Here is a 72,089-nt window from a genome sequence, read left to right as displayed (position 1 = left end):
GTTTGTCAGTGTCCAGTGTCCAGAGCATGGAGGCGCTACCAGGAGACAGGCCAGTACATCAGGAGACGTGGAGGAGGCCGTAGGAGGGCAACAACCCAGCAGCAGGACCGCTACCTACGCCTTTGTGCAAAGAGGAGCAGGAGGAGCACTGCCAGAGCCCTGCAAAATGACCTCCAGCAGTCCACAAATGTGCATGTGTCTGCTCAAACGGTCAGAAACAGACTCCATGAGGGTGGTATGAGGGCCCGACGTCCACAGGTGGGGGTTGTGCTTACAGCCCAACACCGTGCAGGACGTTTGGCATTTGCCAGAGAACACCAAGATTGGCAAATTTGCCACTGTGCTCTTCACAGATGAAAGCAGGTTCACACTGAGCACGTGACAGACGTGACAGAGTCTGGAGACACCATGGAGAACGTTCTGCTGCCTGCAACATCCTCCAGCATGACCGGTTTGGCGGTGGGTCAGTCATGGTGTGGGGTGGCATTTCTTTGGGGGGCCGCACAGCCCTCCATGTGCTCGCCAGAGGTAGCCTGACTGCCATTAGGTACCGAGATGAGATCCCCAGACCCCTTGTGAGACCATATGCTGGTGCGGTTGGCCCTGGGTTCCTCCTAATGCAAGACAATGCTAGACCTCATGTGGCTGGAGTGTGTCAGCAGTTCCTGCAAGAGGAAGGCATTGATGCTATGGACTGGCCCGCCCGTTCCCCAGACCTGAATCCAATTGAGCACATCTGGGACATCATGTCTCGCTCCATCCACCAACGCCACGTTGCACCACAGACTGTCCAGGAGTTGGCGGATGCTTTAGTCCAGGTCTGGGAGGAGATCCCTCAGGAGACCATCCGCCACCTCATCAGGAGCATGCCCAGGCGTTGTAGGGAGGTCATACAGGCACGTGGAGGCCACACACACTACTGAGCCTCATTTTGACTTGTTTTAAGGACATTACATCAAAGTTGGATCAGCCTGTAGTGTGGTTTTCCACTTTAATTTTGAGTGTGACTCCAAATCCAGACCTCCATGGGTTGATACATTTGATTCCCATTGATAATTTTTGTGTGATTTTGTTGTCAGCACATTCAACTATGTAAAGAAAAAAGTATTTAATAAGAATATTTCATTCATTCAGATCTAGGATGTGTTATTTTAGTGTTCCCTTTATTTTTTTGAGCAGTGTATATCCACATGTCACCAAATACCTGTTTTTGCAATGAAGGTTTACAGTAGTCTCAACAACACACTCTGGGCTAGCACCTTGGTGTAGCCAGAGGACAGCTATTTCCCGGCCTCCTCTGGCGACATTGACTTCAATACAGGATACATACAGAACAGGGCTCCGGGCAGCCGAGCGGAAATGGAGGAAAACTCGCCTCCCTGCGGACCTGGCATCCTTTCACTCCCTCCTCTCTACATTCTCCTCTTCTGTCTCTGCTGCTAAAGCCAATTTCTACCACTCTAAATTCCAAGCATCTGCCTCTAACCCTAGGAAGCTCTTTGCCACCTTCTCCTCCCTCCTGAATCCTCCTCCCCCCTCCTCCCTCTCTGCTGATGACTTCGTCAACCATTTTGAAAAGAAGGTCGACGACATCCGATCCTCGTTTGCTAAGTCAAACGACACCGCTGGTTCTGCTCACACTGCCCTACCCTGTGCTTTGACCTCTTTCTCCCCTCTCTCTCCAGATGAAATCTCGCGTCTTGTGACGGCCGGCCGCCCAACAACCTGCCCGCTTGACCCTATCCCCTCCTCTCTTCTCCAGACCATTTCCGGAGACCTTCTCCCTTACCTCACCTCGCTCATCAACTCATCCTTGACCGCTGGCTACGTCCCTTCCGTCTTCAAGAGAGCGAGAGTTGCACCCCTTCTGAAAAAACCTACACTCGATCCCTCCGATGTCAACAACTACAGACCAGTATCCATTCTTTCTTTTCTCTCCAAAACTCTTGAACGTGCCGTCCTTGGCCAGCTCTCCTGCTATCTCTCTCAGAATGACCTTCTTGATCCAAATCAGTCAGGTTTCAAGACTAGTCATTCAACTGAGACTGCTCTTCTCTGTGTCACGGAGGCGCTCCGCACTGCTAAAGCTAACTCTCTCTCCTCTGCTCTCATCCTTCTAGACCTATCGGCTGCCTTTGATACTGTGAACCATCAGATCCTCCTCTCCACCCTCTCCGAGCTGGGCATCTCCGGCGCGGCCCACGCTTGGATTGCGTCCTACCTGACAGGTCGCTCCTACCAGGTGGCGTGGCGAGAATCTGTCTCCGCACCACGTGCTCTCACCACTGGTGTCCCCCAGGGCTCTGTTCTAGGCCCTCTCCTATTCTCGCTATACACCAAGTCACTTGGCTCTGTCATATCCTCACATGGTCTCTCCTATCATTGCTATGCAGACGACACACAATTAATCTTCTCCTTTCCCCCCTCTGATAACCAGGTGGTGAATCGCATCTCTGCATGTCTGGCAGACATATCAGTGTGGATGACGGATCACCACCTCAAGCTGAACCTCGGCAAGACGGAGCTGCTCTTCCTCCCGGGGAAGGACTGCCCGTTCCATGATCTCGCCATCACGGTTGACAACTCCATTGTGTCCTCCTCCCAGAGTGCTAAGAACCTTGGCGTGATCCTGGACAACACCCTGTCGTTCTCAACTAACATCAAGGCGGTGACCCGTTCCTGTAGGTTCATGCTCTACAACATTCGCAGAGTACGACCCTGCCTCACGCAGGAAGCGGCGCAGGTCCTAATCCAGGCACTTGTCATCTCCCGTCTGGATTACTGCAACTCGCTGTTGGCTGGGCTCCCTGCCTGTGCCATTAAACCCCTACAACTCATCCAGAACGCCGCAGCACGTCTGGTGTTCAACTTTCCCAAGTTCTCTCACGTCACCCCGCTCCTCCGCTCTCTCCACTGGCTTCCAGTTGAAGCTCGCATCCGCTACAAGACCATGGTGCTTGCCTACGGAGCTGTGAGGGGAACGGCACCTCCGTACCTTCAGGCTCTGATCAGGCCCTACACCCAAACAAGGGCACTGCGTTCATCCATCTCTGGCCTGCTCGCCTCCCTACCTCTGAGGAAGTACAGTTCCCGCTCAGCCCAGTCAAAACTGTTCGCTGCTCTGGCACCCCAATGGTGGAACAAACTCCCTCACGACGCCAGGTCAGCGGAGTCAATCACCACCTTCCGGAGACACCTGAAACCCCACCTCTTTAAGGAATACCTAGGATAGGATAAAGTAATCCTTCTAACCCCCCCCCCCCCTTAAAAGAGTTAGATGCACTATTGTAAAGTGGTTGTTCCACTGGATATCATAAGGTGAATGCACCAATTTGTAAGTCGCTCTGGATAAGAGCGTCTGCTAAATGACTTAAATGTAATGTAAATGTAAATACAAAACCTAGGAGGCTCGTAGGCCTTACCCCCTTCCATAGACCTACATGGTAATTATGACCACTTCAGGAGGATGTCCTACGACTAATCAAAGCTTTTGCAATATGAACTGACATGTTGTCCATCCAATCATAGTATTAGGATCAGAGAATGAACCTAGTGTGGTGTATTGGGGTTGTGCCACAGAGCATTATGGGGTTCTATGTGTTGAGAAGCTTGGTGAGTTGGTGACATATTGGATTGAGAGTGAAGAGTGCTAGTTGAGCATTTTTAGGATATTATTCAATTCAAATTAGTTTCTTCAAACTACAGGAGACTGAGGAGGTAGATTATATATTGTTTTCAGAATTTTTTTTGTGTGGAGTTAGTGCAATTTATTTCAATTTGCCTTGCTAACTTTAGTAACAAGTAGCTAGCTAACGTTCGCTAGCTACCATAGAATGCCAAGAGTGTGCAAAGATGTCATCAAGGCAAAGGGTGGCTACTTTGAAAAACCTCAAATATAACATATATTTTGATTTGCTTAACACTTTTTGGTGTACTACATGACTTCATATGTGTTATTTCATAGTTTTGACGTCTTCACTATTATTATACTATAAAGAAAAACCCTTGAATGAGTAGGTGTGTCCAAACTTTTGACTGGTACTGTATATATTCCAGATTTTTCAGGGGCTGCAGCACCCTCAGCACCCTTACTTTCCGTGGCTATGGCAGTGATGCTGCCCTCATATTATTATTGCTGAACATTGGACTTCGCTATTATCATATTGCCTATGGTCCAGGACATTTAGACAATGATTCCACGGAAATTAATGAACAATGGACAGACAATATATTGACGTGTCATGAAGACTGGGGTTGCGTCCTTGTGGGGCTACAGCGCATTGCATCCCTATGGGCTAAACTGTTTAGCATAGATGGCCAGTCCCATATGGGCTACCACACAACTTCTTTTATTTTATTTTTTAAATGGCTGTTTTCGCTGCTGAATTTATCTCCCAGGGAGGTCTTTTCCTACAAGCCATGATTCATTATTGTGAGATCTGGATTATAGGCCTAGACTGCATGTCTTGCACATACCCTCTTCTTTTTGATTTTTTTTGTACATAGTATAGAGCACCTGTATGCTTAATACAAATTGAGGGGACATTATGTTTAGGATAATTTACACCAAATTGCTAATGAAAATGGATCAGGAGCTATTGTTCCTACAGCCATCCCGTTTGGCTGTTTAGGCTTGAATTTCTGTTAACTTTCTTTTTCATTTTCTCATCCTTTTTCCCCTCATTAACCACCCTAATTCATCAAGGGCCCGATTCCGACTTAGGAAATTCCGCTTTTCTTATGCACACCTTTCCTACGCACTTCTCAGTAGTTGGTATTCAGACTTACTTTATGAAGGTGCGTATTGGGCTTTACAGGCGTGGTTCCCTTGCACACACGGAATAAGTGCAATTCAACTGCTGAAAACCCTCCCACTTGCTGGCCAGCAGATTTTCGTGGAGTTTTCATTCAATAGGGCATTTATTTTAAGCCATCCCTTTAAATACGGTGTACATTTTAGTTATAATTTTGTCAACAGACTCAATAGAATATATTGAGAGAACATATAAGAAAAAACATAAAATAATGTACAGTACCAGTCAAAAGTTTGGTAAATATTTTCTTAACCAACAGCGCAGTTCAAGAAGAGTTAAGGGCTTGTAAGTAAACACGGTAAGGTCTACACTTGTTGTATTCGGCGCATGTGACAAATAAAGTTTGATTTGATTTGAAGTGATCATATTTTCACCCATCAGACTATTCTCAATTTAACCTTGTCTTTACTAATATGTCAAATTAGTTTTGATTTAGATTGGCCCGTTATGAAATGGGCAGGAACAGGGGCAGGGGGAAAAAGATTTGTCATTCATATGCACACGTTTTTTTCAATAATTTTTCAATAATGCAAGTCAATAGGCTACTCCGGTTATTTCACTCCACACATCCACCACTGTATGAGGAACGTGCAGTGTCTTGCTGTGTGACAGGTGATATTCCGCCCAAACTATGTATGCCATGGGCTCTCTAACCATGTTTCTGCAGCTACCCAGTGCTTAATTTGGGAAACCAAGTAAAATGTGTTTGGGAACATCGATAGTGACATGTTTTCACAACAAAACATATTTAATTAAACTATTGATAGTCACTCTCTGCTCGCTTGAGAAAGGAATGAAGGAGAGAGAGGAGGAGATGGAAACGCACAGTGGTGAGATATTCTGTAGCTAAAAGTAACGCATCAGCCTATTAATTATGCAAATATATAAAAAATATAAAAAAAGCCCTATTACTAGGCTATTTAAAATACAAATTCACTACAATTGTAGGCTAACTTTGTAAGCCGCCCTGCACCATCAATTAACCAATAGCATCGCCTAGGCCTATAGATTCTCTCCCAGACTGGATATAGAGTTTGGAGCATAGTATAAGGTAACCAGTCCTTCCAGTATGCATAATACAGTCCACACTCAAAGGCGATTACTAGAATAGCGAGTTGGGTACTACCAACGCATGTCCAGAGTGCATAAGAGGAGATTACTGTCATGTGGAATTTTACTGCGGTCATAACTCATGTGCGGTAATACGGTTACCACAACAGCCCTATTCTCAACAAACACTCTTTTCAGACCAGGTAGCTATTACTCTTTCCAAAGTCAAGACATAACTTCATTTATTGATGAGACCGAGAGCAGAATCTGCCATCCACCGAGTAAGGCTCAACCATTGCTTCCATGGTAATCGTCCCAGTTGTTTACTGGCCAAGCTACGCAGTAATGATCAATTGGCTGATATAGCAACTATTGAATCGGAAACAGGAGAATTACTATCAGAACCCAAGTTAATAAAAGATTGTTCCACTTCTATAAAGAATTGTACACCTCTGAATTTAAATCCACACCAAGCCAGACTAAGTCCTTTCTAAAAGAATGAAGAACTCCACTTCTCACAGCAGAGGAAGCCACCTCCCTGGGAGCACAAATCTCTTTCGAAGAAATCAAAAGGCCATTGGTTAGCATGAATAAAGGAAAATCACCTGGATGAGACGGTATTTCTCCTGAGGTCTATTTAAAATGTTGGAATCAATTAGGTCCACTATTGCTTGAAATGATTAATACATCCAGCCGTTTACAAAGGTTCATTTGGGTGAGATGTGAATAAATCACTAATTTCGCTTTTATTTAAAAAAAGGTAAGGATGCCAACCAGTGTTCTCACAGATATTAAACTGTTTTCTAAAATGTTGTCGTCCTGTCTCGAGACTTACTTACCCAAATTGGTCCACGCAGACAGAAGCGGGTTTGTTAAAAAGCGTTTATCCTTAGATAACCTCTGTCGAACTCCTTGGGCTGTATTATCTCTCTAAGCAGAAAAAGCTTTTGATAGACTAGAATGGTCATATCTCTGGTCTGTCTGGAACATTATGGGAATTAGCTCAAATGTAATTAATATGATTCAAATATTATATGCCAATCCCTCAGCCATAGTTATAACAGGCAATATCGGCTCTGCTCTGTTCAGATTTACTAGAAGCAGCAGACGAGGTGATCCAATTTCACCTTTGCCATTCTTATTATCCATGGAAACCCTGGCCCAAGCAATTTGTAAATCAATGGAAATAACACAAATTTCCCTCAAATCTATTGATCACTTCATCTCATTATACGGTCATTATAGACATTGTATCTCAATCAGTCCCAAACACATTGAAGATCATAGATAACTTCAGCTTAATCTCAAACTATAAAATGTGTCTAACCAAATCAGTCCTACTGCCTCTCAAGACCACGCAATCATTTCCCATTTTAATATTTGGGAATAGATACACTGTATTTCCTTCCTTAGATAAAACCATTGCCAGAAACTTTAACAGAACACTCACATCAATTCAACCTGACCTCAGTAGATGGAATAATATCCCAGTTGCTTTAACCGGCAGAATATCTACTGTCAAAATGAATATAATGCCACGGCTGAATTTCTGTAGGTCAATGCTTTCTATGGCTCCCCCTTCTGGCTATTAGGATAAAAGTCATAGTGCGGTTTCAAAATGTATCTGGCAAGGTAAACGATCTCGGATAAAATTAACACAATTACAAAGAGGGAAAGACGTAGGGGTACTATCTGTACCAAACTTTAAATAGCATTTCTAGGCACTAGCATTTCTTCCCATCCTAAATTGGTTGAGACATGATTATTCTGCCCCCTGGCTGAGTATAAAGATAAATATGGTGTCTCCTATTGGCCTGGAAGAGGTGATCTTCACTGATATATCCCTTAATCAATGTAAATTATTCTTTGGTTCCATTATTACTCACACAATTTCTATTTGGCGCAACATTTTAAAACAATGTAACTGGGAATCAAAATGGCATGCCCATACTCCAATATTTCACAATAACGCCTTGCAATCTGGAGGGTGGCCTTTTGCATCCCCCCAATGGTCCAAATGTGAAATCCGTACACCGATTTCATGGACAGTAATGGTTTGAGAACATTCCAAGATCTGAAAGATACATACACATTACAAGGCAACTCCTTTTTTCTATATTTGCAACTTAGGTCACCTATTCTGGCCTATTGAGTCCCTTGGGAAACCAAACTACTATCCAGTGATGGGATTTATAAATAAATGATCTGGGCTCCCAAAAGGATGGGTCTCTATAATATATAAAACACTTTTGGAAAGCTCATATTCTGAGCTAGCCATTAAAAATGTATGGTCCACAGATCTAATTGAATCATGACAACCCTTTAACTGGAAAAATATGACCTTGGAATCCGAACCTTGCAATCTGAACCATCAACGTATATATTTTAAGTTTGTTCACAGACTGTAGTTAACACCAAGGAAATGTTTTACGATGAAATTGCGTCAAACTCCTAACTGTTCACTGAGTCCCCTAAAATAGGTAGGCACATTCCTTCGTATGATGTGGGAGTGCCCTGCAGTTAAGTGCTTCTCGGACAAAGTTTAGGCAGGTTACCTTAATTTGCTTGGGTACAGGGACAATGGTGGAATGGTGGACATCTTGAAGCATGGGGGACCACAGACTGGGACAGGGAGTGGTTGAATATCTCAGTGAACACTCCAGCCAGCTGGTCTGCACATGCTCTGAGGACACGGCCAGGGATGCCGTCTTGGCCGCGCTTAAAGGTCTTACTCACAACGGCCACAGAGATTCGTCTAGGCATCTGTGTATGCGCCGATAGTTTTCCCCTTGTAGTCTGTGATGATTTGTAGACCTTATACTTTGTACCTGTGCTTTCTCTTTTCGTCCTTGATTGATTTCCGGAGGTTGTAGCTGGTAATTTTGTTTTCATCCATGTCCCCAGATATCCGACCAGAGTTAAATGATTTGGTCCACGCTCTCAGTTTTGCGCAGATGTTGCTATTTACTCATGGTGTCAGGACCCGGTGTGAGAAACAGTCACTAATAGTCGGCAGAACCACGGTGGTTTAATAAAGGAAAAAATCTTCAGGCAAAAAATATAAATCCACAACGTCAAACGTAATGCCAAGAGAAAAAATGTATATCCTCCACGATACAATGAAAATCCACAAAGTGGTAAGAACAGCAGGGAAAAACAAACCTCAAAAGAATAATCAAAAATAAACAAGAACAAAAACCAGAGTACCTCAGGAAAATCCAACTAGAGAAATAAATGTTCACAGCATGGCTGGGGCTGGGTGCTAACATACAAACACAGAGCAAAGAACTGAGGAACACTAAGGGTTTAAATACCTACAAGGAAATGAGGCACAGGTGCAAATAATAACTAGAACAAGGGAAAAACAAAAGGTTCAAAAAGGCGCAATGGGGGCATCTAGTGAACAAAACCTGAACAATCCTGGCCAAATCCTGACACATGGTTTCTATTTGGGATATGTGCGAATAGTCATTGTTGGGATAACATCTTCTATGCATTTCTTGATGAACCCAGTGACTGAGTCTGTATACTCATTGATGTTATTGTATGAGGCGACCCCTGGAACATTTCCCAGTCCACGTGCTCAAAGCAGTCTTGTAGCATAGATTCTAATTGGCCAGACCAGCATTGAATGGCTCTTACCACGGCTACCTCCTATTTAATTAATAGATTCCTTTTGTCCAAGTTGGGGGAATAGAAAGTCTTAAGGGTTTGTACATTCCTACAATCACACCATGAGTTGTTGATCATGAAACATACTCCTCCGCCTTTGTTTTTTGCATAAAGCAAATTGTTTCTGTCCGTGCGGTGTATGGAAAACCCCACAGGCTGTATAGTCGTATCAAGCACCTCCCCCATTAGCCAAGTAAAACAGATTACATTACAATCTCTCGTATCTCTCTAGTAGGAAATCTGTGCTCTTAGCTTGCAGAGTTTATTATTCAGAGACTGTACATTAGCAAGTAATATACTAGGAAGCAGAGGGTGGTTTACCCTTCTCATTAGTCTGACTAGAACGTCAACTCTCCTACCCATTCTACGGCGCAACCTTTTTGGGAGGGTCCCCGTGATGATTGGAACTGCTTCAGATAACCCAGACAAAGGATCCAACTACATTTCTAATTGGGACTGAAGAACCCAAGTACAAGCAGTCTCGGTGAAGAAGTAAGACTTAAAGCGCTAGCGTAGCCTGAACCATAAACTAAGCAGTCTCAGAAGAATACTTTATTTTTGGCTGGAGTTTAGCAATTTATTAAGCAGTCTCAGAAGAATACTTTATTTTTGGCTGTAGTCTTTGGCAATTTCGACTTGTAAAAGCAAGTGCTCTGCTATTTTCCAACCCTGGCACCAGGGTTGGTAATTGACCTGTGTCATGACTCTCCTGTGAGGGTCCAAGAGATTAGGTTACAGTGGATCAGCTCTACAGATCTCTCTCTCGCCCAGAGGGGGAGAGGGATGGAGGTGGGGATTATATGACACCTCACGCTCATCGTAAATTGTAAGGCAGCAGACGATTCCTCTCTGCTCTAGTATGGGGACTGGAATGTCTTTGTGTGCCTTATGAGTGTAACGATCTTCTTCATCTGAAGAACAGGAAAGATCGGACCAAAATGCAGCGTGGTACGTGTCCATGTTAAATTTATTATAACTGAACACTAAATACAAAATAACAAAACACATAGAAATGCAAAACATAGAATGAAAAACATAGAATGAACATAGAATGCCCACCACAACTCAAGCACTGACCAAACCAAAATAGAGACATAAAAAAGGAACTAAGGTCAGGACGTGACAGTACCCCCCCCCCCCCCCCCCCTCCCAAAGGTGCGGACTCCGGCCGCAAAACCTGAACCTATAGGGGAGGGTCTGGGTGGGCATTTCACCGCGGTGGTGGCTCTGGTGCGGGACGTAGACCCCACTCCACCTTAGTCTTGGCCCACTTAGGTGGCGCCTCTGGAGTGGCGACCCGCCCCGCCGACCCCGGACTGGAGACCCTTACAGCGGGCCCCGAATAGGAGGGAGACTCTGGCAGCTCCGGACAGGAGGGAGACTCTGGCAGCTCCGGACAGGAGGGAGACTCTGGCAGCTCCGGACAGGAGGGAGACTCTGGCAGCTCCGGACAGGAGGGAGACTCTGGCAGCTCCGGGCTGGAGAGAATCTCTGGCAGCTCCGGGCTGGAGAGAGACTCTGGCAGCTCCGGGCTGGAGGGAGACTCTGGAGGGAGGAGACACAGAGACAGCCTGGTGCGTGGGGCTGCCACAGGCCCCACCAGGCTGGGGAGACCTACAGGAGGCCTGGTGCGTATAGGAGGCACCGGATAGACCAGGCTGTGGGGGAGCACTGGAGCCCTGGTGCGCAGCCTTGGCACCACTCCTCCAGGCTGAATGCCCACTTTAGCCCGGCCCTTCCAGAGTGCAGGCACAGGTCGAACCGGGCTGTGGGAGAGCACTGGAGATCTGGTGCTTACCGCTCGCACCTCTCCATTAGGCTCAATGCCCACTTTCGCCTGGCACGAGCGGAGCACAGGCATAGGACGAGCAGCACCCTCCCAGTGCCCCGGAGACACAGTACGCAGAGCCGGCGCAGGATACCCTGGGCTGAAACGGCGCACCGGAGACCAAACATGCTGAGCTGGCACAATCCGCCCTGGCTGGATGCCTACTCTCGCATGGCACTTGCGGGGGGCTGGCCTATAGCGCTCCGGGCTATGAGTGCGCACTGGCGACACTGTGCGCTTCACCGCATAACACAGTGCCTGACCAGTACTACGCTTCTTCCAGTAAGCACGGGGAGTTGGCTCAGGTCTATCGCCTGACTCCGCCTAACTCCACCATTCTCCCCATGTTCCCCCCCCCCAACATTTTTTGGGGGCTGCCTCTCGTGCCTGCTGCGCTGCCTTACCTCATATCGCCGCCTCTCCGCTTTCGCCGCCTCCAGTTCAGCTTTCGGGCGGCGATATTCCCCAGCCTGTCTCCAGGGTCCCTTACCGTCCAATATCTCCTCCCAAGTCCAGGAGTCCTGAACCCTCTGCTCCTCCTTACCACGCTGCTTGGTCCGTTGGTGGTGGGTAGTTCTGTAACGATCTTCTTCATCTGAAGAACAGGAAAGATCGTACCAAAATGCAGCGTGGTACGTGTCCATGTTAAATTTATTATAACTGAACACTAAATACAAAATAACAAAAGTGAAACAACGAAAATCGAAACAGTCCTGAAAGGTGACACAACACAAATCAGGAAACAACTACCCACAAACACAAGGTGGGAAAAGGCTACCTAAGTATGGTTCTCAATCAGAGACAACGATAGACAGCTGCCTCTGATTGGGAACCATACCAGGCCAAACACATAGAAATACAAAACATAGAATGAAAAACATAGAATGAACATAGAATGCCCACCCCAACTCAAGCACTGACCAAACCAAAATAGAGACATAAAAAAGGAACTAAGGTCAGGACGTGACAATGAGAGTATACCTCAAAACTACAACATCAAATAAATTGACTCTGGGACAATATATTGCATCCTCCAAATGCTGGTAATGATAAGAGCTGGAATGTGGAAGCTCAATGTCTATTTTTGTGATGTCATTAAAAGTTAAATGAAAATGTTATGATGAAAACATTGTAACTTTAAGAGTTTTCATGTATATATGATGTTTACATACTTTATGTTGTGTAGAAAATATCCAGATTAAAGAGTGTTTTTGTGACAATGAGACTGTGATTTTAGTTATCTAAATGAGATCATAGTAAATTGTGATACCTTGCCTTGTAACTAGCTACGTCAAAGAGGGCAAGCAAGATGGAAACGGACCCTTTCTACCCGAGGGTATAAAGCATTTGAGTTAAGAATTAACATATTGGAATAAGATGACCACTCGTTGTAGCCGAGGTCTACGATTAGTCACAACCCCAAACGCAACATGAGGTTGAAGAAGACAAAGAAACCTCTTAACAATCAATGCAATGGTGGAGTAGCTATAGTATTGTATCTAAGAAGGTGAATTTAAGCAGGACCATCCAGTGATTATCTTCAAATCATCGGTTGTCTACACGGCTTTCCGACCCACGCTGGGAGCATTGACACGGCTAATTAGCCATCCTCAGAAGACCACTCTTACAGAACGGGAGCAAGGAAACAGACAACTAAGTGAAAGGACATTGTGACATCTTGTGGACAATCAGAGTCTTGCACCTGAGGACGAAAGACCAGGCCATCCGAAGTGGGCCCAACAGAGATATCCAACAGAGATACCCAACGGAGACCTTCAACACGGAAATACATGCATTACACTTCTTACCCATAAGAGTGGCAGTTCGGGGCAAGGTATTAGGGCTAAACTAAGCGTAGTTTACAAATGTATCCAAGTGTTGCTTTTCTCTCTTGCTCTCTCTATATTTAAATCTCCATCTTGTGTAATGTGTCATATTGTGTTGGTCCGCTAGGGACCTGTTATCATTGTATTAAGTTCTAATCAATAACCTAGACTGTGTGTGTGTGTGTGTGTGTGTGTGTGTGTGTGTGTGTGTGTGTGTGTGTGTGTGTGTGTGTGTGTGTGTGTGTGTGTGTGTGTGTGTGTGTGTGTGTGTGTGTGTGTCTTATGTTATCATTTAAATTGTTAGTAAAAAATTATCAACGCAATTTGTGTGGTACGGAATGATTTGTGAGACCCGGGTTTGTACAGAGTCTACGACATTCAGAATGAGACTGGTTTTGACTGTTATGATATCGAGATATTCTGATATATTCTTGAGTTAATTTTTCCCGTGGTGCCTCAAGTTACTAATGAGTTAATTGTTACATGATTCATTTAATCATGTAATAATTAAACATAGTTAATTATTCAATAAATCGCATGTCATTACATGAATAACAGTCACATCACGACACCTGTCTTATATCAACTCACTTGCTCTGAGGTCAATTCTTTAAACATTGGTCAAATATTTTAGGTGTGGCCTCAAAAACATACTCCAATACCTACTGGTGATATTTAAGACTCACCAAAAGCCAGGTTTAGCGGTAATGCAATTGATTATGGCATCGAGTTTGCCAGCGGAGGCGCACAGTAGCCTAATCAGTAGGCTATGACCAATGTTTAAAGAATTATCATGAGCAGCAAAGCAGTCAATCGACATACCCGTTTTTTCTTTATATTAGAAATCATTTTTGACCATGCAGCTTCTGTGAAAAATTCTGTGAAAAATTTGGGCCTATGTGCGACGCATATTTAATGAAAGGTGTCAGTGAATTTGAAGTGTCTGTTTAGGAACATCAAGTAATTACAATAGACTGCTTATTGTTTTTCTGGTAACAGTTTATTTGGCTAGTCTGCAAAGCGTCTACAGTTTATCAGTAACATTTCAACTAACTATCTACTCACTCTAGCTCTAGCTCTAACCTTATCCTAACCCTAAATTTAACCCTTACACTTACCCTAGCCCTAACCTTAACCCTTATTCTAAACCTAACCTCAGCGAGCAGTTGCTTATCAACAGATAGTTTTTTGATAGTATGACCAACTGTGGAGCATCTACAGATGGAAAATCCGGACTACCCAAATAAATTGTGACTGTTTTTGTTTTATCATTTTGTAAAAAGAAGTTGTAACTGTCATTGTGGGAATTCCGATCTCTGTCCTTGGTGCTGAATCCGCTTGCAGCCCAGGCTATTTGCCTTCTTGTTTGTTTACATTTCACTTGGCAAAGTCACTAACAGGCCATATCAACGGCGATTGTAGGCTAATCTTATTAACGTTTGGGCAATGTACGATTGCCCATGGCTCGAATGTGCAGTGCACTTTCGAAATGTGAATGCAATGTGTGTAGACTAATATTTCCATTTGGAAGCAAATAAAACAACTAGATTGGCTACATGTTGTTATAACTAGGCCTATTGTAGGGTTACAGTATACTATTTAATAAACTACACAACATGACCAAAAGTATGTGGACACCTGTTCGTCAAACATCTCATTCCAAAATCATGGGCATTAATATGGAGTTGGTCCCCCCTTTGCTGCTCTATCAGCCTCTACTTTTCTGGGAAGGCGTTCCACTAGATGTTGGAACATATCTGTGGGGACTTCCATTCAGCCACAAGAGCATTAATGAGGTCGGTCACTGATGTTGGGCAATTAAGCCTGGCTCGCAGTCAGCGTTCCAATTCATCCCAAAGGTGTTCGATGGAGTTGAGGTCAGGGCTCTGTGCAGGCCAGTCAAGTTCTTCCACACCAATATTGACAAACAATTTCTGTATGGACCTTGCTTTGAGCACAGGGGCATTTTCATGCATTGTCATGCCCCAAACTGTTGCCACAAAGTTGGAAGCACAGAATCATCTAGAATGTCATTGTATGCTGTAGCGTTAAGATTTCCCTGGAACTAAGGGGCCTAGCCTGAACCATGAAAAACATCCCCAGATCATTATTCCTCCTCCACCAAACTTTACAGTTGGCACTATGCATTTGGACAGGTATCATCCTCCTGGCAGTCGCCAAACCCAGATTTGGCGGCTGCCAGGAGATTCGTACGTCGGGACTGCCGGATGGTGAAGCGTGAGTCTTCACTCCAGAGAACGCGTTTTCACTGCTCCAGAGTCCAATGGTGGCGAACTTTACACCAGTCCAGCCGACGCTTGGCATTGCACATGGTGACTTAGGCTTGTGTGTGGCTGCTCGGCCATGGAAATCCATTTCATGACTGTGAAGATTGTATGACTGTATATACACCTGTCAGCAAAGGGTGTGGCTGATATAGCCAAATCGACAAATTTGAAGGGGTATCCACATACTTTTGTGTATCTTCAATGGATAGGACAAACATCCATGCCTCCTGCCGAAGAGCCCTTAGGCCTACATGTGCACACATTGCCTTATGCTCATGGAATGAGAGATATAATTTATATCATTCTGACCAGATCCTACTTAGAAATATTGTTGTTGTTTTAAAAAACAGATGGATGGTTTTTGATTTCATTTGATTAAAAAACAAACTTATAAGAAAGATTCACCGTCCATTGGTTTATGTTGAGAACGTACATGGCTCGAATGTAATGCAATTTTGTCTGTTATTTCTGGAGAAGTGTAAATATGATCTGCACTATAACGGTGAATGGACATTCCCCCTTTTAATATTGGATCTTTGTCCAGCTCCTGTGAAAAGTTTGGATGTGCATATAACCCTCAAGTCTAAGGCCTAGATTCAATCAGGTCAAGGGTTAGCGGACACCCGCATAGAGGATGTTTTGGCGTGTCAGAGGTGGAATTGTGTTGGAGCCGTCAAATCGCTGAGTAGCTGCTCTTGTGATCATTGTCTGGAAGTCACATCCGCCACACTCCTGTTGGAAGCACATAACAAGAAAGTGTAGGCTATATAGAAATAATTATGCTCATTGAAAAATCATTAAACAAAATAATGAGAATTTCTATCATAATCGAGGTGTAGATTACATCTCACATTCCATTTTTCAAACTGGTAAACAAGACAGCATGGGGATTTCTGTTAATGCGACTCCGTGCAGCCAATGGCAATGTTCGCTCTAGGTATAATGCCAGGAGCCACTTGTGGATTTGAAACCACAAGTTCCACCTCACTGTCAAAACAACCACTATGTTGGATGCTAGCTAAAGTGGATCTGATTGAATAGAGCCCTTAGTTGCCTTGTCTGTATTATATGCTCACGGGGAGCAAAGATGGTGCCTGTAACTGTATTCAGACATAGCCTATTTAAAACAAGTTGTTGTTTCATTTTTATTAGAATTTATTGGTGACACGACGGTTGGTGATAAGGCCTACCACCGCCGTGCCGTCAGAGTTTATTTCCAAAACGCTGTATCCACCAATTTTTCATGGTTGTTTTTTAACAGAAATGATTGCTAATGGGTACCTTCATGTGTGTATAAAATATTACTGTTCATAGATATTAGATCGGTTTGAAAATGAGTTGCAAAACGCTATATATACATTGTTTAGCTGGAAAGGAAAGTTGCATCCTGTTTACAGTGCCTTCCGAAAGTATTCAGACCCCTTGACTATTTCCACATTTGTTAGATTACAGCCTTATTCTAAAATTGATTCAATCATTTTTTCCTTCATCAATCTACACACAATACTCCATAATGACGAAGCAAAAACTGTTCTTTAGAAAAACGTAATTATCACATTTACATAAGTATTCAGACCCTTTACTCAGTACTTTGTTGAAACACCTTTGGCAGCGATTACAGCCTTGAGTCTTCTTGGGTATGACGCTACAAGCCTGGTCCACCTGTATTTGGGGAGTTTCTACCAGTCTTCTCTGCAGATCCTCTCAAGCTGCGTCAGGTTGGATGCGGAGCGTTGCTGCACAGCTATTTTCTGATCTCTCCAGAGATGTTCGACCGGGCTCTGGCTGGGCCACTCTACGACATTCAGAGACTTGTCCCGAAGCCACTCCTGCATTGTCTTGGCTGTGTGCTTAGGGTTGTTGTCCTGTTGGAAGGTGAACCTTCGCCCCAGTCTAAGATCCTGAGCTCTCTGGAGCGGGTTTTCATCAAGGAGCTCTATGTACTTTGCTCCGTTCATCTTTGCCTCGATCATGACTAATCTCCCAGTCTACATTTGCAAAAATGTATAAAAACCTGTTTGTGCTTTGTCATTATGGGGTATTGTGTGTAGATTTCTGAGGATTTTTTTTTTTAAGTATTAGAATAAGGCTGTAATTTAACAAAATGTGGAAAAAGTCAAGGGGTCTGAGCACTTTCCGAAAGCACCATATTTACATTGATATGTCTCACCTAGCAATCTTAAGATGAATCCACTGTAGTAAGTCGCTCTGAATAAACATCTGCTAAATGACTAAAATGTACAATGTTGACGTTTTACATACAGATCTCACATTACTGTATTGAATTATGTTTTTATATTGATATCACAAATGTATAATTTGTACGTCTATTAAATGTTACATTTGACCGTGTAAAACCTAGTAGTACTACTTATTTATCGGAGAATGAGGAGGATATATAGCATATTGCAAAATTTTTTTTTTTTAATTATTTGTCTCTCTGAAAATTAAACCATCATGTGATAGTTTAAACAAATACATGTCTGTCATTGAACAACCCCATGCCGTGATTAGATAGTGAAAAAACAAAATCTCTTTCTTTAGACAATAAAAGCTCATTTACCAACATTACTGAAAATGGATATGCCTGTATAGTGTTTTGAAATTAAACTCTTCAATTATACACTGTGTCTTTAGACCTGATCAATAGCCTAGTGAATGTAATCTTGATTATTGACTATGTTTGGCATATCCATGTCCAGACTGCAATTTACAGTAGGCCTAGCCCCTATTTCAGTGAAAATGCTGTATAGCCTGTGTTTAACAATGCGTTTCATCATGTAAAAGCTGGCGCACTGTCTTTTTCCACTACTTATGCCAGGTTCGGCAATTTACTTACCTGGAAACCCAACATTGAATTGCATAGAATTCTATGTTGGGCAGAAATGAGTGTTTGAATCAGGAAAGTTTCCTTTCACGACCTCTCCAAGCCAAAATGTTTAATGAAATATTAAGTGCCAGGCACACCGTTTTGAGTGTGTCAAGAACTACAACGCTGCTGGGTTTTTCATGCTCAACAGTTTCTCGTGTGTATCAAGAATGATCCACCACCCAAAGGACATCGCCCCAACTTGGCACAACTGTGGGAAGCATTGGAGTCAACTTGGGCTACGATCCCTGTGGAATGCTTTCAACACCTTGTATAGTCTCTGCCCTGATGAATTGAGGCTGTTCTGAGGGCAAAATGGGGTGCAGATCAATATTAGAAAGCTGTTCCTGATGTTTTGTACACTCAGTGTATATTTGGGAGCAGTAACAGTGAGTGGACATTTCCCCCTTTCTTTTTATATTTAATATTTTCCCAGCTCTTGTGAAATGTTTGGATGTGCATAAAACCCTCTATAGTCTCTTGTCTTAGGCCTAATATTATATGCCCACGGGGAGCAACTATGGTGCATGTAACTGAATATCTAACTTAGACATAGCCTATTTAAAACAAGTTGTTTTATTTTAGGTCTTATCAATAGTGAATTGAATCTTGCTAATTGACCATGTTTGGCATGTCCATGGCTCAGACATAATGCTTGTTACAGTAGGCCTATATCAGTGCGAAGGCTATGCTAACAGTATATTTCCATATTGAAGCCTTGCAATTATTGTTCAAAAACATGTTCAACACATTTAGCAAATATGTGATAGGCCTACATTTTGTTATTTGGTTTCTGTAGGCTTTTTAACAAACAAGGCTATAATGGACTAATATTCAAATTGAAGTTAAAGACAACTTAATGCATAAAAGACCATAAGTAGACAACTTGAAAAAAACATATATTTTGCCATGGAGCATGTTCTGATTGGCTAGTGAGGGGTCAAGCCTCGACACACCTTCAATTTGGTAATTAATCAAAACCAAGCCCTTTCGCGCCACCGCCAGCTACTGCGTCCATAATTCTGTTTGTGAAAATAACATTGCATTTAAGAATATCTCACTGGGCACACACTGGTTAATCAATGTTGTTTCCACATCTTTTCAATGCAATTACTTTGAACCAACGTGGAATAGACTTGTGTTTTTCGTACACATTTCTTTCTATCAGGTCATAACCTAAATTGAACATGTGCAAAAAAATATGTTACTGGGATGTGTGTTTGTGTGTGTGTGCGCGTGCGTCTGTGTGTGTGTCTCTGTCTGTCTGTGTGTGTGGGTTCAGAGGTGATTGGGTATACACAGTGATAAGTAAACTTCCCCACGGATTTTATTTAGCCCTCGTCATTAGAAACCAATGTCCATATCAGACTAATTTAGGCCAAGAGGATGAGGTCCTGGATGTTTACAGCAGCGAATGATGTCAGAGTTGTTTACAAATACCATTCCCTCGTCCTTTGGCAGTTGTCGGGACAGGAGAGGGCCCTCAACACTCCACATTCCTCCAGCGGATTTGCAACATTGCTGTCGCAACGTGTGGTTGGCTTATCAAGGGAGAGAATGGTGCCAAATTCTGGCAGCATTAGCAAAGGCATCAGAATGGATGGACAAACCACTGATGTGTTCTGTTGCACCAAGGTCCAGACACAGCATCCATGCACTGTAACTAGTAACTAGGTATTATCAAGAAATGACAACCTGATTATGTATTTTCCTGCAGAAAGATACTATCGTGATGTATTAGTAACAGACCTTTGAATGTCAGTAGGACCTCAAAGATAGGAACATGTTGGGAATGGAGGTCATTTGGAACACAGAAATTATAACTTTGAAATTCGCTTTTTTTTATGCTTCCAACATTTATGAAAATGATTGATTCTGTATTCACATTTTCTATTCAAATGTATCAATACACCCAGTCACTACAAAAATACAGGCATCCTTCCGAACTCAGTTGCCGGAGAGGAAGGAAACCACTGAGGCCAATGGTAATTTAAAGTCAGTTACAGAGTTTAATGGCTGTGATAGGAGAAAACAGGATGTATCAACAACATTGTAGTTATACAATGTATCTGTGATAGGAGGACATGCATGTAAACAGGGCTGAAAAGTGACCGGCTGCAAGAATATATAAATACTTAGGGTAATATACTAATGGTAATATATACATATAAATAGGAGTAATAGTGGCCAGTAGCAGGATAAATAGATAGATGCTAATGGTAATTGCAATCAATAATCAATGAACAGTATCGTAGTGGTAGTAATACATCTAATCAGTAAGAATTTTATCAGCAGCATAGGTGTGGGGGGGAGCAGTAGTTGTTAGCCATTTAAAAGTCTTATGGCAGGGTATAGAAGCTTTTTAGGAGTCTGTTGGTCTGAGCCTTGATGCACCAGTACCACCTGCCAGACACTCCATGTCTTGGATGGCTTGAGTCTTTGGCAATTTTCCAGGCCTTTTTGAGACATCGCCTGGCATGTACGTCCTGGATAGCTGGGGACTCACCCCCAGTGATGTGCTGGGCCGTCCGCTCCACCCTCTGTAGGGTCGTCCGCAGCACCCTCTGTAGGGCCGTCTGCACCACCCTCTGTAGGGCCGTCCGGTCGAGGGCGGTGCAGTTGCCATACCAGATGGTGATACAACCAGTAAGGATGCTCTCGATGGTGCAGCAATACAAGTTCCAAATACAAGGCCATGCCAAATAGTTTCAGACTCCTGAGGAATATGAGGCACTGCCGTGCCTTCTTCATGTCTGTGCTGGTGTGAGAGGACCATATTAAGCCCCCAGTGATGTGGACACCGAGGAAGTTGAAGCTCTTGGCCCTCTCAACTGCGGCCCCGTCGATGTGGATGGGGGTGTGCACCTTCCCGTTTCCTGTAGTCCACGATCAGCTCCTTGGTCTTGCTGACGTTGAGGGAGAGCTTGTTGTCCTGAGCTTGTTGTCCTGGCACCACACTGCCAGGTCTCTGACCTCCTCCCTGTAGGCTGTCTCATCGCCATTGGTGATCAGGCCTACCACCGTCATGTCATCAGCAAACTTGATGATGGAGTTGGAGTCGCACGTGGCCACAGTCATGGGTGAACTCTTGGTTGCTGGGTGGGGGATGTAATTGTGTTTTGAGTATCAGTCTCCCCATAGTTATCATATAATCTCAGACAGACTCCTCTGATGCAACCAGTCCAGATGTTCAAAGGATGTTATGTGAACCTTAAATCCACTTTGTGTTGCTGCATCTTAAGCAGAAGTGGAGCTGCAAAGTATCAAATATACATATCAGGTACAGTTGCTTCCTGCTTTTGATGGATTGCAATTCATTTAGAAGTCAATGCAGTACGCTAGTTTTACTTTTAATTAATTAACATAAATTAAGAGTGTAAAATATTGACATTACAGGCATTTAAGTTACATTACAATTCATGTTCTGGGTTGAAACTGAGTTGAATTTGACCCCCTCTGGTCAGTGATATGCAGATGTATGTTTAGCAATCTTGGTAGAGGGGAAAGAGGACCTTATTCAACCTCTAATGATGTCACAGACACCAATATTGAGCTCTGGGCATTTAGTGACTGGTATGGCAGGTTATGCAACATTTGCATGTTGATGAGAGGAGGCTGTGTTGTGACCGTTGCTTGGGAACGGTGCATTGATTGAGAGGGCAAGGGGATGACAGATCTCGAGCATTCTGCATCAAGGCATTCTATTAAAAGTCGTCGCACAAAGGAAAACCACTACACTGTGTTTTGCTAACAAGCTATGTTCTTATCCATCCAAAATGCAGCTGCATAAATAATGGACCTACACTGTACCGTAATTCACACTTTCAGTTCAGTCCTTGTCATCATACACTTTTGAATAGTACATTTCAGTTCAGTCCTAGTCATTATAAACAGTGAAGAGTAAAATGTACTACTGTATGTGCATTTTACATTTTTTGCTTGTAGTAAAGGTGGTGCAAAATAAGTAACGGATAAAAGAAACTGATTTATAAGAGTTTTTATGGGAGAAAAACATGAAAGGTGATGTAAAACAATTGTGATGTATTCTGTTATGTGAGGATATCCATGAAATTTACTGCAGGTATATCTAAAACAACAACAACAGCACTATGCTGCTTTCTTGTCAGTGAATAAGTGGATCTGAGCCTCTTTTGTGACATAACCCAACTAGCGATATGGTGGTTCATATCCAAACCTTGCCTTTATCTCTCTGTCATACGTGACACATAAAATACCTTATATTGAAATACTAACAGCCCTTTAAAAAGTAGCATAACTCCTGGGACTGTAGGGCTTAATATGCGTCCTCTTCTGTCGTCAACTAACTTCCACTGCAGAACTCCATTAGCTTAGCTGTAACGAACGTAGGCCTACTGGTAGTTAATGAGACTTTGGTTCCTTCTGGCGCCATCTGCTGAAATATTGTAGTATGACTTCCAAAACAATCTCACCTTTACTAAACTTTTCTGTTGTTTTTACTTTTATTGTCATCCCATTGAGGATAACTAAATAAATGGATAGAGGAGGTGGGAATGAATTTGGGATAAGGGGACTGTGAATTCATTATTTTATTGCCTCACTGAAAACACATTGATAACTATATCAGTCAGAGATGGAATGCTTTGGTATGCCGTAATGATTATTATTGATAATATCAAGCAAGTGAAAGATAAGAACATTTATTTGATTTTAGAATAATTGTATCTGGTCAGAACAGACACTCAGAAGCAATTACATGACACAGCTTACTCATTTGATGATAAATCATATGGAATGGACATTGATTATGAAGATCTGACCAAAGGCTGTGTACATATCCAGTAAAAATAAACCAACTTCACCTGGAATGCTTTTCTAACAGTCTTGAAGGAGTTCCCAAAAATGCTGAGCACTTGTTGGCTGTTGAAAAACAAATAATAGTCCCACTAAGCGCAAACCAGATGGGATGGCTTATGCTGTGGTTGCCATGCTGGTTAAGTGTGTCTTGAAGTCTAAATAAATCATAGACAGTGTCTCCAACAAAGTACCCCGACACCATCACACCTCCTCCTCCATGCTTCACGGTGGAAACCACACATATGTAGATCATCCGTTCACCTTCATGTCTCTTTGCTTATTTGAGCTGTTCTTGCCATAATATGGACTTGGTCTTTTACCAAATAGGGCTATCTTCTGTATACCACCCCTACCTTGTCACAACACAACCGATTGGCTCAAACGCATTAAGAAGGAAAGATTCCACAAATTAACTTTTAACAAGACACACCTGTTAATTGAAATGCATTTCTCATGAAGCTGGTTGAGAGAATGCCAAGAGTTTGCAAAGCTGTCATCAAGGCAAAGGGTGGGTACTTTGAAGAATCTGAAATATAAAACATATTTTGATTTGTTTAACACTTTTTTATTACTACATAATTCCATATGTTTAGTTTCGATGTCATCACTAATATTCTATAATGTAGAACATAGGTAAAATAAAGAAAAACCCTGGAATGAGTAGGTGTGTCCAAACCTTTGACTGGTACTGTATATACAGTATATTTATATATATACAGTTGAAGTCTGAAGTTTACATACACCTTAGCCAAATACATTTAAACTCAGTTTTTCACAATTCTTTACATTTAATCCTACATTTAATTTTGTTTCATCAGACCAGAGGATATTTCTCCAAAAAGTACGATCTTTGTCCCCATGTGCAGTTGCAAACCGTAGTCTGGCTTTTTTATGGCGGTTTTGGAGCAGTGGCTTCTTCCTTGCTGAGCGGCCTTTCAGGTTATGTTGGTATAGGACTCATTTTACTCTGGATATAGATACTTTTGTACCTGTTTCCTCCAGTATCTTCACAAGGTCCTTTGCTGTTGTTCTGGGATTGATTTGCACTTTTCGCATCAAAGGACGTTCATCTCTAAGAGACAGAACACGTCTCCTTCCTGAGCGGTATGACAGCTGCGTGGTCCCATGGTGTTTATACTTGCGTACTATTGTTTGTACAGATGAACGTGGTACTTTCAGGCATTTGGAAATTGCTCCCAAGGATGAACCAGACTTGTGGAGGTCTACAATTTTTTCTGAGGTCTTGGCTGATTTCTTTTGATTTTCCCATGATGTCAACTAAAGAGGCACTGAGTTTGAATGTAGGCCTTGAAATACATCTACAGGTACATCTCCAATTGACTCAAATGATGTCAATTAGCCTATCAGAAGCTTCTAAAGTCATGACATCATTTTCTGGAATTTTCTAAGCTGTTTAAAGGCACAGTCAATTTAGTGTATGTAAACTTCTGACCCACTGGAATTGTGATATAGTGAATTATAAGTGAAATAATCTGTCTGTAAACAATTGTTGGAAAAATTACTTGTGTCATGCACAAAGTAGATGTCCTAACCGACTTACCGAAACTATAGTTTGTTAACAAGAAATTTGTGGAGTGGTTGAAAATCTAGTTTTAATGACTCCAACCTGAGTGTATGTAAACTTCTGACTTCAACTGTATATATATATATATATAAATGTAATATTATTTTTATTATGGCCCGGATGAAGGCGCAGAGATGCACTCGTCTTTAGTGCCTTTGTGGGATTGGAAGGGCCCAAGGTGAGACAGTAGGAGGAGACATACATAGGCGGCACATCCAATAGGCTAGAAGCTAAGCTTCCCCTAAAGTAAAATTAATTGAACTTGACAAAATTATATAATTAAATAATGATTACTGATTGTTGATTTGCAGCTGTCAATGAAAAGCAACTAAAATGGGCCTATCGCAATATTTCTAAATGCAATTGCTGTAAAAAACGAATGAGAGGAGACAAAGAAAAAACTCTAACCTGTCTTTAGTTAGCCTATCAAAATTCTCAACTCCCAATAGGCTATTGATTAAACTCCAAGCGGGTTGTCATTTGCCGTTTACTGAAAGGCTTCCGTCTGGCCACTCTACCATAAAGGCCGATTGGTGGAGTGCTGCAGATTGTTGTCCTTCTGGAAGGTTCTCCCATCTCCACAGAAGAACTCTGGAGCTCTGTCAGAGTGACCATCGGATTCTTGGTCACCTCCCTGACCAAGGCCCTTCTCCCTCGATTGCTCAGTTTGGCCGAGCGCCCAGCTCTAGGAAGAGTCTTGGTGGTTCAAAACTTCTTCCATTTAAGAATGATGGAGGCCACTGTGTTCTTGGGGACCTTTTTTTAGTGCCTGTCCCCAGATCTGTGCCTTGACACAATCCTGTCTCAGAGCTCTATGGACAATTCCTGCGACCTCATGGCTTGGTTTTTGCTCTGGCATGCACTGTCAACTGTGGGACCTTATATAGACAGATGCTGTATGTGTCTTTCCAAATCATGTCCAATCACCACAGGTGGACTCCAATCAAGTTGCAGAAACATCTCAAGCATGGTCAATGGAAACAGGATGCACTTGAGCTCAATTTCGAGTCTCATAGCAAAGGGTCTGAAAATGTATGTCAATAAGGTATATCAGTTTTTAATTTTTAATAAATGTGCAAAAATGTCTAAAAACCTGTTTTTGCTTTGTCATTATGGGATATTGTGTGTAGATTGATGAGGGAAAAAATATATACTTAATCAATTTTAGAATAAGGCTGTAACGTAACAAAAATTGTAAAAAGGGTCTGAATATTTTCAGAATGAACTGTAGACAGTGAAGAAGTGGATGGCAAGTTTGCCAACATGAAGGAGAGGAGGATGAAAATGGGACCTTGATTTGTACATAGTTCATTCACCTGTTGGGATAATTATTTTGTTCTATTGTTCTATTATTTTGTTTTATTCCATGATGATGGAATTGTCACGCTCGTCGAAAGGAATGGACCAAGGTGCAGCGTGGTAGGCGCACATTTTCCTTTATTAAATGAACACCAAACAAAAACAACAAAATACCAAACAAAACGTGAAGCTAATAATAGTGCTGACATGCAACTATCCATAGACAAGATCCCACAAAGCACAAAGGGGAAATGGCTGCCTAAATATGATCCCCAATCAGAGACAACGATAAACAGCTGCCTCTGATTGGGAATCATAACAGGCCAACATAGACACACAAAACACCAAGATGACCCACCCTAGTCACACCCAACCAACATAGAGAATAAAAAGCTCTCTATGGTCAGGTCGTGACAGGAATTAATAAATGTACTACACTACATCAAACTACAACATGGCTACATTGGCTGAGCAGGGACAACCTGGTTATGCCTTTCAAAACGTGTGTCTGGCTAAGTGATACACTATAGCTCTCTGTATTGTTTATTGGAAATAGGCTTGTATGGCTCAATATGTGATGATGCCTGATGTGCGTTTATGATATCACTATTGTTTTGATATCACGCCATATCACCTATTGTTAAAAAAAACTAATTTGGTCAGAAGGGCCCCTCGAGACCGCTCCGCCCCCTCTGTGCTGAGACCCTAGCTCCTCGCTTGAGTGGGATGGGTTTTTGGATTTATTTTATTTTTGTATTGTATATGATGTTAATTTTCCCCCTTTCCCGCAATGGATTTCTCTCTCTCCCCCCCCCCCCCCCCCCCCACTACCCATACAGTAAGTGGCGGTATGCACCTGTAACATTTGTTTGTGGACCGCCATAATACCAGAGAAGAAGAATGGAGAAAAGGAATGTCCACTAGTTGCTACAAAGTCAAACGCCTGCCTACTCAACCAATCAGATAAGGGAGTGTGATGACGTGTATGCTGGCTTGCTTGCAGGAGCAGACAAGAGGCATGCATTTCTTTAATCTATTCATCCATCAAGGATTTTGTTATTTATTAGCTATAGTAAAACCAACTGTTATAAATGGTGTTAATCGGATGTCTTATTCAAACTCAGCTTGCAAGCTTATCATGACGTTTAGTCTTAGCTACTTAGTCTTAACCCAAAATAGGTTTACTCCAATATCTGCATTTTTTTTAAAATGGCATGTAGACAAACAAATTGACACAGTGTCTTCTTATTGTCTCTGCATTTAGGCCTATATACACTGTATCACAGTCGCAAGGTATATGAACCAACAGGTTATAGAGCAAAAAACACAATTATCACAACACATAGGTTGTAATATGTTTTTTTGGGGGGGGGGGGGGGGGGGGTTCCCAGTGATTTTACCCACGCACCGTCATTTATTTATTTATTTAACTTAACATAGCCTTGCAGTCCACATTTTTATTTTTTTGTACCAGTTTTCGTCTCTGTACAAAAGCATGGTCTATGGAAGATGGCAAAACATTTAATGATAATAATTGATTGGACTTGGCACTTTTCTGGACACCCAAAGTTCTTTGTAAGGGGAAACTCACCCCCCTAACATCACTTACATACTCTTTATTTGTATTTGTTTTATTGGCCCATCCACCCCTCTTCAGAGGACAAAAGTAACTTTGTTTGACTTTATTTTTTTTTCTTCTTTTTTTACAGATATTTTGTTGCATACATACTTTTATACACAGTATTACATGATAGGACTCCACCCCCCCCATGGGATCTTTTGTGACCACAGAGTTGGGACACCCATCTTCCATTTTATTGAGGAATGTGCCATTGTTAGTTAGTACTTCAACATTGTTAAAATGAAAATGATGTTGTAAAAGTGTATGGTATAAATTACAGTGATCTGTCTTTGAACTTACTGCCTTGTAATTTCAGCAGCATATTTCTTTTTGGCTTTTGTTTCTCTGTCTTTCCACTGGTGGCATTCATACGTCCGTGCCGTGCCCATAACTTGAAAAGGAACACCATTGAATGGGAGACTTTTACTCAACTAACAGAGTTTTTCTGTTGAAGGTCAAGAATATAATATATTACTATTAGAATGAAAGGCTTGTAGGGAAACTAACAACGTTGCTCTATCAAATAAAATAACTCCTCTGTACTTGGAATGGAATCACTTATGCTAGCCCTTGATCATGACTCTCAGTTCCATTACATTACACGTAAGAGTCATTGGACGAAGGAGTCCTCAGTACAGGGTAGTTTTGTTAAGAGCCATGACGCTCGGTCTGAACATTAAGACGCATCACTTGCGGTACGTTTATGGAAACGAGAAAAAATAATAAAGGAGAAAAAATAATAAAAAATAAAAGTTAAATTGATACACACCTTTTATAGGGTTAGGGTTCCCACACGGTAATATTTCCATGTTACAGCGCTTGTTTACGGAAAACAGACGGAAGACAGTGTGGACAACCTGTGCTAATTAGCTTTCTGCATCTCCGAACACATGTGTGTAAGTCTGATTCTGCAACTTCGGGCACTTTGGCCGTGCGAACTTTCAGAAATTAAAACTTATTCAAACACCATTTTACCAGTATTGTACTTGTCTTTGATTTGTCTAGAAACTATATCTGATAATGGCTGCGATCATACTATTCAGTAATTTATTTATTTTTGTCATTTTTCCCAGACAGCCATAAACAAATGTAATTTCCATCACGTCATTAAACATCCATTGTAGTTGAAAATGAAATATCATACAATTGATTTATAACGGATTTCTTATACATTTGTACATGAACTTTTATTATTATTATTATTATTTTAAGTGATTTTTAAGATTTTCCTAAATTATTCAACACGATGCCTGAATGTATAAACTTGCCTTGGTGACAGATGAAAACATTTATTTATCATGAAAAATAAGATATTTCCACCCAAACTTTTTGTGAGATTATGATAACCATATGATTTCCAGATCTAAAACAAATAAATGTATGTAAATTATACATAATATACTAATTTACCTAAAAAATATGGATTGTGATGGAAATGACAAGGTATGGTGGAAATGACAAGGTGTGGTGGAAATGACATCTATGTAAATAAAAATTTTATGAAAACAATATTTTATTGCAAACATTTTGAACAACAGCCATTGTTAAACATTTCATTAATATAAGACAAAGTAAGATTCCAAAACACTGGAACTAGCACCTTTTCAACATGAGAACAATGTGTTGTCCTTGACCACACTTAGATGTTACAAATAGAAATTCAAGCACATATGTAGAGGAAAGAGTTCATTGAGAGCTTCATTGAGAGTTTTATTTAATGGATGATTTTATGCCCTGCTTTGTATGTACTGTATAGTGAGTGTCCAAGTGTATCTAAGGCTTAGAAATAGAACTAAGTTCCTCCCAGACCAAGGCATCCAGCTCCATGTGCCTTTTGGTCACTGGATGGGGCTCAGGGACAAGTCCAAGCACATGCTGCGGTCTGTACCATATGATGTCATCTCTCATTGGCCCCCCAAAAAATGGTTGGGGACAACGCGACTCGTGGTTTTCACAAAAGCACCACTCTCTGCGTCAACGTCTTGCACGATACCAGGGTAAACGTCCTGATCATACTCCACCACTTTCCAATCAATGCTTCACTTAGATCTTCAATGGGCTGGACGGTGCTTTGAGAGGAGTTAAATTTTCCATCTTGGTCTGCCTCTGTTTTTTCGACCAGAGTCAGTCTGTGGGCTGAAACAGCTGCAGTGACGTGGAAAGGCACAGAAGCAACTGAGTATCCGCCAAGTTATCTCCCCTGGACTGTCGGTGATGATCTGGAAACACAGGAAATTCTAAAAGTTATGCACCTTCGGAATATGTAATCATAGCATAGTCTAGTGATACATAGTGTAGTGATAATATATTCGTATAAAAAATGTGAAATTCGACATAAAATAACCCACAACTATTACCTGGTCTTCACACAACTATTCAATCTTCATTGTCCCACGGATTGTCTCCAGGTGATCCGGTAGGAGGGCCTCGATGCTCTCTATCTCCTCCTCTGAGATATATAAGAGTTTGATAGCTGACTGATCTTTTGACAGTTCCTCAAATACAGTTTTTCCATTTGGGAGGTCCTTGCCTTGTGACACAATTCCATCTGTTCTTCGTTTCACAGCTGCTCCTACCGCATCAGCTGCGCCTTTCCATGTCCGGCTACTAGGAAATTCCATGTTACTCTCTGGAAGCCCATTTCAAAGGGAAGGGTGGAGAGATAGTATAAATTATTTTTAGACCTATACTGGGTTGTAGGCCCATCACAAGTGTACAGCAGTAACCGATGGGCAGAGCTCGAAGAAGTAGGCCAGTGTTTTTGAGAGATGGGCCCAGATGGCAGAGGTGTTATGCCGCATAGAAGAGGTCAGTGAGCAAAGTGAAATTTGTGGTATATCCAACACAGGTGTGGAGGGTCACCTGCTTGTGAGAATCACCAAGTGAACTACCTGGACTTCACTGGTGTATTTACACAGGTACCTCTCTGCAAAGTCAATATGCACAATGATCTCCTCTTTCCCCAGATTATCTTTTAATTCTCTCAGTTTGGAGTATTGGTGTCGAATGTTGTACACGTGTTTCCCCAACTTCTCTTTCAATCCTTTGGAGAAGTCCTCCAATAGAATCTGCAGTGTGCCACATACCTTTTATTTTACTGTCAAATGTACAGTGAACTTCTGCATGTTTCCCTATGTTTTTCTTCTCTCTCTCTTCAGCTTTGTTTTTCCACTCAAACCACCATGTCTGCTCACCAGCATCAAAGTCAGATGTTTTAAGCTCTTTTTCTTGGCAAAGGGAGCACTCTCTATACATGCACTCTTTCTTCAGGTTCTCACAAAGACTCAATACCTTTCTCAATGTTGCTGCAGCTGATCACTTTGTGATGCTGTAGTTTGTCCACCATGAACTGGTTGGCGTGGGTTTTACAGAGGCATGTGTCCCTATCCTGGACTGTTGGCTTGACAACCCTAAAAGGACGTATTTTACAGAATTCACAGTAGGAAATTTGAATTTCTGAATATTTCCTCTTAAACTTCTGATAAAGGTTCTGAATTGTGCCATTCAAGAAGTGCTTCTGCTTTTTCTTCTTATTCCTCGTTAGTGTGTCCTTTTCCCCTGTAGTTGCTCTGCTGTTGTCATCACGTTCATAGAATCTAGTGATTTTCTCTTCTGTGGCTCTGCTAATTCTGTTTACACTGATTTTTCCTGGAGTAATTGAAGACTTGATGGCCTGTTTTCATTTGCCCTCATTGCTTTTGCTGAAAATCCAAATTCTCTGTTTGCGGCTTTGACCAGGCCATACTTTCTCAGGATGTTGCCTCTGAGCATTTTTGAAGCCACTTGTTTGTCCTTGGCACTGCACATTTTTTTATACTTTTGTTTTAACTCTGCAATGACGGCATTTTGAAACAATAAAATCCTTCTCAAGTTCTTCAGAGTTCCCTTCACTTGCTGTTTTGTCTTTGTCTTTGGGGAATCTTGTCTCTCCATTTTGTTCATCAGTCGATCATACCTTTTTTATATTTCTCAGCTTTCCGTAAAGCATTATCAAGTTTGACATTTGTCATACTAAGATCTCTGTATGCTTTTGAGCGACCTCTTCCAACCTTTTTCCTTCCAGCAAATATTTGACTTCTCATTCCTGTTGCAGACGATGAGGAAGGGGTATCAGGGTGTGCAACAGGGGCAGGTAAGTTAGGGATAGGTATGTTAGCCTCATGTTCTGGCTGCAAGTCATCTGGTGACTGAGGTGGTGTGTTGCCTGATAGGTAGGTCTCCATTGCTGTTCTCTTTAAAGTCTGTCTTCTATTTTGTTGGTTACATTTCCATTGCCTTCTCTTGTTTCCTTGTTCTCGCTTTGTAAGCTCAGAGATAGATTTCACTTCTCCCTTCTCTTTTTGCTTCCAGTATCTCTCCCTGTCTTTTTGCAGATGTTACTTGTATCGTGTAGGATAATTTTTTATTTTGTTTCGAAATGTCTTTGACCTCTGTGTTGTTTTATGTGGCATCTTCCAAAAATAAAGACAAATACTACTTAGTTTTCAATTTTTGCACACCTTGGAGCATTTTCTAGAAGAAATGAATTTAAAACATGATTAAATACACCTAAAGTTAAAAAAAGTTAACTCCCAAAGAACAGGTATATTTTGTGTAAAAAACAATATAAAGGGCATACTCACAATACATATTGATATAGATTTGATTTAATTGACTCTTTCTGTAGTACATAACATTACATAATGTGTAATTATGAATGTTTTCTCATAGAAAAACATAGTAGAAGCTTAAAAGTCTGGGTCAGGGACAAGGGCAAAATAGTGAAATTGAGGTATAAAAGGCATCTTAAAAGTAGCTAAAATACTTGATAGAGAGGTGTTTAAAAAAGTATGGGGTGTTTCCAGTGTGAACTTAACATACAAATATTTGTATTTGTTCTATTTTTTATAAAATACCCAAAATTGACCCAAAGACAGGCGTTCTAGAACGCCTTTCAGCCCTCTGTATTAAACTACTTTCTCTGTGTTACAATGTTATCTGACAAAATGCACAACAAAAACTTATCCCAGTACTGACTTGCTGTAACGTCCTGACCAGAGTTATTATGTGTTTTGCTTGTTTAGTGTTGGTCAGGACGTGAGCTGGGTGGGAATTCTATGTTGTGTGTCTAGTTTGTCTGTTTCTATGTCCAGCCTAATATGGTTCTCAATCAGAGGCAGATGGTAATCGTTGTCCCTGATTGAGAATCATATATAGGAGGCTTGTTTTGTGTTGGGATTTTGTGGGTGTTTGTTTCCTGTCTCTGTGTTTGTCTGCACCAGATAGGTCTGTCTCGGTTTTTTCACATTTGTTATTTTGTATGTTGTTTGTAGTGTTTCACTTGTTCTTTTATTAAACATGTTGAACACTAGCCGCGCTGCACTTTGGTCCTCTCCTTCACCTATGGAAGAAAGCCGTTACACTTGCATTGTTCACGAGTCTCTCATCTAGAGTCCAAGTCAAGTCTCAAGTCAATCGATCACGAGTCTAAGTAATTGTCTTTGTGACTTAAGTGCAACTCGAGTCCGAGTCTCAGACTTGCGTTTCCATCTCTGATACATACCATACAAAACGTAACATATCATACTAGTTGGAGTGTTCCGGACTCACATTTACTATGTTAAGTCTACCCCTGAGTCCAGGATGGATTTGGGGCTGCAAATATTCTAGCAATTAGAGCGCTAGACCAGTAACCGAAAGGTTGCTGGTTGGAATACCCAAGCCAACATGCTGACAGAATTTGCTCCAGGGGTGCCAAACTACTATTGCTGACCCTGTAAAACAGCACATTTCCCTGCACCTATCCAGTGTATGTGACAATAAAACAGGGGGGGAGGCTTACACACAAAGGGGCAGGGTTAATAGCATGAGATTGACACATCGTATACAAATCACAGTAAACCCCGTTTGCCTCATGTTACATCATTATCACATCTTTTGTGAGAATGAACATCATAGTTCGTTTGTAGCCTCTTTTGCATTGCACTGCTTGCTAAACCCAGTCACACACATCCATGCGATAGCCTGCCAAAAAAGCATATCATATTCATCCCCACCAGTCGTCTGGCCCTCGGTCTCACTCCCTCTATGTCTACCCCAGCTAGGTGACGTCAGGGTGGGAAAGTGAGGCTGAGGAGGCAGGAGGACCTCCAAAAGCTTCTAGGGGCATGGACCCTTAAGACCAATACCCCCTCTTTCCCACAGAGGCTGTTATAGGGAGAGATGGGGCTTAAGTATCTCCTTCCCCACCTCCCTGATATCAGGCTAATGCCACATTTATGCCACCCTGATATCAGGCTAATGCCACAGCACCTGTAAAGACCTTTTCTTCTATTTAAATCATACTATGGCCATTGTTTCCATTAATTACATTCCAGCTATTATAATGAGCCCATCCTCCTATAGCTCCTCCCACCAGCCTCCTCTGCACAGCCTACTATATGCATGGTTTGTGTAGCATGGGAGAATCTCAATTGCATTTTCTTGATTCCCCCTGTCCTCCCTGACCTTCTCATCCAATGGGGTTTGAGAAGGAGCCAAGGACACGAGGAATCAAGGAAATGCAATTGAGATTCTTCCCATGAGTTGTCCATTTGTGCAGTCTTTCACATCCGTTGCTCTTATTGACATCCCAAAGCATTTTCTCTGTTCTCCAGTAGAGAGCAGCACACACACACACACACACACACAGAATCCGTAGTATCCTGGGGCACTAGTTTCAAGATATACTGTACTGTACCCAGCACCGAAGGTTGGTGGCACCTTAATTGGGGAGGACAGGCTCGTGGTAATGGCTGGAGCGGAATCAGTGGAATGGTATCAAATACATCAAACACATGGCTTGATGCCATTGCATTCACTCTGTTCCAGCCATTATTATGAGCCGTCCTCCCCTCAGCAGCCTCCACTGGTACCCAGTAACTTACTGCATTGTACACCCTCCAATGTACTTACATATTACTACTAATATCGATCTAATTGTTGGGTTTTCAGCATGGCTTTTCAGAATGAAGAGGATGAAGATTGTGATGATGATTAAGTACATTTTATGTATGAAGGGTCAAACATATGTATCCATAATTTGGCCTTTGGTCTTGTTTAACAAACCATGTTCCCAGATTGTATGATTTACTGTGCAGTAATCCCAGCTAGCACATACTGTTCTGAGAACCATATGTTTCTTAGAGCTTGGTGAGTGCATAGTTGTCCTATGCTTCTTTTGCATACAACCATCCCCCAACTTTCTAAGAATGGTGCAGTACAGTTGCTTGGCTTTGGAACATTCTCAGCACATTTAAGGAACTTGGCAAAAAAACGTTATTTTCTTGGAATTTAAGTACTACACCAGAACATTTCCTAAAATTTTAAGAATTTGTTTCGAGAACGAGAACGTTAACTTCTTCGGGATAGGGGGCAGTATTTTCACGTCTGGATGAAAAGCTTGCCCAAAGTAAACTGCCTGTTACTCAGGCCCAGAAGCTAGGATATGCATATGCATGGTTTTGGATAGAAAACACTAACGTTTCTAAAACTGTTCAAATAATGTCTGTGAGTATAACAGAACTGATTTGGCAGGCGAAACCCCGAGCACAATCCATCCAGGGGGGAAAAATGGAGAGGTCATTGTGTTTTCCAATGCTTTTCTATGGGAAACCTGATTTATTAGGGCCCAGATTGCAGTTCCTATGGCTTCCACTAGATGTCAACTGTCTTTAGAAATTGTTTGATGTTTTTCTTTTGAGAAATGAAGAAGTAGTCCTATTCATTCCATGTGTCACTCAGAAGGTCTCTAGTCTTTTGGTGCGCGTGAACAAGAGCGTTCTCCGTGTTGTTTTTCTTCGGTATTGGAAACTGTTTATCCCGTCTTAAATTTGATCAATTATTTACATTTTAGGGTACCTGAGGTTGGATTAAAAACGTTGTTTGAAATGTTTGGACCAAGTTTACAGGTAATTTATTAGATACTTTGTAGTCATGTTGGGCGAGTTGGAACCGGTGTATTTCTGAATCAAACGCGCCAAATAAATGGACATTTTGGGGATATAAAGAAGGAATTTATCGAACAAAATGACCATTCATTGTGTCACTGAGACATTTGGGATTGCAAAAAGATGAAGATCTTCAAAGGAAAGGCATTTATTATATCGTTATTTCTGACTTTTGTGTCGCACTTGCCTGGTTGAAAAATTATTTTCATGTTTTTGTATGCAGGGCACTGTCCTCAGATAATCGCATGGTGTGCTTTTGCCGTAAAGACTTTTTGAAATCTGACACAGCGGCTGGATTAACAAGAAGTTACGATTTATTTTGATGTATTACACTTATATTTTCGTGAATGTTGAATATTTATATTTCTGTAGTTTGAATTTGGCGCTCTGCAATTTCACCGGATGTTGTCAAATCTATCCCTCTAACGGGATTGGCGCTTTAAGGGATTCCTAAGAGGAAACAACGTTGTTCTGTGGGAATTTTATTACTTCCACAGGGCATTCCACACAAGTTCTCATGCAGTTCTATTTAATGTCATAATTTTACTACATTCTGGGAACGTTCTCAAAAATGGTGTGACTTAAGCAATGTTTTCAAAATGTTCAGAGAATGTATGGTTCTCTTTTATGTCAGTTCTTGGCAATATTCTGGGAATGTTCCAAAAACATTGAAGAAAACGTTTAATCAAAAACCACAAGAAAACATTATTTAAAAACATATACATTCCATTTTCAGCGTCACCAAATGCTCTCTAACCTCTATCTTGTTACTCAATCAATCCCATTTATTTTATAAAGCCCTTTTTACATCAGTAGTTGTCACAAAATGCTTACACAGATACCCAGCCTAAAACCCCAAAGAGCAAGCAATGCAGATGTAGAAGAGCAGTGGCTTGGAAAAACTCCCTAGAAAGGAAGGAACCTTGGAAGAAACCTTTAGAGGAACCAGTGAACTAAGTGAAATAAATAAAACAATGAAAATGGTAAAAAAAACAACAACAACAATAGAAATAGAAATAGCACTATATACATCATAACTGTAGCAGTGATAAATATATGTCCATTGGGGTGGAGGCAGAGTAAAGACTGTTGGGAGGAAATGACCACAGGGGAAGCAGTAGTCAGACTAAATGACCGTTGAGAGGGTGTGGGGACCAAGTTAAATTATTTTGATTGTATTATCATAAAGATTGAAATAATAATATACAGTTGAAGTCAGAAGTTTACATACACTTAGGTTGGAAACTCGTTTTTCAACCACTCCACACATTTCTTGTTAACAAATATAGTTTTGGGAAGTCGGTTCGGACATCTACTTTGTGCATGACACAAGTCATTTTTCCAACAGTTGTTTACAGACAGATTATTTAACTTATAATTCACTGTATCACAATTCCAGTGGGTCAGAAGTTTACATACACTAAGTTGACTGTGCCTTTAAACAGCTTGGAAAATTCCAGGAAATGATGTCAAGCTTCTGATAGGCTAATTGATATCATTTGAGTCAATTGGAGGTGTACCTGTGGATGTATTTCAAGGCCTACCTTCAAACTCTGTGCCTCTTTGCTTGACACCATGGGAAAGTCAAAAGAAATCAACCAAGACCTCAGAAAACAATTGTAGACCTCCACAAGTCTGGTTCATCCTTGGGAGCAATTTCCAAATGTCTGAAGGTACCACGTTCATCTGTAGAAACAATAGTACGCAAGTATAAACACCATGGGACCACACAGCCATCATACCGCTCAGGAAGGAGATGTGTCTCCTAGAACTGTCTCCTAGAGATGAACGTACCTTGGTGCAAAAAGTGCAAATCAATCCCAGAACAACAGCAAAGGAACTTGTGAAGATGTTGGAGGAAACGGGTACAAAAGTATTTATATCCGCAGTAAAAATGAGTCCTGTATCGACATAAACTGCATGGCCGCTCAGCAAGGAAGAAGCAACTGCTCCAAAACCGCCATAAAAAAGCCAGACTACGGTTTGCACATGGGGACAAAGATCATACTTTTTGGAGAAATGTCCTCTGGTTTGATGAAACAAAAATAGAACTGTTTGGCCATAATGACCATTGTTATGTTTGGAGGAAAAAGGGGGAGGCTTGCAAGCTAAAGAACACCATCCCCACCGTGAAGCACGGGGGTGGCAGCATCATGTTGTGGGGGTGCACTTCAGGAGGGACTGTTGCACTTCACAAAATAAATGGCATCATGAGGAAGGAAAATGATTTGGATATATTGAAGCAACATCTCAAGACATCAGTCAGGTCAGGAAGTTAAAGTTTGGTACCAAATGGGTCTTCCAAATGGACAATGACCCCAAGCATACTTCCAAAGTCGTGGCAAAATGGCTTAAGGACAACAAAGTCAAGGTATTGGAGTGGCCATCACAAAGCCCTCACCGCAATCCCATAGAAAATTTGTGGGCAGAAGTGAATTTGGCTAAGGTGTATGTAAACTTCTGACTTCAACTGTACATATTAACAACTGCAAAAGTGATGAATGTCATTGGGGTGTGGGCAGAGCAAAAGTCCTTTGAGCGGGTGGGGGTAAAATGTCCATAAGGGGAGCAGCAGGTAAAGTATCTGACCATGGGGGGGGGTCCATAGGGGGAGTTGCAGGGGGAGTGGGTAGCTGACTAGTGGTGGCAGCCTGATGGTCTTGGGGTAGAAACCAGTCTTCCAGTTTTTGACATGATGCTCCTGTACTGCCCCCGTTTGAGTGATGGAAGCGGGGAGAACAGGGCATGGCTCGGGTGGCTGGGGTCCCTGATGATCTTGGCCTTCCTGCAACACCTGATGTGCACCCAATGGTGCGTTTGGCTGTGCGTATCGCCCTCTGAAGCACCTTGCGGCGGTGGAGTTGCCATACCAGGCTGGGATGCAGACTGACAGTACGATCTTGATGGTGCTCCTGTAGAACACTGTGAGGGCCCTCGGCAACAGGCCAAATCTCTTCAGCATCCTGAGGTTGAAGAGTCGCTGTCGTGCTTTCTTCACCGCTGTGTATGTCTGGTTGGATAATTTCAGCTTCTCTGAGATGTGTACACTGACGAATTTGAAGTTATGGACCGTCTCCACGGATGCCCAGTTGATGAGGATGGGGGCGTGTCCAGCCTGGATCCTCCTGAAGTCCACAATCAGCTCCTTTGTTTTGCTGACGTTGAGGGAGAGGTTGTTTACCTGGCATCACTGTCAGAGTGCCCACATCCTCCCTGTAGGCTGTCTTGTCGTTGTTGGCATTCAGGCCTACTACTGTCGTGTTGTCAGCGAACTTGATGAACAAACATTCCCAGAACAGGTGAAATGTTCACTTCTGTTCTAAGAATGTAAAAAAAATAAAAAAAGTTTTACCAGTCAGGAAACTGTCTTTGTTTTCACAACCAATGTGAAACCAAAAGCATACATTCCCACAACTTCCAAGAAACCAAATGTGCTAGCTGGGATGTTACCTATAGAGCGCTGAAAATCGAATGGCATAATACTGGTATGTGATGCCCTGTCTTCATGTAAGGGCAGTTGATGAGTAAAAAGTGGAATTCCACTCAGAGAAGCAGCCACTTCCACTATTTGCTGCAGATGAAAGGGGTTATGTCTGTCTGTCTGTCTGTCTGTCTGTCTGTCTGTCTGTCTGTCTGTCTGTCTGTCTGTCTGTCTGTCTGTCTGTCTGTCTGTCTGTCTGTCTGTCTGTCTGTCTGTCTGTCTGTCTGTCTGTCTGTCTGTCATTATTTAATTAATTAATTAATTAATTTCAGGCCAGTATCCATAAAGTGTCTTATAGTATGAGTGCTGATCTATGATCACCACCCCCCCCATCCCATAATAGACTTATTTGTCATAATCTAAAAGGCCAAACTGATCCTAGATCAGCATTCCTACTCTGAGACGCTTTGTGAATATGGGCCCTGATCTTATTGACTTTCCCCCACTAATGCAGTGTCATTTTTCTTGTGTAACCCAAGTGTCAATGTACAACTGGAGCAGAAAGGTGTTGTCAATGATTTTCCAAAGAGGCTGGCTCAAGGTCAGAGTCAACACTGTGGAAGTACTTAAAAATACTGTTAAAACGGCTTTGTTTTGGAACAGAATCGCAATGACTGTGGGTTGGGATGATACAAATACAAATGCAGTATATAATATTATAAACTCGGCAAAAAAAGAAACATCCCTTTTTCAGGACCCTATCTTTTCAAAGATAATTCGTAAAAATCCAAATAACTTCACAGATCTTCATTGTAAAGGGTTTAAACACTGTTTCCCATGCTTGTTCAATGAACCATAAACAATTAATGAACATGCACCTGTGGAACGGTCGTTAAGACACTAACAGTTTACAGACTGTAGGCAATTTAAGGTCACAGTTATGAAAATATAGGACACTAAAGAGGCCTTTCTACTGACTCTGAAAAACATAAAAAGAAAGATGCCCAGAGTCCCTGCTCATCTGCATGAACGTGCCTTAGGCATGCTGCAATGAGGCATGAGGCCTGCAAGGATGCATGAGGACTGCAGATGTGGCCAGGGCAATAAATTGCAATGTCCGTACTGTGAGACGCCTAAGACGGGACAGATACAGGATGGCAACAAGAACTGCCCGAGTTACACCAGGAACGCATAATCCCTCCATCAGTGCTTAGACTGTCCGCAGTAGGCTGAGAGAGGCTGGACTGAGGGCTTGTAGGCCTGTTGTAAGGCAGGTCCTCACCGGCAAAAAGTGCTCTTCACTGACGAGTCGTGGTTTTGTATCACCAGGGGTGATGGTCGGATTCGCATTTATCATTGAAGAAATGAGTATTACACCGAGGCCTGTACTCTGGAGCGGGATCGATTTGGAGGTGGAGGGTCCGTCATCGTCTGGGGCGGTGTGTCACAGCATCATCGGACTGAGTTTGTTGTCATTGCAGGCAATCTCAACGCTGTGCTTTACAGGGAAGACATCCTCCTCCCTCATGTGGTACCCTTCCTGCAGGCTCATCCTGACATGACATCCTCCAGCATGACAATGCCACCAGCCATACTGCTCGTTTTGTGCGTGATTTCCTGCAAGACAGGAATGTCAGTGTTCTGCCATGGCCAGCGAAGAGCCCGGATCTCAATCCCATTGAGCACGTCTGGGACCTATTGGATCGGAGAGTGAGGGCTAGGGTCATTCCCCCCAGAAATGTCCAGGAAGTTGCAGGTGCCTTGGTGGAAGAGTGGGGTAACATCTCACAGCAAGAACTGGCAAATCTGGTGCAGTTCATGAGGAGAAGCACTCCAGTACTTAATGCAGCTGGTGGCCACACCAGATACCGACTGTTACTTTTGATTTTGACCTCCCCCTTTGTTTAGGGACACATTATTCCATTTCTGTTAGTCACATGTCTGTGGAACTTGTTCAGTTTATGTCTCAGTTGTTGAATCTTGTTAATATTTACACATGTTAAGTTTGCTAAAAATTAACGTAGTTGACAGTGAGGACGTTTCTTTTTTTGCTGAGTTTATATATATTATACCAGAATATGTTATACAGAATAGGTATTTCAACATTATTTTGAAGTTCCTGAAGGCCCAACGATTTACATAGGGATATCTTTCTATTCAGTAGAATCTATCTTGTTTGACAGTTGATTTCAGGTGAAACATCATCCTTTTTGCTCTGGTCTTCTTCTCCTCTGTTTGTGATAGTAGAGAGCAGACAAAGTGAGAGAGAGGTACAGACATGAAGAGATTAACAAGGCCTTGTTTTCATCATCCCTGTTATCTTCAACTCAGAGGAAACAAATATAACCCTAAATAGAGTAAGGGAGCAGAAAGTGTAGAAAGGGAGATGGCAGGTGAGTAGGAGATCTGTAAGGACTGTGCTGTCATTGCCCTCTTCCCCCTCTTCTTCCTCCTTCTTTCCCTCCCTCCCCTTCATCCTCTACAGCTCAGAGAGCCTTTCACCTGTTTTTAGAATCAGAGAGGAGTGTGGCAACGGAGTGTGGGAGGGTGGGGTAGAGAGCGACATGAGGAGATGTGGAAAGGTCCCTGAATAACGCATGGGCTGTGGGGCTGAGTTGGGTGGAGGCAGGGCGGCCCTTAGATGTACCTCCAAACAGAAAGCGACAGGGTGGTATAGGCGGGGGAGAAGAGGCCATGAAATATTCACACAGCTAAGTAGGCCTCAGCCAAGCTGGCCCTGATGAGAGGCGATGGGTGGCCGTATAATGCGACAGGCCTCATGGGAGGACCTGTGTGTAATGCACTTCACTTTGTAACTCTTGAACATTTTACACACCCGTTTCTCCACCTTTTACAGCCCCCCCGAAAACCACATGTATATGCGTACACAGATGGGAACACGCGCATGCATGCACACACACACACTAACATAGTGTGTGTACAGTATACACCCCTTTACTACCATTGCTCCCCCTATGAGGTAAGAACATGCTATTTTGTGAATTTATAAGCCATTCTTTAACACCGTTAATAGGATTTTGTATTTAAGACCAGTGATGCACAATTTGGAAATAAGTGTTGGAGGAAAAACATACTACATTCTCCGTTGAAAGGTACAGAAAACAAAAGTGAGTGAAGATTAAACAAATTGTTAAAAAATGGTTGGTCTCTGTTGCCAGGGAAACAAGAGTCAAGTTTCACTCACTGGGTCTGATGGGACTTTCATCTCTGTTCAATCTTGTTTGACCCTCTGGTCCACGGTGACAGAGGTGGAAGGAGATGGATGTGCATGCTGCATGTTATTTGTATGATTCCCATGTGTGCCAGCCGTATTGTTACCCTATTGTTTGTATTGTATGGGCACAGATGTATACGCTACATAGAAATTCTCATTTGATTGGGAGAAAACAGATCCAACAAAATGTTGATGAATTTGTCATCGAACTGAAAAGCCTCAAATAATACTGGATGGGTTTCAGACTCATTCAAGTTTCTCATGTAGTCAGACGGTCAAATTCAAACTTCCGCTGTCCACATGTAATTCCTGATAGCAAGTTTGATATGGCTGATTTCAAACAGGCTATTTTGTAATTAATGAGGTACTTATTCTTAAATTTGTCGCCTTACAATTAACGATAACTACCAGTACCACCTGAAGTAAATAAATGCTTTACAAAGAAATAGGAGCGGAATGGTTCTCTGATTCAATCTGTTTCAGTAGGCTAGGCTAGTCTACTATTATGTTACCATTCAAATGGACCCCTATCCTGCCTCACAGGTCTCCCGGGCTGAGTCCCAAATACAGTGCACTACTTTTGACCAGATATAGGGTAAACAGATGCGGTATCCGAAATCTGTCTTGCCTACTACTTACTAAAACTACATCCCGTGTATTAATCGTACTACATACTATTTACAACATACAGTTTCGTAAAAACATATGCAGTTAGCAATATCAACATACTAGGCTCATACAGTACATACTGAGAATGCGTCACCGAATGTGCAATAGCATTGGGCCCTGGTAAAAGAAGTGCACTATATAGGGAATAGGGTGCCACTTGGGACACAGACCCCAGTCTGTTCACCTTAAATGGCATAGGAACATGACCATACTTTACACTAGGTGGGAGATTTATTTTGTATAATACTGTATGCACTCCTACCTTTTCCCTCACTTTACTCTGCTGAAAACCACTGAATTCTCCCTCCATCTAAATCTTTAATTAGCTTATTAGACCATGAGCCTCTAGGTATAACACTATCCTGGCAGATCTCACTGAGTTCTGGTGGAAAACATGGAGAAAGGAAGGACAATGTGATCAAAGTGAAGACAGCGAAATGAAGGGGATCTGGCATTGGGTCTGTTTTTTCTCTCTCTTTGCACAATGTGTGTCCCAAATTGCACCCTATTACCAATATAGTGCACAACTTTTTTTTTACCAGGGCCCACGGGGCGCTCGTCAAAAGTTGTGCACTATGTAGGATGCCACTTGGGACGCAACTGTGGCTTAGTGAGGCTGTGAGGGTCTCCGGAGGGAGAGGAGCGGGAGGACGTCTTGTAAACAGAGGGGGAGAGAAACAGCAGGAATTTCCTGCGAGGCCACAGGGATAAATGAGATCCTTCTCTACCGTCCCATCTGATCGACGGGATGTCCCTGGTGTAAATCACACCGCTTCCGTCAACGCAAACAGGAAATGACTCCCGAAGCCATTCTGTGGCCTCTGTAAAACTCTGCAAGAGGGAGACAGTTCAATGGTGTCTTACTTTTTTAATGTATCGAAGTTTCCCTTTAACTGTGGGCCTCTCAATCAAAAAAGGCCAAACTGGATGACTTTTAATCTCCCTTTTTTTAAATTTAACTAGGCAAATCAGTTAAGAACAAATTCTTATTTTCAATGACAGGCTAGGAACAGTGGGTTAACTGCGTTGTTCAGGGGCAGAACAACAGATTTTTACCTTGTCAGCTCTGGGATTTAATCTTGCAACCTTTCGGTTACAAGTCCAAAGCTCAAACCACTAGGCTACCCGCAGGTCATATTGTGCTGGTTACAGTCAATGCTGGTGCGTCAGGAAAAAATATATAGTTATTAGAGAAATTACAGCAAAGTCACACTTTAAGATTTGCAGATACTTATCAATTAAAATAGTTAGAGCTTACATAATTACAGTTTAAAAAGGCACATTTGGTTATTAAGATTTGCAGAATCTTATCAATTAAAATAGTCCAAGCTTTCAATAATTACAGTTTAAAAAGACACATTTGGTTATTAAAAAGTTAAAGTTAACTTGCGGCAAGTTAAAGTTAACTTGCAATACTGTCTCCCCTTCTCTGTGGTAGATCATGTAAAGCACTTGTCAAACTCATTACACGGAGGGCCGAGTGTCTCCGGGTTTTCACTCCACCCTTGTACTTGATCAATGAAGTAAGGTCACTAATTAGTAAGGAACTCCCCTCACCTGGTTGTCTAGGTCTTAATTGAAAGGAAAAAACTAAAACCTGCAGATACTCGGCCCTCCGTGGAAAAGGTTTGACACCCCTGATGTAGGGTGGTCAGGTTGGTGCATGTCCGTGTAAAAGACTATGTCTGATACCTTAATACATTAAGCAATACAGAAATGCAGCAATAGTTTAGAAGAATGTCCCTGAAATTACTCAAACACCTCCCAGAATCCTTTTCCCAACTTTGGTTATCTGGTATTGGATGAGGACTAAGCCTTACTCTGTTAAATGTTCATTAATAAGAAACACATCAACAAGTCAATGGATTTCTAGGAGTCCCTGTTGAAGCTCCGTGTATAAAGAAAATAGGGTTTGTGGTGCCCAACTTTCACAACACATTCAACCACCCAAAACCTTGTTGCTTGCCTGTTCTCTGTGGGACCCTTGGGATCCTGGGGAGGCACAGCCTCCTTGCTCCATGCTTCGTGGCGACCCTTTTAATTTTTGATGAGATTAGTTCTGCTGACTGGCTTTGCAGTGTTAGTTCTGCCCAGTGAATTCTTCGGCCTCCTAAATAGAGCAGCAGCGAGTGACTGCCTACCTGCCTGCCTTTCTGCTTTGGTGCAGCATATGGGTCTGTTTGTATTGATCCTTGTAAGGGAGGATCTGACTAAAATAACTAATCAGTGTAGGAGCACAAATCCTTAGCCTAAACCAGACTTAACGCTCGAGCATAGCCTGTTTTTATTTATTTCTTATTTATTGGATGAACAATAGCCATATCAGACATCAGTACATCCAATTAGCATAATCAATGGTTTAAGGCGTTCATCCAGCACAAAGAGGTGTACTCCATGACAATGCAGACTTGAGCTTTGAAAAATGTTTCTCGGCCCTCTGTCAAGTTGGCCACCTTCCTCAGCGCACCAAGTTTTTGTCCTGGTCTGATGGAGACAGTGGCGACCAGTCATTCATGGCAGGTGGGGCAGAGCCTGTTTTGAGCACCACCTGTTTAGCAAAAAATATATATATATAGAGTACCAGTCAAAAGTTTGGACACACCTACTCATTCCAGGCTTTTTCTTTATTATTACTGTTTTCTACATTGTTGAGTAATATTGAAGACATCAAAACTATGAAATTCACAGTTATGGAATCATCTAGTAAGCAAAAAAGTGTTGAACAAATCAAAATATATTTTATATTTGAGATTCTTCAAAGTAGCCACCCTTCTCCTTGATGACAGCTTTGCACACTCTTGGCATTATCGCAACCAGCTTCATGAGGTAGTCACCTGGAATGCATTTCAATTTGCGTTTGAGCCAATCAGTTGTTTTGTGACAAGGTAGGGTTGGTATACAGAAGATAGCCCTATTTGGTAAAAGACCAAGTTCATATTATGGGAAGAACAGCTCAAATAAGCAAAGAGAAATGACAGGAAAGGAAGACCCAGAGTTACCTCTGCTGCAGAGGATAAGTTCATTAGAGTTACCAGCCAAGGAAATCAGCAATTAACTGCACCTCAGATTGCAGCCCAAATAAAAGTTCAAGTAACAGACACATCTCAACATCAACTGTTCAGAGGAGACTGCGTGAATCAGGCCTTCATGGTCGAATTTCTGCAATGGAACCACTACTAAAGGACACCAATAAGAAGAATAGACTTGCTTCAGGCAAGAAACATTAGCAATGGACATTACATGCGTGGAAATCTGTCCTTTGGTCTGATGAGTCCAAATTTGAGATTTTTGGTTCCAACTGCCGTGTCTTTGTGAAACGCAGAGTAGGTGAACCGATGATCTCCGCATGTGTGGTTCCCACCGTTAAACATGGAGGAGGTGTGAATGTGTGGGGGTGCTTTGCTGGTGACACTGTCTGGGATGTATTCAGATTTCAAGGCACACTTAACAGGCATGGCTACCACAGCATTCTGCAGTGATACGCCATGCCCTCTGGTTTGCGGTTAGTTGGACTATCATTTGTTTTTCAACAGGACAATGACCCAAAACTCACCTGTGTAAGGGATATTTGACCAAGAAGGAGAGTGATGGAGTGCTGCATCAGATTACCTGGCCTCCGCCATTACCCGACCTCCAACTTGGGATGAGTTGGACCGCAGAGTGAAGGAAAAGCAGCCAACAAGTGCTCAGCAAATGTGGGAACTCCTTCAAGACTGTTGGGAAAGCATTCCAGGTGAAGCTGGTTGAGAGAATGCCAAGCATGTGCAAAGCTGTCATCAAGGCTAAGGGTGGCTACTTTTAAGAACCTAAAATATATAATATATTTTAATTTGTTTAACACTTTTTTGGTTACTACATGGTTCCATATGTGTTATTTCATAGTTTTGATGTGTTCACAATTATTCAACAATGTAGAAAATAGTTAAAATAAAGAAAAACCCTTGAATGAATAGGTGTGTCCAAACTTTTGACTGGTACTGTATATACACTACCGTTCAAAAAGTTTGGGGTCACTTAGATATATCCTTGTATTTGAAAAAAAAAAAAAAAATTGTCCATTAAAATAACATCAAATTGATCAGAAATACAGTGTAGACATTGTTAATGTTGTAAATTACTATTGTAGCTGGAAACGGCAGATTTTTTAGGCGTACAGAGGCCCATTATCATCAACCATCACTCCTGTGTTCCAATGGCACGTTGTGTTAGCTAATCTAAGTTGATCACTTTAAAAGGCTAATTGATCATTAGAAAACCCTTTTGCAATTATGTTAGTACAGCTGAAAACTGTTGTTCTGATTAAAGAAGCAATAAAACTGGCCTTCTTTAGACTAGTTGAGCATCAGCATTTGTGGGTTCGATTACAGGCTCAAAATGGCCAGAAAGAACTTTCTTCTGAAACTCGTCAGTCTATTCTTGTTCTGAGAAATGAAGGCTATTCCATGCAAGAAATTGCCCAGAAACTGAAGATCTCGTACAACGCCGTGTACTACTCCCTTCACAAAACAGTGCAAACTGGCTCTAACCAGAATAGAAAGAGGAGTGGGAGGCCCCAGTGCACAACTGAGCAAGAGGACAAGTACATTTGAGTGTCTAGTTTGAGAAACAGACGCCTCACAAGTCCTCAACTGGCAGCTTCATTAAATAGTACCGCAAAACACCAATCTCAACATCAACAGTGAAGAGGCGACTCCGGGATGCTGGCCTTCTAGGCAGAGTTGCAAAGAAAAAGCCATATCTCTGTCCAGTGTCTGTGTTTTTTTGCCCATCTTAATCTTTTCTTTTTATTGGCCAGTCTGAGATATGGCTTTTTCTTTGCAACTCTGCCTAGAAGGCCAGCATCCTGGAGTCACCTCTTCACTGTTGACGTTGAGACTGGTGTTTTGCATTAATGTCTTCATCGAAACTACGGATTGCCTCTTATCCGCTCGTAGTTCCCTTATGCCATAGTGTGTACATCTCAATTGTCAGTAGAAACCACATTTGTTTAAGAAAGTCAGCAATATCAGCTATGTTTTTAAAAAAGGCAGTAAATGAGGCTGAATTAACTGTTTTGCTGCCAGACAAGGCTCCACTGATAGCCAGGTGTATTGGTGGTAAGGATTCACTCCATGGTGCTGAAAATAAAGCTCTGCTGTTGGGACAGCTTTATGTAGGCCCTAACAGTTTGTTGGCACCATTTGTCACTGTTATAGTTCAATTAATCTATTGTTTAGTGTTGTGGCTTTGCTGGCATGCATCTAAAAACTTTTCTTCGAGTTTGCTTCACCAAGATTTACATGCTAAAATTGCCACTGGATGGAGATATTGGTGAGATATTTTGACCATGTCAGCTTGCAGTCAGTGATACTGCATAGTATCTCGAGCTTGCTTATTTATTGGTAAAACCAGGAAGTTCAGTCTGGTTTTAAAGTTAAATGGGTTCTCTTATTAGCCAGTGAAAAGCATTGACTGCTTACTTGTGACCAAATGTTAAATTGTAGCTGCTAAGATCAGATAACATGGTACAAGTTGGCCCTATGCTAACTTCAACAGGTGGCACTGACTATATCCTGGCAAAAGAGCATCAGCCAAACAAAATAGTTGAAGTAGTTGGACGTGTTCCAACACTTGTTCATGGATGGAAGTGTCCTACGGAAAGTATTCAGAACCCTTGACTTTTCCCCATTTTGTTACGTTACAGCCTTATTCTTAAATTGATTAAATCAATCTACACAGGTTTAAGAATTTGTAGCAAATTTATTAAAAACAAAAAACAGAAATACCTTATTTACATAAGTATTAAGACCCTTTGCTATGAGAATCGAAATTGAGCTCAGGTGCATCCTGTTTCCATTGATCATCCTTGAGATGTTTCTACAACTTGATTGGAGTCCAAATCAATAGTGCTCAATCATTAATGTTCAGCTGGAGAGAAACCTTAGCATACACAGTTGGTCCCTGGTACCAGGATCACAAAAGTTTATTTTAGACTTTAGGCTAGAACATAGACCAGAGGCTCTCTCTTTCTCTGTGTATAGAGAAGAGATGTACCAGGGACAGACCGGTCACGTCTGGGCTGTGTCACCAACAGGTTCCTTCTGACACCAAACATAACTCCTGCTGAGGGAGAGCGAGAGAGAGAGACCAAAGAAAGGAGAACCAATGACACATTGCACAACATAAATGTCACAGAGGATAGTATGGGAAGACGTTAATGTTACTGCTAGCACAGAACATTTAAAAATTCCTGTCTTTGGCATAGGTCAGGTTATCAGGATTAGGCATCTTCTTGGCAACCTCTGGTCAGATGTTAGCCGGCTCTTTGGTGGTCTGGGGGGTAGATAGTTATTTTAGAAATAATGGCGTCGGATGGGATGGCTGTCGTTTTTGGGCTCCTAATGAATTGTGCTATTTTGTGTGTTTTTTGTTTCTGCCACCGTCTCTTATGACTGAAAAGAGCTTCTGGATATCAGAACAACAGTTATTCAACTCGAACTGGACAAAGAGTTTTTATTTAATGAGTCGGACGCAAAGGATTTACTGCTTCTCCCGGACCAGGCCCAAATCCCCGTCATTCGCATGAAGAGGAGACGCCAATACAGGGGCTGCAGATCTGACAGCCTTGTGAGAATTTGTCAGCGAGTGAGTAACGCGCCTCTACCAGCCGTTCTATTGGCGACATGGATAATATACAGTTGGCTGGGTTTTCCATGCATCGGCAAGACAGAACAGCTACCTCCGGTAAGACGAGAGGTGGTGGACTGTGTCTATTTGTCAATAACAGCTGGTGCGCAATCTCTAATATTAAAGAAGTCTCAAGGTTTTGCTAGTCTGAAGTAGAGGACCTCATGATATGCTGTAGATCACACTATTTACCAAGAGAGTTACCTTTTTTGTAGCTTTCAATTTACCACCACAAACTGATGCTTGAATTAAGACCGCACTCAACGAGTTGTATAAGGCCATAAGCAAACAAGAAAATGCTCATCCAGAAGCAGTGCTCCTAGTGGCCGAGGACTTTAATGAAGGAAAACTTAAATACATTTTTCCTCATTTCTTCCAACATGTCACATGTGCAACCAGAGAAAGAAAAAAAACTCTAGACCACCTTTATTCCACACACAAGACGGGTTCAAAGCTCTCGCTCGCCCTCCATCTGACCGTAATTCTATCCTCTTGATTCCTGCTTACAAGCAAAAACTAAAGCAGGATGTATCAGTGATTTGCTCAATATGGATGAGGTCAGATGGCACAGACTGGAATATGTTCCTACGATTCATCCAATGGCATTGAGGAGTATACCACATCAGTCACCGGCTTCATCAATAAGTGCATCGATGATGTCGTCCCCACAGTCATCGTAAGTACATATCCCAACCAGAAGCCATGGATTACAGTCAACATCCTCACTGAGCTAAAAACTAGAGCTGCCGCTTTCAAGGAGCGGGACACTAATTCAGATGTTTAAAACAAATCCTGATTTGCCCGCCAACGAACCATCAAACAGGCAAAGCATCCAAACAAGACTAAGATTTAATCCTACTATACCAGCTCTGATGCTCGTCGGATGTGGCAGGGCTTGCAAACTATTAAGGATTACAAAGGGAAGCCCAGCCGCGAGCTGCCCAATGACACAAGCCTACCAGATCAGCAAAATGACTTGTTTGCACGCTTCGAGGCAAGAAACGCTGAAGCATGCATGTGAGCACCAGCTATTCTGGATGACTGTGTGGTCACACTCTCCGTAGCCGATGTAAGACCTTTAAACAGGTCAACATTCACAATGCCGCAGGGCCAGACAGATTACCAGGATGTGTGCCACAGGAGGTTGGAGGCACATTATTTGGGGAGGACGGGCTCATGGTAATGGCTGGAGCAGAATAGGTGCAATGGTATCAAACACATGATTTCTATGTATTTGAAGCCATACCATTTGCGTCGTTCCAGCCATTATTATGAGCCGCCCTCCCTTCACCATCTGGCAAGTGTCCTCACTGACATTTTCAACCTTTCTCTGACCAAGTCTGCTTATTCATGTTTCAAGCAGACTACCATAGTTCCTGTGCCCAAGAACGCCAAGGCAACCTGCCTAAATGACTACCGACCCTGTTCACCCACGACTGCGAAGGCCAAGCAAGACTCCAACACCAAGTTTGCTGACGACACAACGGTGGTAGGCCTGATCACTGACAACGATGAGACAGCCTATAGGTAGGTCAGAGACCTGGCCATGTGATACATGTCGAGATGAAATTCTACTGTAGAAATACGTTTGTTGTCACTGCTATCAATGCTGCTCCACGAGAGTCCAAACATTTTCCTCCGGGACTGTCAACAGCGAGTCAATGCAATTCTGAGCAGGCACTCCGTCAGAAAGCCATGTCAGCATAGCACATTCATAGTATGGGGCACGAGATAAAGTGCGTTCAACTGCAACCATCAAATTACTCTCACTGCCACCAGTGCCAACATTGCCCCAAAAAATCCAACACTACAAAGTGTACCTTTAAAAGGACCCCTTGGGAGGAAGTTGCTGCCACTATTTTGACCTAATTCCTGTCCTAGTGCAGAAATGCTTGTTTAGTTCCACCATCTGAACCAAGGTTATTATAGTAAACTAAAACGAAAATCATGAGAAAACGATTTTATTAAACTGACATAAAATAATTAAGAAACCTGTTGGAAAAACTAAAATTATCTTTGACTACAAAACAAAAATCACCATTAATTATGTTCAGTGTTTGTCCTAAACTTTAGACAATTGGGTTTTCAAGCTACTGAATTTGGCAGGTAAATACTGTTAGGAAATGGCGATGTTTCAAATAAGCCTATAGGCCTTTCGATGGATCGAAATTTATAGAAAATGGGGCAGGGTCATGCTTTTTCAATTTCAGTCAAGGGGAGGGTTTAGTATTTTTTAAATCTAGTCCAGGGGAGGGTCATATAATTAATGATATTTCTATATTTCAGTGTTTTAGCATTAGTTATTAGGCTATTTGTCAGCGTGTGCCCCATGCCGCCCCTCATCTATCATTCTCCTGCTGGGCGCGCAATGTCAATTGCGCCTATATGTAACGTAATACACCGGGAGTTGAGAAGCAGGTGCAGAAGATGAGTTTAATAAAGAATAAATGCAGAAGAACATAACATGAGAAGTGAACATAATGTGAGAGAAAACAATATTACGGAGTGACTGCTGTCTACTGAGGGCTAAATAAAGGGGGAGTAATCAAGGAGATAATGATGAACAGGTGTGCGTAATGATTGTTGACAGGGCCGGTGTTCAGTAGACCGGCGATGTCGAGCGCTGGAGAGAGGGAGCAGGCGTGACAGTACCCCTCCCCTGATGCGCATCTCCAGCTTAGAACAACATGGGCCAGGAGGACGGCCCCGAGGGCGAGGAGCGGGCTGGTCAGGACGGCAGAGATGGAAATCCCAGATGTTGTGGTCCAGGATGTCTGCCACCGGGAACAAAGAGTGCTCCTCAGGACCGTACCTCTACCAGTCCACCAGGTACTGGAGCCGGCCCCCACTACGTCGAGAATCTAGGAGGCCTTAACGGCATAGGCGGGGGTCCCCTCAATGTCCAGGGGAGGCGGAGGGTGTCACAGGGGATGGCATCTGCCAGGGGACCAGGAACCACCAGCAGGAGTGAGACATGAAAGGATGGTGAGATCCGGCAGTTGGAGGGGAGTTGTAGACGATAAGTTATCTCAATCACTCTCCAGAGGACCTTGAAGGGCACCACAAATCAGGGACTCAGTTTCTGGGAAGGGCAGGTGGAGCGCGAGATTCCTGGATGGCGGTCCACCTGATCCTTCTGATGGCTGACGGTGTGCTGGAGCCTCACGCCGGAACCACTCGTCCACTGCAGGGGCCTTGGTCTGGCTCGGAGTCCATGGAGCCAGGGCCGGCTGAAATCCAAGGATGCACTGGAAGGAAGTCAGCCTAGTGGAGGAATGCCGAAGTGAGTTCTGGGCGTACTCCACCAGGAAAGAAACCGGGCCCACTCCCCATATTGGTCCTGGCGGTGACTCCTTAGAAACATCCCCAGCTCCTGGTTGGTCCTCTCCATCTGCCCATTGGACTGAGGCCGTTACCCGGATGTGAGGCTAACCGTGGCCCCCCGGCTTCTCCATAAAAAAATTCCATACCCGCGGCGTGAATTAGGGACCAGTCAGAAATTATGTCTCCGGAAGAAAATAGTGCCGGAAGACCTGCTGGAAAAGTAACTCAGCAACCTGGAGAGCGGTAGGTAGACCAGAGAGAGGGATAAACCGGCAGGATTAAGAGAATCTGTCAACAACAATCTTAATAGTGGTAAAACCATCAGAAACGGGGAAGATGAGTTACAAAGTCTATGGACAGATGTGACTAAGGCTGCTGAGGCACCGGAAGAGAAAGAAGTTTCCCTGCTGGAGCGTGCCGGGGAGATTTGGTTTGGGCTCATACGGAGCAGGAGTTGATATAGTGGGTGACATCCTGAGCCAAGGTGATACCTGGGTGTCCTGTGGCAAGGGATGTGTGCCCTAGTCAACAGCAAATCCCTTACCCCCATGGGAATGTAGATACCCTCCGGAGGGCAGGTAGCAGGCGCGGGTTCCCGCTCCAGAGCCTGGCGGATGTCCATGTCCCAGAGCACAGGGGCAATGATTGGGTGGAGGGTGGAATGATGGGTGCACTCGGGATCGGAATCTCTCCCAAATCGTGGAGAAGGGACATGGCATCGGGTTTGATTTTCTTAGAACCTGGGCATTATGACAGGGTGAAGTGGAATCTGGCGAAGAAAAGGACCCACCTTGCATGGCTTGGTTTCAGTTGCCTCGCCACCCGTATGTACTCCAGGTTCCAATGGTGGGTGAGGATGAGGAATGGCTCCTTGGTGCCCTCCAGCCAGTGTCTCCACTCCTCTAATGCCAACTTCACCGCCAGAAGCGCCCAGTCACCGACGTCATAGTTCCTTTCTGCAGGAGAAGTATGCATATGGATACCAGTATGCACATGGATACAATTTCTGTGGTTACCTTGGCGTTGGGACAGGATGGCTCCCACGCCCACTTCCGAGGCATCCACCTCCACCACGAAGGAAATCGTAGGATCTGGATGCCTCAGCAACGGGACAGAGGTGAAATGCCCCTTCAGTAGGTAGAAAGCTTCATCCACTGTAGGACTACACACCAACTGACAAGGACCACCATTGAGGTGAGGGGAGAGGCGAAGGAGCTGAAGTTCTTAATGAAGCGGCGGTAGAAGTTGGTAAACCCCTGCTTCGACCTTCCTTTCATACGTGCTCACCCCGTGGGCTGATCCGGTATCCCAAGAAGGAGACCTCGACATGATGGAACTGGCACTTCTCCACTTTAAACTTCATAAGGCTAGGCCCCTTTTTTCTCCACTTCCTGTCTGAATGACGTGGCCAAAGTAAACTGCCTGTTACTCAGGCTCTGAAGCCAGGATATGCATATAATTGGTACCATTGGGATGGGAAAAAAACACTTTGAAGTTTGTAGAAATGTTAAAATAATGTAGAGGAGTATAACGGGGCATATGGTAGGAGAAAATCCAAAGAAAAACCAACCAGATTTTTGTTTTGAGAGACCATTCTCTTCCAATGGCCAGTATAAGGGCATACTCAATTCTACCTCCCTGGGTGCAATTCCTATGGCTTCCACTGGGTGTCAGCAGTCCAAGGTTTCAGGATTGCAACTTGAATAACGAATAAGAAATAACAGTTGTATTCCAGGGACACAGACTTGGAAATCCGTGTTTGTGCGCGCCAAGAAGAAAAAGACGCACCTGTTTCCTATTGAACATACTTCTTTCCGTAAGAAATATTAAAGTTTGATTACATTTTGGGGTATCTGAGGAATCTATAGAAACGTATTTTGACTTGTTGAAATAAAGTTTAGGGGTAGAGTTTTGGACTCCTTTCTTTTCATGTTGAACAAGTGGATTGCTCAAATTGATGGCGCCAACTAAACTGACTTTTTGGGATATAAAGAAGGATTTTATCTAACAAAACGACACTACATGTTATAGCTGGGACTCTTTGGATGACAAATCAGAGGCAGATTTTTTTAAAGTAAGTGAATATTTAATCGCTATTTGTGAATTTATGAAACCTGTGCAGGTGGAAAAATATTTTGATGTGGGGCGCCGTCCTCAAACAATCGCATGGCATGCTTTCGCTGTAATAGCTATTGTAAATCGGACAGTGCAGTTAGATTAACAAGAATAAGCTTTCAATCGATATAAGACACTTGTATGTACCTAAATGTTTAATATCCATGAATGTTATGATTATTTTTTGAATTGCGCCACCCTTCCAGGTTCACCGGGAGTTGTCCCGCTAGCGGGACGCCTAGGCTTAAGAAGTTTTAACATAAAGGCGGTTCCCCAGAAGGCGTCTCAGGACTATGTCATCGATATACACGACCACCTGGTGCCCGATCATGTCCCTGAACACCTCGTTCACAAACGCCTGAAACACTGACAGAGCATTGGCAAGTCCATAAGGCATCACTAAGTACTCGTAGTGCCCAGACGTCATGCTGAAGGCTGTTTTCCACTCATCTCCCTCTCGGATGCGGATAAGATTGTAGGCACTCCGCAGGTCCAGCTTCGTAATAAAACGGGTCCAGCAGAGCTGTTAAAAGGCGGGAGGGGGTAACGGTACTTATATGTATTGACATTCAGACCTCTAATCGATGCAGGGACGCATACCCCCATCCTTGTTGGTCACAAAGAAAAAGCCTGCAGATGCAGGAGAGGTGGATGAGCGGACAAAACCCTGCTGGAGAGCCTCTTGGATATACACCTCCATGGCCTCGGTCTCAGCCACCGACAGAGGGTAGACGCGTCTGCACGGCAACGCAGAGCCTTCTAACAGGTCGATGGCACAGTCCCAGGGACGATGAGGGAGACAGGTGGCTTGAGTCTTGGAGAACACCTCCCGAAGAACCTGGTAAGCCTCAGGGATGTCGGGCTGCAGGGCAACCACAAGACTCAACCGGCAAAGCAAGTCTTCCAGCATCCGGGTAACCAGTCGGTGATTTCCATCCTCAACCAGGAGGGATCATGACTTTGGAGCCACGGGAGGCCGAGGATGACTTTGTGCACTGGTGCGGTGATGACGAGGAAGGGAAGGCTCTCTTGGAGCATGGAACCCACGGTGAAGGTGAGTGGTGCTGTGATGCAACAGACATCGCTGAAGCTGGTGCCCCTCCCGACCACAAGAGGCACAGAGTCCCAGCTGTCTCCGGGGATGCCGCTCTGCTGCGGGGAGGTGTGTGGACCCTATCTCCATGGGTTCAGTCTCTGGACGGCCAAAGGAGGGAGGCGACTGGCGAGGTGGACACCGGCGCTCCCGATTAAAGTTATTAAAATCAAATGTTATTGTTCACATACACATATTTAGCATATGTTATTGCATGTGTAGCGAAACGCTTGTGTTCCTACCATCCAACAGTGCAGTAGTATCTAACAATACACACACATCTAAAAGTTTAAGAATGGAATTAAGAAATAAATAAAATATTAGGACGAGCAATGTCGGAATGGCAATGACTAAAATACAGTCAAATAGAATACAGTATATACATATGAAATGAGTAAAGCAGTATGTACACATTACTCTAGTGATTAGTGATTCCATGTCTATGTACATGGGGCAGTAGCTGCTAAGGTGCAGGGTTGAGTAACCAGGTGGTAGCCTGCTAGTGATGACCGTTTAACAGTCTGATGGCCTTGAGATAGAAGCTGTTTTTCAGTCTCTCGGTCCCAGCTTTGATGCACCTGTACTGATCTTGCCTTCTGGATGGTAAAGGGGTGAACAGGCCATGGCTCGGGTGGTTGGTCCTTGATCTTTTTGGCCTTCCTGTGGTATCGGGTGCTGTAGGTGTCCTGGAGGCAGGCAGTGTGCTCCCAGTGATGCATTAAGGGTTAAGGGTGGTGCAGTTTCCGTACCAGGCGGTAATACAGCCCAACAGGATGCTCTCAATTGTGCATCTGTAAAAGCTTGTGAAGGTCCTAGGGGCTAAGCCAAATTTCTTCAGCCTCCTGAGGTTGAAGAGGCGCTTTTGCGCCTTCTTCCTCACACTGTCTGTGTGGGTGACCATCTCAGATTGTCAGTGATGTGTACGCCTAGGAAGCTTTCCACTTTCTCCACTGCGGTCTGTCGTGGCAGAATCAGATTTAGCTAAGTAACATAGATAGATAAGATGTTATTTTCATCATATGCTTGTGAGATACTTGTCATTAGAATGGTGCCCTTTGGACTATAGGACTGGCAGTGCATTTTCCCCTTCTGTGATAGGGCTTAGTAACTTGGGGCCAGAGAGGGGAGAGGTCAGGCTTGTCTTCATAAGTCAATGTATCTGTTAAACCATGTGGTGCTATGTAGAATATCAGAAGGGGAGGAGGACAGAATTGAACGTTGTTTTCTTATGAATGTGTCTGTAACTATAATCTTAAACCATGTGACGGGATGGCGTTATTAATGGGGAACCAGTTAGTTATCTCATACAATGTCTGTACGCCAGTCACTCCCTACTTTTCTCATTGGGGGAAGGAGTATGGCTGTGTTTGGAACCATTGTATGTCCCCTCTGAGGTTGCCCTTATCTTGATCTGGTATATGACCTAAGAGGCTCACTGTCTTCAGTGAGTTTGTCCAGGTTTGGGAGTATCTAGGATTGACAATTGATATATGCCATTGGATGAGGTAATGTTTTGGTAGACAGTGAAGTACCAAGCATGAGATTGAAACCTTGTCTTGGGAGACCAAACTGAACGATGATTTATAGCTGATGCTGTCTAGCGATAGGATACTCCTCTTTCGGGTAAAGGATTCTTTGTAAGTTGAGAGGGGTGTATCTTGGCTATAAATTAAACTAAGAATTGTTTTGTAAGGACTCTCAGAGAATTCATTTATAGATACTGAATTGATCTGAGAGTCAAAAAGGGGCTTTGGTGAAGCTTATATATATATTAAAGATGTACTTTATAATATAACTCTGACTTGTGTGTGGTTGGCTCTCTCTCTCTCTCTTTATTGAGTAATACAGGAAATTACCACGACAGGTCCCGTCAATGTGGATAAGGGCATGCTCTCGCTGCTATTTACAATCAGCTTCTTAGTTTTGTTGACGTTGAGGGAGAGGTTATTTTCCTGGCACCACTTCGCCAAGGCCCTCACCTCCTACCTGTAGGCTGTCTCATCATTGTTGGTAATCAGGCCTACTACTGTTGTGTCGTCTGCAAACTTGATGATTGAGTTGGAGGTGTGTGTGGCCATGCAGTCATGGGTGAACAGGGAGTACAGGAGAGGGCTGAGCACGCACCCTTGTGGGGCTCCTGTGTTGAGGATCAGCGAAGTGGAGGTGTTGTTTCCTACCTTGGGTGGTGAACCGGCAGGAAGTCCAGGACCCAGTTGCACAAGGCAGGGTTCAGACCCAGGGCCCCGAGCTTAATGATGAGCTTGGAGGGTACTATGGTGTTGAAGACAGAGCTATAATCAATGGGAGCAGCTAAGGCCAGACGGATGGCCATTGAGATGAGTGTATCTGAGTAGTCCACTCCAACGCCCGCCAGGTCAGCAGGGAAATTACCATGGCAACCTTGGACCTCTCGGTGGTGGGGGCTCCCATCTGATGGGCAAAATAGTGGGAGCACTGGAGTAGGAAGCCACTGCATTTTGATGGAGTACCGCCATATTTCTCCAGAAGGGACAATCAGACATTGCTGATCTGGTCGGACAGCTGGGTAGGCTAGAGAACTGGCTCACTGTGATGACCCGTGGAGGCCCTCGGATAGGGGTATGGAGAGTCTCGCTGGTGGTATCGAGGTGGTGGAGAACACAGAGGACCTCCTCCATGGCCATACCCAATTGCGCCAGCTGGTCGGGATGTTGGTGGAGTAGATGACCCTGTTCGTTTACCATCTGTATGTGATGGCGCCGACAGAGATGGTCGCCTCGCTTCACGTTCTCAGGAAACTATGCACTATTTGTTTTTTATGTTTTATTTCTTACATTGTTACCCCAGGAAATCTTAAGTCTTATTACATACAGCCGGGAAGAACTATTGGATATAAGTGCAACGTCATCTTACCAACATTACAACCAGGAATACGACTTTCCCGAAATGGATCCTCTGTTTGGACCACCACCCAGGATAATGGATCAGATCCCAGTAGGCGACCTAAAACAACGGCGCCGCAGAAGGGGCAGACGGAGCGGTCTTCTGGTCAGGCTCCGTAGACGGGCACATCGCTCACCGCTCCCGAGTACACTACTCGCCAATGTCCAGTCTCTTGACAACAAGGTAGACGAAATTCGAGCAAGGGTTGCCTTCCAGAGAGACATCAGAGATTGTAACATTCTCTGTTTCACGGAAACATGGCTCACTCGGGATATGTTATCAGAGTTGTTATAGCCACCCAGTTTCTTCACGCATCGCGCCAACAGAAACAAACATCTCTCTGCTAAGAAGGGCGGGGGTGTATGCCTTATGATTAACAAGTTGTGGTGTGATCATAACAACATACAGGAACTCAAGTCCTTTTGCTCACCTGACCTAGAATTCCTTACAATCAAATGCCGACCGCATTATCTACCAAGAGAATTCTCTTCGATTATAATCACAGCCGTGTATATCCCCCCCCCCCCCCCCAAGCAGACACCTCGACGGCCCTGAAAGAACTTCATTGGACTATGTAAACTGGAAACCATATATCCTGAGGCTGCATTTATTGTAGCTGGGGATTTTAACAAAGCTAATCTGAAAACAAGGCTCCCTAAATTTTATCAGCATATCGAATGCGCTACCCGGGCTGGCAGCATTCTGGATCATTGCTACTCTAACTTCCGCAACGCAGACGAAGCCCTCCCTCGCCGTCCTTTCGGCAAATCTGACCACGACTCTATTTTGTTGCTCCCAGCCTATAGACAGAAACTAAAACAGGAAACGCCCGTGCTCAGGTCTGTTCAATGCTGGTCCGACCAATCAGATTCCACGCTTCAAGATTGCTTCAATCACGTGGACTGGGATATGTTCCGGATAGCCTCAGACAACAACATTGATGTTTACACTGATGTTGTACCTATGGTGACTATTAAAACCTTCTCCAACCAGAATCCGTGGATTGGTGGCAACATTCGCTCAAAACTAAAAGCGCGAACCACTGCTTTTAATCATGGCAAGGCGACCGGAAAAATGACCGAATATAAACAGTGTAGCTATTCCCTCCGCAAGGCAATCAAACAAGCTAAGTGTCAGTATAGAGACAAAGTAGAGTCGCAATTCAACGGCTCAGACACGAGACGTATGTGGCAGGGTCTACAGTAAATCACGGATTACAAAAAGAAAACCAGCCCCATCGCAGACACCGACGTCTTGCTCGCAGACAAATTAAACAACTTCTTTGTTCGATTTGAGGACAATACAGTGTCACTGACACGGCCCGCTACCAAAACCTGCGGGCTCTCCTTCAAAGCAGCCAACGTGAGTATAACATTTAAACGTGTTAACCCTCGCAAGGCTTCCAGCCCAGACGGCATCCATAGCCACATCCTCAGAGCATGCGCAGACCAGCTGGCTGGTGTGTTTACGGACATATTCAATCAATCCCTATCCCAGTCTGCTGTTCCCACATGGTTCAAGAGGGCCACCATTGTTCCTGTTCCCAAGAAAACTAAGGTAACTGAGCTAAACGACTATCACCCCGTTGCACGCACTTCCGTCATCATGAAGTGCTTTGAGAGACTAGTCAAGGATCCTATCACCTCCACACTACCTGACACCCTAGACCCATTCCAATTTGCTTACCACCCCAATAGGTCCACAGACGACGCAATCGCAATCACACTGGACACTGCCCTAACCCATCTGGACAAGAGAAATACCTATGTAAGAATGCTGTTCATCCATTACAGCTCAGCATTTAACACCATAGTACCCTCCAAACTCGTCATTAAGCTCGAGACCCTGAGTCTCGACCCCGCCCTGTGCAACTGGGTCCTGGACTTTCTGACCGGCTGCCCCAGGTGGTGAGGGTAGGAAACATCTCCACCCCTCTGGGGCCCCACAAGGGTGCGTTCTCAGCCCTCTCCTGTACTCCCTGTTCACCCATGACTGCGTGGCCATGCACGCCTCCAACTAAATCATCAAGTTTGCAGACGACACTACAGTGGTAGGCTTGATTACCAACAATGACGAGATGGCCTACAGGGAAGAGGTGAGGGCCCTCGGAGTGTGGTGTCAGGAAAATAACCTCACACTCAACGTCATCAAAACTAAAAGGAGATGATCGTGGACTTCAGGAAACAGCAGAGAGAGCACCCCCATATCCACATCGACGAGACAGTAGTGGAGAAGGTGGAAAGTTTTAAGTTCCTCGGCATATACATCACGGACAAACTGAAATAGTCTATCCACACAGACAGCGTGGTGAAGAAGGCGCAACAGCGCCTCTTCAACCTCAGGAGGCTGAAGAAATTCGGTTTGTCACCGAAAACACTCACAAGCAGATGCAGATGCACAATCAAGAGCATCCTGTCGGGCTGTATCACCGCCTGGTACGGCAACTGCTCCGCCCACAACCGTAAGGCTCTCCAGAGGGTTGTGAGGTCTGCACACCTACAGCAGCCAATGTCACAGGAAGGCCAAAAAGATCATCAAGGACAACAACCACCCGAGCCACTGCCTGTTCATCCCGCTATCATCCAGAAGGCGAGGTCAGTACAGGTGCATCAAAGAGGGGACCGAGAGACTGAAAAACAGCTTCTATCTCAAGGCCATCAGACTGTTAAACGGTCATCACTAACATTGAGTGGCTGCTGCCAACATACTGACTCAAATCTCAAGCCACTTTAATAATTAAAAATTGGATGTAATAAATGTATCACTAGTCACTTTAAACAATGCCACTTTATGTTTACACACCCTACATTACTCATCTCATATGTATATACTGTACTCTATACCATCTACTGCATCTTGCCTATTGTGCACGGCCATCGCTCATCCATATATTTAAATGTACATATTCTTATTCATTCCTTAGGTAGCTGTTGTGAAACTGTTAGATATTACTGCACGGTCGTAACTAGAAGCACAAGCATTTTGATACACTCGCATTAACATCTGCTAACCATGTGTATGTGACCAATAAAATTTGATTTTGGAATATGTTTTTAATCCTCTGCTGCTTCCATATTGCGAGGTAGTATTCTGTAATGTAATACGCCAGGAGTCAGGAAGCAGGTGGAGAAGGTGAGTTTAATAATGAAACAATGCAGACGAACACAACATGAGCTGCAACCAGAACGCGAGGGAAAACAATACTACCTAGTGACTGCTGTCTACTGTCACGAACCGGCTCAGAGCCCGTAACAAAAGGGAGACCACGTGGAGATAAGGAGTAACAAAATATATTTATTAGATAAAGAAACTAGGTATAATATACAATGGTGTGTGTAATCAGTAATCAGTAGTGTAAGTGAATGTCTTGCATGCATGAATGTGATAATGCAGGGTGTTGAAAGATGCTAAAACAAACAACCAAAAAGCACCATGAAACATAACCGAATCTATCAAGGTGTCTACATGGAGAGAGTCCCCTCCATGAATGGGGAAGTGGTGTATTTATCCTGGGAGAGTGGGCCCAGGTGTTTCCCATGTAGCTGACGACCCTCCCAACTCCGCCCACCGGCATCCTAATAAGGAAACAAGAGCAAAGAGAGAGAAAACGGTAGACAGAGTGGGAGGGTCGTCACATTCCCCCCCATAAAACCGGGGACCAACAAGGACCCCGGAACAACATACCGGCCTCTGCGTCCCAAACTGACACAGCACTTGCGTCCCAAATTGATGAGGGGTTACGTGTTCCCACTTCCAAATTTGCCCCAGCCAACCTCCTCTCCAGACCACAGCAACCTTTGTGCACGGGAAGCAACCTTTAAGAGGAAAGAAGACTCCCCAGACCTCAGCAACCTTAATACATAGGAAGCAACATTTAAGAGGAAAGAAGACTTCCCAGACCTCAGCAACATTAGTGCATAGGAAGCAACTTTTAAGAGGAAAGAAGACTCCCCAGACCAGGACGGAATAGACAGGAAAGACAGAACCTGACCATACAAACATTCAGGAACAGGGCGCACGAGAGAGCGCATCAGCAATCACGTTATCCGTTCCACGAATGTGCTGCACATCGAGATGGAATGATTGTAAAAATAAACACCATCTCATTATCCTCTGATTAGGACACATCATGGACCTCAAAAAGGTGAGAGGGTTATGGTCAGTGTAGACCGTAATAGGTACTACTCCCGACCCGACATAGACCTCAAAGTGTTGCAGCGCCCAGATGAGTGCTAACGCTTCTTTTTCAATGACCGAGTAGTTTAACTGATAATGGTTAAACTTTTTCGAAAAGAAACTGACAGGTCTCTCAACCCCAGACACATCTGCCTGCAGCAAAACTGCCCCTGCCCCCACATGACTAGCATCCACCTGCAAGGTAAATGACAATTCCACGCGAGGAGCAGCCAGCACCGGAGTTGAGGTAAGCAACCTCTTTGCATCTTCGAAAGCGTGTTGACAACGAGAAGACCAAATGTAAACAGCCTTTGCTTTCAGCATATCTGTCAATGGAGCGACCACAGTAGAGAAGTTATTACAAAAACCACGGTAATAACCAATCATGCCCAAGAAACGCATCAGTTCCTTTTTAGTAGTTGGTGGAGGAAACGCATCAATAGCTACCACTTTAGCTCGAACAGGACGCACTTCCCCCTGCCCAACCACCTTTCCAAGGTATGTAACAGTCGCCTGAGCAAACTCACATTTAGCCAGATTGATCGTGAGGTGACCCGCAGCCAGGCGTTCGAATAAGGCTTGAATACGGGACAGATGTTCCTCCCATGTATCTGCATATATCACTACATCGTCCAGATAAACAGCACACCCTGTCAGACCGGCGATAACCCTGTTCATAAGTCGCTGAAAAGTGGCAGGTGCATTACGCAGTCCGAAACTCATAACCAAATACGAGTACAGACCAGAGGGTGTAATAAAGGCAGAGATTTCACGTGCCCTACTCGTCAGTGGCACCTGCCAATAGCCCTTTAACAGGTCAAATTTACTCACAAATCTAGCTGCCCCGACTTGATCAACGCAGTCCTCCATCCGAGGAAGAGGAAATGAATCTGGCTTAGTGACACTGTTGACCTTACGGTAGTCTGTACAAAATCTGTTTGTTCCATCTGGTTTTCTGACCAAGATACAGGGAGAAGCCCAACTGGAGAAAGAAGGCTCTGCTATCCTACTCTCCAGCATGTATCTGACCTCAGCATCCAGACAATGCAGTTTCTCTAAAGAAACTCTATAGAACCGCTGACGAATGGGGTCAGCATCTCCAACGTCAATATCATGTTCTATCAAGTTTGTACGTGTAGGTGTATCAGAAAACAAACCTGGAAATCTCCGAATCAGACCAACCATCTCTTCCCGCCTATCAACGGGTAGATGAGTGAGAATGCTGCCCAAATTATCCAGTGTCTCTGAATTTTTCAATCTACCCTGCAGTATGCAATCGTCGGGACCAGGAACATCTTCCTCCTCATTCGTAGACCTATCCTGAGAAGAATCCAAGGGAATAACGGTTTCAGCCAAAAGAACAGGTTTACCGTCCTCTATAGATTCCCACTGTTCAGTCTCTGAGGAACGTGCATAATAGGGTTTTAACAAATTTACATGGCACAGCTGGTGTGCTTTCCTCCGTTCTGGAGTGGCAACTAGATAATTTTGCTCAGTGTACTTGCGCACCACTGTATATGGACCTTGAAACTTGGCTTCAAAAGGAGAACCAACAATTGGCAGCAGAGCAAGAACCTGGTCACCTGGACTAAAGTGACGTGGCTCAGTTCGGCGATCAAATATGCCTTTCATCCTTTCCTGTGAAGATGATAGCTTCTCTTTAGCCATTTCGCCAGCGGCATACAAGCGGCGCCGGAAATCACACACATACGATAACAAAGACTGAGGAGGCTCGGGAGACTTCCAGTCATCCTGAAGAACAGATAGAAGTCCACGCACCCTATGTCCAAACACAAGGTCATTTGGACTAAAACCGGTGCTCTCCTGTGAAACCTCCCTAGCGGCTAACAATAACCAAGGCAACCCCTCCTCCCAATCCTTATCCATCTCAGTACAATAACTTCTCAACAAAGACTTAAGTGTTTGATGGAAACGTTCTAATGCTCCTTGACTTTGCGCGTGATAGGCGCTAGCCAGATTGTGCTTAATATGGAGCTGTTGGAGAACCTGACCAAACAGATTAGAGGTGAAATTAGACCCTTGATCACTCTGAATGACCTTAGGTATTCCAAACAGTGACAGAAACTGAGTCAAAGCTTTTAACACAGACTTAGTCGTGATAGACCGGAGAGGATAGGCTGCTGGAAACCTTGTGGTCTGACACATCACAGTGAACAGGTAACTACTACCCTTTTTAGAACGAGGCAACGGACCCACACAGTCAATAATCAGATACTCAAAAGGTTGGCTGAGTACAGGAATAGGAAACAGTGGTACCGGCTTAATAGCTTGATTAGGTTTCCCAGTTAATTGACAGGTGTGACAAGTTTTGATGAAATCAGAAACATCCCTCTTTAATCTAGGCCAAAAGAAATGTCTTAATATGCGATGGTATGTTTTCCCTACACCCATATGTCCAGCAACATCATTGTGAGAAGTTGTCAACACCAACTCACGAAGATTTACTGGTACCACAACCTGACTAATCGCCTCCCCTAGAAAACAACTACCATGAGACACCCACTTTCTCATCAGGACATCATCCTGGAGAAAATAACCATGGGCGACATCTCCCAACTGTTCCACAGGCACAATTTGGTCACGCAACTCTTCTAATGTGGAGTCAGTCCGTTGCGCATTGATTAGATCTGAGCGGTTAACAGATAACGGAATAACAGGGAAAGCAGTGGCATACTTCTCATTAGTCGGCACAGTGACCAGTTCGCCACGGCTCATAGAACGCGTCACTGCACACGCACTGAACACCTCTGGGAAGCTCTGTACACTCTCATCAGGAATCTCAACAACTGACGGCTTTGTGGAAACCACTAGAGATGGAAACGCGACAGGCCACACCCGCTCACCTGCCAAGTTATTCCCAAGAATAACGTCGATACCCTCAATAGGCAACGAAGGACGCACCCCCACAACAACCTCACCTTTCACCAGTCCACAATCTAACATCAGTTTATGCAATGGAACTGAAAGAGTGTTCAAACCTATTCCCCTAATTAGAACACTATTCCCCGAATCAGTCTCAGCTGAAAAGGGTAACACAGACTCCAACACAAACGATTCGGAGGCACCTGTATCTCTCAAGATCTTCACTGGCACTAATTCCTTACTTCCTAACATAGACACAAAACCTTCCGTAATGAAAGGTAAATAGTCTGGATCAATATGTACTTTCACATGCTCCTGGACCTGAGGCAATGAGTCATGAATGAACTGATGTAGAACAGGCGCAGCTAACGCGGTAGGCTTAGGTTTAGCGTAAGCCCCCTTTGATCTGAGAAGTGGACATTCGTTTTTCCAATGACCTGAACCTTGACAGTAGTGACACTCTTGCCCAAAGTCAGCTTTACCACGGGAGTCAGGCTCAACCCGAGTTGAATTAAACTCTGCCCGTGAACCAAAATATCTCGGTGAGCGAAGCCCAAATCTATCCGAACGCCCCCACTCATTCCGAATACGGGGCTCTGCAAAGACTCTTTTGTGAGTCAACACATACTCATCCGCCAAAACCGCAGCTTCAGCGACATTCTTTACTTTTCGTTCGTTAATATAGGTGGCAATACGATCAGGGATTGTGTCCTTAAATTGCTCTAACATAATCAGATCACACAGCCCTTGGAAAGTCACAACTGCAGAGGCAGAACACCAGCGATTAAACTGTACAGATAATTGTCGCGCAAACTCAACATGAGTCTGTTTATCATCCCTTTTTAAAGTTCTAAATCGTTGGCGGTAAGCCTCAGGGACCAATTCATAAATCTGCAACACAGCCGTTTTAACCTTATCATAACAGGCACTGTCGTGTACAGTAAGAGCTGAATATGCCTCCTGCGCTTTACCAGTCAGCACACACTGCAACATTAAGGTGCGGTCAGAATCAGGCCAACTCCTAGCGTCAGCAACACGCTCAAACAACGAAAAGAATGTCTCAGGGTCCTTTTCATTAAACTGAGGTAATAACCGTAAGTTCCCAACAATATCAAATGTGTCCGGGGCACGACCAAAAGAGGAACGACCCCTAGGTAAATCTGGATCACCTTCCCAGAACAAACTCTCCCCTGAGATCTTTCCTTCCCTAACCAACTCTATCCGTTCTTGTTGCAACTTGATTTTAGCATGCTCCATATCTTGTTTAAATGCTAATTCCTTTTCATACTTTACACGATCATACTCTAGCTTCTCACGATCATGCTGCCGATCATGCTCTAGCTTCTCACGATCATGCTGCAGCTGTAACAGAAGCAGTTCTTTCTGCTGTTCAAAAAGAAGACTACTAGGACTAACCGATGGAATGGCCATTGCAACGTTACGGGGAGATGACCCCTCAGCAGAGACTGGCCCAGTGATAACTTCAAGAATACCACTCTCCATCAGATTGGCCTTCAATATCAACCTAATAGAATTCTTTAGACGTTTATCACTAATTTCAACCTTGTAGTGTTCAGCAATTTTCAACAGCTGTTCTTTAGTACCTAATTCTAACAATTCCTCTGATGGAAAGCGAATGAACTCATCTACATAAGACGCCATAGTAAAAAAAAATATTCTCACTCTTCCCCTCTGCTGAGCACACCAGACCACAACCAGAGAAATGACAATCACCCTGAGCACCACAGAAGAGAGATGAGATACGGAGCTTCCCCAAAACCTACAATAACTCAACCCTAGTCTTCGTGCGGATTTGCGGTGGGTATTTACGCACTGTAGCCCGCTGGCAAGGTAATAAACCCCCCAGCACGCTGGCAGATTCCACCAAGCCACGGATGTGCCCCCGAGACAACTGCTCAGTCCACAGACACCACACAAAAATAACAAACATTAACCATGCCCAACATATTCCAAAAAGGAAACACGTCGCTAAGCCTATCAGGGGTAAAAGGCTATAGCTCCGGGTAGCAAGTTCCACTACCCTACCCAAATCTCCCACTGAGGTACACAGTCGATTACTCACCTCCTCAGACCAATGTCCCAACAGAAAGTAGAACAAGAGTTTCCAGGCTGGGCAGGGCCTGGAAACTAACCATTATACTCTCTCCAATGCAGCACACAAACCAAACAACAAAGGCAACCAATACTGGGCCTATCAAACTCAAACAACATATGCAAACCAAACACGTACCTCCACGTTCTCCCAAACCAATACGTTCAAAAGATCCCGGACGAGCCCCCACTTGTCACGAACCGGCTCAGAGCCCGTAACAAAAGGGAGACCACGTGGAGATAAGGAGTAACAAAATATATTTATTAGATAAAGAAACTAGGTATAATATACAATGGTGTGTGTAATCAGTAATCAGTAGTGTAAGTGAATGTCTTGCATGCATGAATGTGATAATGCAGGGTGTTGAAAGATGCTAAAACAAACAACCAAAAAGCACCATGAAACATAACCGAATCTATCAAGGTGTCTACATGGAGAGAGTCCCCTCCATGAATGGGGAAGTGGTGTATTTATCCTGGGAGAGTGGGCCCAGGTGTTTCCCATGTAGCTGACGACCCTCCCAACTCCGCCCACCGGCATCCTAATAAGGAAACAAGAGCAAAGAGAGAGAAAACGGTAGACAGAGTGGGAGGGTCGTCACACTACTGAGGGCTAAATAAAGGGGGAGTAATCAAGGATATAATGATGACCAGGTGTGCGTAATGATGGGGAGCAGGTGTGCGTAATGATTGTTGCCAGGGCCGGTGGTTAGTAGACCAGCGCTGGAGAAAGAGAGTGGGAGTAGGCGTGACACTATAAGCTATTTAGTGTGGTCTCAATCAAATTATACATAGGCTACAAAGTGCATGTTCGGAGAAGCGCACTGCAAAGTTATATTTCTAAGATTACTGCTGGGATGACAAAGTGCATGTTCGGAGAAGCGCACCGCAAAGTTATATTGCTAAGATTACTGCTGGGATGGTGTTAATAAAACTAGGCTGCATTACACACTGCAATGGATATTCCAACCTTGAGCCCGGCCTGCTCTGCTCTTGCTGGTCAAAAACGTTTTTGTGTGCTGCCTAACCACTGGCTATGCTATGTAGGGCTATAATGGTAGTCCAGGAGGAGTCTCAAATAAAATAATTTTTGATTAGGCCTAGTCCAAAGAAATCTTGCGCACGGACTAGCCCATAGTTTAGTTCAAGAAGGAGAATGCAAAGATAAGGAGGACCGATTTGATTAAAAACAATATGTTTCTTGTACATTATGTATTTATCAGAGTTACTGATTAGACAATAAGCCAGATTGATCCAGCAAAGGCAGCAGCGCAGTCATCAACTACATGCACTATTTCTTCACCAAATACGGAGTACAGGAAACAAGTGTGGAGATGAAATGTGAAAACTACAGTGGCCAAAACAAGAACAATCTCCACCACAGTGTTGACCTTCACTTCCTGATCACAGGCCACACATGCGGATGTTTCTCTCACACCCTCCCGTAAGCGCCCAACTCTTTACAAATGTGAAAAATCTCTCCTCACATCAACCCTCAGCATTTTGATGCGCGAGTCCGGGTGTTTATATGCTGACCTCATGCCTCAACAAGTTTCTGATTGGTCAGTGTCAATACTCCTAGCCACCATTGATTGGCAGATCTGGGAAGCAAATGCCCATGAACAGTTTTTCAAGGTCGAGGGAGGGTGTGAGAGAAACATCTGCACGAGCTCAGCCATCCACATTAAGAGATGCGCATGCAATTATTGAACTGGGAACATTTTCATGCTGGGAGAATATTACAGCATGATGTGACAATCAGAACACAATCAGAACGATTGGGAACTATTTCTCGCTGGGAAGATTGTTACATGACACACTGCACCAAAATCAAGGGCAGGACAGAAACAGGCTCTACGAAAATAGATTCCCTTGGTGCGTGGTGCGGACGGACCAGTTTATCACTGGGGGCGAGTTCCCAGTCATCCGGACTATCTGCAATGCTTCTATGCACATTCACATGACTCTCTCCTAAACACACACACATGCCACTGCTACTACTTTTTTTATGCTGCTGCTCAGCCACTTTTTCTACGTAATACCGAATCGAGGCGGTGAGTCACAAATATGCTAGATAGCTAGCTACCATTCAGCTGTCCCCATTCAAGTCAATGATTTGTCCGTTCATTGTATTTCTATGCATTTAATAATATCTGATAGGCAACATCCAGATAACTTTTTAAAAACCGAGCCCTTAAGAGTAAAGGTTCAATAGTTAGTAGCTAGCTACAGTACTCGAAATGTAGCTAGCTAGCTAACGTAAACTCACCCCATTCCCTACAAATGTGCGCAACCGCGACATTCAAATGAGGCTACAAAGAAAACTAATGGGACTGTAGCGACTGTGTTGACTTCAAAATCTGGGGTGTGAACTACGTTTCTATTCAAGCGTTGATCGACATGGTAATGGCTCTATAGTATTGGAGAAAAGAAAAAAAACTGACCCTCCGTTACATGACGTTACATGACGTAACGTACAGCACGCATAAAGCAACTATTTCTGTCTTACAGCCACTTCACCAGGTGTAGCACTTCTCTCATCGTTTAAAACCTGTTATGGCTGCAAGCCCGACGCCGGTACACCTATGACAACATCCAGCTCAAGTGCAGGGCGCGAAATTCAAAATCTATTTTTTTTTTATATTTAACTTTCACACATTAACAAGTCCAATACTGTCAGGACCCGGTGCGAGAAACAGTCACTAATAATCGTCAGAACCCAGAAGATGAGGCAGACACAGCAGTACTAGAGATGGTGGTTTAATAAAGAACAAAATCTTCAGGCAAAGAAACTCAATCCACAATGTCCAAAAATAAAGCCAAAAGGCACAAAATGGAAATCCTCCAAAATACAAAAGAAACTCCACAAAGTGGTAAAAAACAGCAGGGAAAAACAAACCTCAAAAGACTACTCAAATAATACACAAGAACTAAACCAGAGAACCTCTGGAAAATCCAACAAGAGAAATCTCTGAATAAAACAAGGCTTGGGCTGGGGCTGGGTGCTAACTTACAAACACTGAGCAAGGAACAAAGGAACACACAGGGTTTAAATACTAACAAGGGAATGACCTACAGGTGCAAACAATAATTAGAGCAAGAAAAACAAAAGGTACAAAAAAGGTGCAATGGGGACATCTAGTGACCAAAACCCGAACAGTCTTGGCCAAAACCTGACAAATACAGCATTTGAAAGATAAACATCTTGTGAATCCAGGCAACAAGTCCGATTTTTAAAATGTTTTACAGAGAAAACACCATATATATTTATGTTAGTTCACCACCAAATAAAAAAGAGGACAGACATTTTTCACAGCACAAGTAGGATGCAGGTAGCATGCACAAGCCAACCTAACTAACCTAGAACCAACCTAAATAACCTAGAAAAAACTCCCTCAGATGACAGTCCTATAACATGTTACACAATAAATCTATGTTTTGGTCGAAAAATGTGCATATTTTAGCTATAAATCAGTTTTACATTACTGCTACCATCATAGCCACCATCATAGCTACAGTCAGAAATCGCACGGGAGTAGCCAGAGAAAATACAGACACCAACGTCAACTAATTACTCATCATAAAACATTTCAGAAAAATATATGGTGGATAGCTAATGAAAGACAAAGATCTTGTGAATACAGCCAATATTTCCGATTTTTGAAGTGTTTTACAGCGAAAACACAATATATCGTTATATTAGCTTACTACAATAGCTAACACACAGCAGCATTGATTCTAGTCAAACGGTAGCGATAGCACAGTTCGACAGATATATGAAATAGTATCCCAAATTGGGTCCTTATCTTTGTTGATCT

This window comes from Salvelinus alpinus, chromosome 9 (genome assembly GCF_045679555.1).
Source record: "Salvelinus alpinus chromosome 9, SLU_Salpinus.1, whole genome shotgun sequence".
In the NCBI taxonomy this organism is placed as follows: Eukaryota; Metazoa; Chordata; class Actinopteri; order Salmoniformes; family Salmonidae; genus Salvelinus; species Salvelinus alpinus.
Note: the sequence above shows the minus strand (reverse complement) of the source record.